General features: G+C 60.5%; 4 protein-coding genes across 6 annotated transcripts in view; 2 read left to right on the top strand and 2 right to left on the bottom strand.

The window, feature by feature from the left end:
- Positions 1-2,276: 2,276 nt before the first annotated feature.
- Positions 2,277-18,781, bottom strand: LOC105489769 (ALG12 alpha-1,6-mannosyltransferase). 2 transcript variants are annotated; one of them, XM_071080782.1, is made up of 10 exons: positions 18,599-18,781; positions 13,773-14,011; positions 13,554-13,686; positions 10,629-10,802; positions 10,069-10,263; positions 9,423-9,526; positions 7,922-8,145; positions 3,397-3,566; positions 3,240-3,315; positions 2,277-3,122 (listed from the first exon to the last, which is right to left on the bottom strand). In XM_071080782.1, the coding sequence occupies exons 2-10, from the start codon at positions 13,932-13,934 to the stop codon at positions 2,894-2,896; spliced, it is 1,467 nt and encodes a 488-aa protein (XP_070936883.1). In that variant the 5' UTR covers positions 13,935-14,011; positions 18,599-18,781; the 3' UTR covers positions 2,277-2,893. The 2 variants fall into 2 exon arrangements, with proteins under 2 accessions (XP_070936883.1, XP_070936884.1); XM_071080783.1 differs by lacking the exons at positions 13,554-13,686; positions 13,773-14,011; positions 18,599-18,781 and adding an exon at positions 11,388-12,749.
- A 179-nt stretch (positions 18,782-18,960) lies between these two features.
- Positions 18,961-30,685, top strand: LOC105489770 (cysteine rich with EGF like domains 2). Of its 2 annotated transcripts, XM_071080784.1 has the most exons (11): positions 18,980-19,226; positions 19,628-19,710; positions 20,123-20,233; positions 20,549-20,640; positions 21,962-22,138; positions 22,647-22,782; positions 22,936-23,036; positions 25,655-25,738; positions 26,751-26,846; positions 28,092-28,232; positions 30,416-30,685. In XM_071080784.1, the coding sequence occupies exons 1-11, from the start codon at positions 19,098-19,100 to the stop codon at positions 30,463-30,465; spliced, it is 1,200 nt and encodes a 399-aa protein (XP_070936885.1). In that variant the 5' UTR covers positions 18,980-19,097; the 3' UTR covers positions 30,466-30,685. The 2 variants fall into 2 exon arrangements, with proteins under 2 accessions (XP_011753158.2, XP_070936885.1); XM_011754856.3 differs by lacking the exon at positions 22,647-22,782 and having other exon boundaries at positions 18,961-19,226; positions 22,941-23,036.
- A 2,129-nt stretch (positions 30,686-32,814) lies between these two features.
- Positions 32,815-40,631, bottom strand: LOC112428027 (skin secretory protein xP2-like). Its single transcript, XM_071078934.1, has 7 exons — positions 40,452-40,631; positions 40,342-40,367; positions 39,817-39,912; positions 38,385-38,884; positions 37,376-37,885; positions 36,485-36,712; positions 32,815-34,300 (listed from the first exon to the last, which is right to left on the bottom strand). Exons 1-7 carry the CDS (start codon positions 40,629-40,631, stop codon positions 34,143-34,145), a joined length of 1,698 nt encoding a protein of 565 aa, XP_070935035.1. The 3' UTR covers positions 32,815-34,142.
- A 21,730-nt stretch (positions 40,632-62,361) lies between these two features.
- Positions 62,362-63,139, top strand: part of LOC105489768 (Pim-3 proto-oncogene, serine/threonine kinase) — a 3,276-nt gene continuing 2,498 nt past the window's right edge. Inside the window, exons 1-4 of the mRNA XM_011754851.3 lie at positions 62,362-62,622; positions 62,715-62,824; positions 62,909-62,959; positions 63,029-63,139. The exon at positions 63,029-63,139 is cut by the window's right edge and continues 259 nt beyond it. Of these exons, the coding sequence (XP_011753153.2) occupies positions 62,538-62,622; positions 62,715-62,824; positions 62,909-62,959; positions 63,029-63,139 (357 nt within the window). The 5' untranslated portion in view covers positions 62,362-62,537. The remainder of the gene's footprint in view (positions 62,623-62,714; positions 62,825-62,908; positions 62,960-63,028) is intronic.

Genomic DNA, 63,139 nt, shown 5'->3' on the forward strand with positions numbered 1-63,139 from the left:
CAGTTGTGGGCAGGGAGTGAACTCCACACAATCCCGACCTCTTCATGGTGGGTTTGTTTTTGCAATCCTGTGGCAAAGCTGCGCTGGAGCTCTCGAGCAGGCGTGCGCTGGACCCCCCAGCAGAGGCCTGAGGACGCCGGACCCCCCAGCAGATGCCTGAGGACGCCGGACCCCCCAGCAGATGCCTGAGGACGCCGGACCCCCCAGCAGATGCCTGAGGACGCCGGACCCCCCAGCAGATGCCTGAGGACGCCGGACCCCCCAGCAGATGCCTGAGGACGCCGGACCCCCCAGCAGATGCCTGAGGACGCCGGACCCCCCAGCAGATGCCTGAGGACGCCGGACCCCCCAGCAGATGCCTGAGGACGCCGGACCCCCCAGCAGATGCCTGAGGACGCCGGACCCCCCAGCAGATGCCTGAGGACGCCGGACCCCCCAGCAGATGCCTGAGGACGCCGGACCCCCCAGCAGATGCCTGAGGACGCCGGACCCCCCAGCAGATGCCTGAGGACGCCGGACCCCCCAGCAGATGCCTGAGGACGCCGGACCCCCCAGCAGATGCCTGAGGATGCTGCTGCTGCTGGGAGCCAGGGTCCTCAGGGTGGAGATGGGGGCGGGGGAGAACCGTGCAAGGTGGGACAGAATCCGCGCACGGCTCTGAGCTGTTTCAGATCTGTACACGCATATTACATATGTACGTGTATGTCTGCATGTCGGCAAGCCTGTTCTCCCTAGCTGTCCACAGAAAGGGCCTAAAGCTCAGGCACCCTGTGGCATCGAGCACACCTCATGTCTAGATCCTGGTCTCTAACGCTGTTCCCCACCAAAGGGAGCCAAGCCCCAAAGAGCAATGCCCTGCCATGCCTGGTCATGAGGAGGTGCTTGAAGGAGAGGCGCGGCGCACAGGCAGAGCGTGGTAGGGTTCCCACCAGCAAATCTCGTACACTTTGAACACCAGGATAATTAAAGACAGGAGCAACTCACAGACCACTGAAGTCGGGAGGCAATCCCCATGTGGCCAGTGATAAAAGAGAACGAGCATGGATAACCACTGAATACCTGAGACACACAGATGAATGGATGGGGGAGGGAGCCCATGTCTGTGGGATGCTGGGGCCGGGAAGCCTGCTCTCCAGTCCTCACCATCTGGCCTCTGTGGGAGTCAGGAAGTGTCTGCATAGATGTTCGCCAGATGCAATGGGAAAACCAGGAGGCATCAGGTGGACAGGCAGCCCCAGGGTACCTGGGCCAACAGCCGCAAGTTCTCAGAGCTCAGGAAGAAATGTCTTTATGCACGTGTGTGTACACACATGTGTGGTGTGTGCATGCATGTGTGGTATGTATGGGGGTGTGCACGTGTGTGGTGTGTATGCATGGTGTGTGCATGTGTGTATGCATGGTACGTGTGCGTGTGTGGTGTATGCATGGTGTGTGCACGTGTGCATTGTGTGTGCATGTGTAGTGTGTATGCATGGTGTGTGAACCTGTGCACTGTGTGCATGTGTGTGTAGTGTGTACGCATGGTGTGTGCACATGTGCATTGTGTGTGCATGTGTGGTGTGTATGCATGGTGTGCACCTGTGCACTGTATGTGTGCGTGTGTAGTGTGTACACATGGTGTGTGCACATGTGCATTGTGTGTGCATGTGTGGTGTGTACGCATGGTGTGTGAACCTGTGCACTGTGTGCATGCGTGTAGTGTGTGCACACATGCAGTGTGTGCATGCATGTATAGTATGCATGGTGTGTGCACATGTGCATTGTGTGCATGTGTTGTGTGTACGCATGGTGCGTGCACGTGTGCATTGTATGTGTGCATGTGTGTGTAGTGTGTATGCATGGTGTGTACATATGTGCAGTGTGTGTGCATGTGTGGTGTGTATGCATGGTGTGCACGTGTGCAGTGTGTGCATGCAAGGTGTGTGCGCATGTGCCTTGTGTGTGTATACATGTGTAGTGTGTCTGCATGGTGTGTGCATGTGTGTAGTGTGTATGCATGTTGTGTGCATGTGTGTAGTGTGTATGCATGGTGTGTGCACATGTGCATTGTGTGTGTGCATGTGTGTGGTATGTGTGCATATGTGTGCAGCAGCACCTAGTCCCCTGTCTCCAGTGCCCAGCAGCATCACATGTACTTTGGAGCTTTATAAATGCATGGTCAGTGAAGCTGACAGCACCAAGCTGTGCCTTTACCATAACACCTGGAATAGTCACCTGTGATAAGCTATCACATAGGAAACATTTTTAAAAGTTCATTCTCATTATTTTCTGTAATCTTGAGAGGTTCCAATCAACATTTATTGTCTTACTCTTTTTCTCTCATTCCTTTTTGAATGTGTTTATCTCCTAAAATTTTATCTGTGATGGAGATGGGATGCCTGTGAATAAAAAAGTTGCAGTGGTGGCAGCAGGTCAGGGGGGCGGCAGGGGCCACCATGGTCTCCCGAGAGGGGGTGCTGTCTTAGGTGCCCCAAGAGGCCCTCTGGCAGCAGGCGTGGGGTGCTGCCAAACTACTGCTCCCCCCGGGTGGGCACGCCACGACACACGTGGCCTCTGGGCAGACAGGTGCCCAGGTGAGCCCGCTGCTCCTCATTAGTCATGAATGGCACCCGGTCTGGATGACAGATGACTGTCGCCCACCAGCCCTGAGCATGCCACCATCACCCTGGGCAGTGGTTCCCGGGGTGCCAACAAGACCTGGGCCCCTTGTTCTCTGGTGCTGCGAGCCCCAGGTGAGGCTGTGGAGGAGGCCCTGGCCCTGCTCTGGTGTCTGTGAGAGGCAGGTGCACAGTCCTTTGACTTGCTTGTCTGAATTGTCATAATTGTGCTGGAATTGTGCCAGAACACTCAGCTCCTGGAAGGCCTGTGGCTGCTGGGGGCTGCTTGGTCCCCCTCAGGACGGCCGGGGGAGCCTCTCCAGAAGCACCAGTTTTGTCTGCAGGTGGACGTTGAAGGGGGGCAGTTGGGTCAGGTTCAGACTCACACCTGTGGTGCCCACGATGCTGGCCAGGACCCAGTGTGTGTCCCTGTAGAGGGCCAGGAGCCCAGGGGCCGCCTCCATGAGGATGTGTGTGTACGCCAGCATGCCCGCCCCCGGCTGCACGTCCTCCCTCTTGTCATACCTGTGGGATGAGAGCCAGTGGTCCTGCCCAGGGCCCCAAATCGCCCCATCCCCCACCCCGGGTGCCAAGGGGCCCTCACATGGCTTCCAGGAGGGTCATGCTGTGTGTGACTCCTACCTCCAGGCACTGTTGACTTCGAGAAACCGAGACACGCCTGTCTGGGCGGCTGCCACGTCAATGTGCAGAAGGACGTCTAGGAAAACCAGGCCTGCCGTGAGAGCCCAGCCCTGCGGTCGGAGCCACATGGTCCCCAGGCAGCGCCTCCAGTACCCACCTGTCTGGGGGGGCACCAGCTGGTGCAGCCTCTGCATCGCGACGCCACCCGGGTAGTTGAAATGCGACACGTACAGGGCCGTGGCTGAGTAGGCGGCATTCACCACGAGGTGTCCGATCACAAGCAGAGACCCCGCTTTGTACAGCCAAGACTTTTTATAGTTATTCAGCCTGAGAAAAGAATGGTTACACATCACAGGCAGAACGTGGTGACAATAAAGTTAATCTATCTACAAAACATAGGAGCATAACCTGCTGTTCAACTTCTCCAAGTCATAACAAAGAGTTCACCACCAAATAAACAGATTAACCGGTAAAAGTAGTTAAGATACTGCCTCAAGAATTGTCTGTGAAATTCTACTTAAGATGCCAAATTAAACTTTAGATTAGATTTTTTTTTTTCACTTTGTCCCCCAGGCTGGTGTGCATCGGCATAATCTCGGCTCACTGCAAGCTCTGCCTCCAAGGTTCATGCCATTCTCCTGCCTCAGTCTCCAGAGTAGCTGGGACTACAGGCACCCACCACCACGCCCGGCTAATTTTTTGTATTTTTAATAGAGACGGGGTTTCACCGTGTTAGCCAGGATGGTCTCGATCTCCTGATCTCGTGATCTGCCCGTCTCGGCCTCTCAAAGTGCTGAGATTACAGGCGTGAGCCACCACACTCGGCCTAGATGAGATTTTTAAAAATATATTTTCTTTTTTTTTGAGACAGTCTCACTGTGTCACCCAGACTGGAGTGCAGTGGCATGATCTCAGCTCACTGCAACCTCCGCCTGCCAGGTTCAAGTGATTCTCCTGCCTCAGCCGCCCGCCACCATGCCCAGCTAATTTTTGTATGTTTAGTAGAGATAGGCTTTCACTATGTTGGCCAGGCTAGTCTTGAACTCCTGACCTCGTGATCTGCCTGCCTCAGCCTTCCAAAGTGCTGGGATGACAGGCATGAGCCACCACGCCCAGCCTAAAAATATATTTTCAAACAATCCCAAGTGACTGTGTAGGTCAGAGTGTCACCCGCGTGGCCAAGCCCACTTCCAGCAGGTGAGTGACCTCTGTGGCACAGGGCGCCGCTAGTTCTCTCACAATCGACTGTGCCAATCTCAGACTCCTACGGCAGAGTTAGCAGCTGCCAGAGACTGCGTGGCCCACGAAGATGAGGTTCCTTATTAGCTGGTCCTTAACGGAAAAGCTTGCCAACCCTGGTCTAAACGCCATGAACCCCTGATCAAGACTCGCTCTCTTCCAAACCCACCAGGCTCCTCGGAGCCCTCTTCTCTGCACGCCCTGCCCTTTGCTATGGTTTGGATCTGCGTCCCCACCAAATCTCATGTCCAGCTGTGATCCCCAATGCTGGAGGTGGGGCCTGGTGGGAGGTGACTGGGCCATGGAGGTAGAGCCTTCAGGAATGGATTAGTGCCATCCCCTCCATGCTGTTCTCCTGATACTGAGTGAGTTCTCGAGATGTCTGCTTGTTTGAAAATGGGTGATGCCTCCCCTGTCCCTCTTCCTCCTGCTCTGGCCACACAAAACGTGCCTGCTTCCCTTTGGCCTTCCTCCATGATGGAAAGTTTCCCCAGGCCTCCCCGGAAGCTGCAGACACCAGTATCACACTTCCTATACGGCCTACGGAACCGCCAGCCAATCCTGTGCGGCCTGCGGAACCGCCAGCCAATCCTGTGCGGCCTGCGGAACCGCGAGCCAATGAAGCCTCCTCTTTATAAATTATCCGGTCTCCGGTGTTTCTTGACAGCAGTGCGAGAGCAGACTAGTGCACCCGTGAACAAACTCTGGGGCCGTTCCTGAGCTCGAGGCCGCTCCTAGGATGACCCCAGCCTCCTAAGTGCCTGCCCCAAAGAGCTCAGCACTGCCAGGGCGTTCGCCCTTTGTTCCCGCCCAGAGCTGGAGCAGGCAGTCACTGCGGAAAGCTTGCACCCCCAGGACTGTGGCAAGGCCCTGGGCCCTGACGCCCGGGGGGGATGGCTTGCTCTTGCTCCCAGGGTGCCAGGGTGACCGGGCTGAGGACCTGACTTCGGAGGGGGACTTGCTCTACCCTGCACCCCCGCATTTAGACGCCCCAAGTTTGTCCTCCTCCGGATAAGGCCGACTGGCAGAGCGGGGGCCCTTGCATGGAGCAGCCCTCACGCCCAGCACACCAGGCCTCAGACACTCCTGCCTTTGGTTTCAGCAGAGCTGGGTCCAGTTCACACTGGATCTTCTTCCCTGCTAGAAAAGTCTGTCACCAAATACAATACATCTGTGCCACTCTCCCTGTCTTTCCCACCCTCTTTTCCATGACTCGGGCTGGGGTCTGCTCCCCCTTTAGCCCTGAGCCGACCCCTTGGACGAGAGGGAGCCAAAGGCACAGAAAAGCAGAGGCAGAGCTCCCAGGAGCCCCCACTGAGGCATGGCTACAGCAGCTGGAAAAGGCCCCAACCCAGGCATGGCCATGGCAGCTGGAGGAGCCCCCAAACCAGCACGGCCACGGCAGCCAGAGGAATCCCCAGGGGCCCCATGGAGGCATGGCCACGGCAGCTGGAGGAGCCCCCCAGCCTGGGCACGGCCATGCAGCCAGAGGAACCCCCAGTGAGGAACAGCCATGGCAGCTGGAGGAGCTCACAGGGACTCCACGGAGGCACGGCCACGGCAGCTGGAGGAACCCCTAGCGAGGAACAGTCACAGCAGCCAGAGGAGCTCCCAGGCCCAAGGGCAGTGCAGAGCAGTGGGAGCTGAGGGGCACCACCCCGTCCCCTGTAACAGGTGTCACCGGAAAGCACCTGACTGCTGCCTGGGATCAGGGACCGTGCTGTGGGACGTCCTCTCCAGCCAGAGTGGGCAACTCTCAGCACCTCAGGCCCCAGCCCTCCTGGCCCGCAGCCCTTTTACCCCTCAATGTCCAGTGTGGCCTGAGTTGGCCTTCTGTTCCCATCAAGGCAGCAAGCTCTGAATGGGCACAGAGCTGGCCAGCCTCAGCCCCGGGTCCTTCCCCAGCACCCACAGGGCCAGCAGTGATAGACTCTCCTGGACCTGAGCCCTAGGTCCTTCCCCAGCACCCACAGGGCCCAGCAGTGATGGACTCTCCTGGCTCCCTGAGGCTTGCGACACTGAGTGGCAGCTGCACTCAGACCACCCCACCCTCAGCCCAGGCAGTGCCCTCCCCAGGCCCTGGTAGGCTCCCAGCTCCACCTCCATCACCTGCTACCTTCAGACCCTCCCCCCAGGAAGCCTGCCCACCCTCCACAGGACCCCGAGCCTGGGCCACACTGGGCCCTCTGTACCCAGCCACAGGCACCTCCCTGACCATCCCCCTCTTCCAGCCAGATGACCTGCCTTGACAAATGCCCTCAACCCTGAGGCCCTGTCAGGATGGCCATGAACGTCCTTCCTCCACCTAACCTGTCGCCCTCAGAGCCTCCCAGGCCTGGCTGCCCCTGCCCTCTGCCGTCGATACCTGTGTGAGTGTCCCTCCCTTGTGACAGAGATGGGGACCGCTGGTGCATCACCATATGTAGACCAGTCACCAAATTAACCCAAGACAGAGACCACCTGAGCAAAGCCCTCTGTCAGCAGGTCGCCAGGCCGGCCCATCCCATACAGACCTCAGGGAGGAGAGAGGACTGGGGCCACCCTCTTTTGACATAAGCGCCTAATTCAACACGCCCTGTGTTTATCTTAAAAAATAGTGGCCGGGCGCGGTGGCTCAAGCCTGTAATCCCAGCACTTTGGGAGGCCGAGACGGGTGGATCACGAGGTCAGGAGATCGAGACCATCCTGGCTAACACGGTGAAACCCCGTCTCTACTAAAAAAATACAAAAAAATAGCCGGGCGAGGTGGTGGGCACCTGTAGTCCCAGCTACTTGGGAGGCTGAGGCAGGAGAATGGCGTGAACCCGGGAGGCGGAGCTTGCAGTGAGCTGAGATCCGGCCACTGCACTCCAGCCTGGGCGACAGAGCGAGACTCCGTCTCAAAAAAAAAAAAAAAAAAAAATAGTTGGCCGGGCGCGGTGGCTCAAGCCTGTAATCCCAGCACTTTGGGAGGCCGAGACGGGCGGATCACGAGGTCAGGAGATCAAGACCATCCTGGCTAACACAGTGAAACCCCGTCTCTACTAAAAAATACAAAAAACTAGCGGGCGAGGTGGCGGGCATCTGTAGTCCCAGCTACTCCGGAGGCTGAGGCAGGAGAATGGTGTGAACCCGGGAGGCGGAGCTTGCAGTGAGCTGAGATCCGGCCACTGCACTCCAGCCTGGGCGACAGAGCAAGACTCTGTCTCAAAAAAAAAAAAAAAAAACCGCCCCGGTGGCTCACACCTGTAATCCCAGCACTTTGAGAGGAGGCAGGAGGATGGCTTGACTCCCTAGGAGTTGAGGGGTGCAGTGAGCCATGATCGCTCTGCTGCACTCCAGCCTGGGTGACAGAGCAAGACCCTGTTTCAAAACTTAAACACACACATACACCCCCCACACAGTAAATCAGTGAACCTGTTTCCAATGAAATTAAAAATGCATGTCACAAAAAGAGTGCTCACAGGTAGGAGCAGCCTCTGGCAGCTGTGATGTTGAGAGCAGGGAAGGCATAGATGATGAAGCGTAGCTCCTTGTGCGGCAGGAGGGAGTAGAGCGCCACGAAACCCAGTGCCAGCACCGTCAGTGCGTGCGTCCTTCTGTCCACCAAGCCCAGGGGGACGAAGAGCAGGCTGCAGCCCAGGCCGCGGGGCAGGGCTGAGTAGAAGTACCACAGCAGTGGGGAGGTCTGCGGGCTGGGTTAAGGAGGCCATGCACCTGTCCACACATGAGCCCACGGGCTGGGTGGCGGGGTCAAGGCAGAGAAGATGCCTGAAGACAGTTGTGCTGAGAGATGCAGCCTGGGCCATGGCTCGCGTGCACAGACACCACTCAGACCCCAGGCCCCCTCCTGAAAGATACACCCAGGCCATGGCATGGGTGCACACATACCACTTGGGCTTCGGGCCCCCTCCAGGCAGGACCAAGGCAGAAAGGGCCGCAGGATGTTCGGTCTCTGCACCCTTTTCTTCACTGTTAAAAACAGATGGTCAGCCAGGCGCAGTGGCTCACGTATGTAATCCCAGCACTTTGGGAGGCCAAGGTGGGCGGATCACGAGGTCAAGGAATCGAGACCATCCTGGCCAACATGGTTAAACCCCATCTCCGATACAAATACAAAAATTAGCTAGGCGTGGTGGCAAGTGCCTGTAATCCCAGCTACTCAGGAGGCTGAGGCAGGAGAATTGCTTGAACCAGGGAGTTGGAGGTTGCAGTGAGCCGAGATCGTGCCATTGCACTCCAACCTGGCAACAGGGTGAGACTCTGTCTCAAAAAACAAACAAACAAAAACAGATGGTCACGGGTGACACACATGTTGGGGATTTGTTATACTATTCCATCTACGCATGTACATTTGACATACTGCCTAAGAAAGTGCTTTTTAAATGCAGATTGTCCAGGCCAGGTGTGGTGGTTCACACCTGTAATCCCAGCACTTTGGGAGGCCGAGGTGGGCAGATCACTTGAGGTCAGAAGTTCAAGACCAGCCTGACCAACATGGTAAAACCCCATCTCTACTAAAAATACAAAAATTAGCCAGGCATGCTGGCGCGCGCCTATAGTCCCAGCTACTCGTGAGGCTGAGGCAAGAGAATTGCTTGAACCAGGGATGCAGAGGCTGCAGTGAGCTGAGATCACACCACTGTACTCCAGCCTGGGCGACAGAGCCAGACTCGGTCTCAAAAAAAAGAAAAAAAAAAAAAAAGGCAGATTGTCCAAGGAGCAGAAGAGAGGCTGGGTTAATCTGGGGCGGGGCTGTTTCCACAGGACTGAGAGAGGGCAGCCGGGACCTCACCGCCCATGGTCAGCATTTCCCAGGAGCAAGTGGGAGGGAGGGGCTCCATCCTGACCCTGCGGCCAGGCTGCAGAGAAGGGAGAAGCAGCTGCTTCCACCACCCAAGGAGGCCCAGGAGGTGTGGCTGGGGGTCCCACCCATCGCCCTCCTGCACGGACACTGAAGGATACCCCCCAGTTGGCGCTTTTGTTCAGGACAGTGTTGTACCAAAACACCTTTCCTTCTGGCCACGTGAGCTGCCGCCAAAAATAAGAGTCCACGGCAACCGTCAGTCCTGATAAAATAAAATAGTTTCTTACTTGCAAACACAGCCATCAGTAAACATCCCGCCACAGTGCAGCCCCCATCACTACAGAAACTACAAGCTGCTTTCAAAGCAAAGAGGTTGGGCTGGGTGGGAAGATTGCTGGAGCCTAGGAGTTGGAGGTTGCAATGGACCACGATCACGCCACTGCACTCCATCCTGGGTGACAGAGCAAGCTATCTCTAAAACAAAGAATAGAAAAAAGACGCCAGCTGTATTGAGGACACCACTGCCCAGAACCACCGCCTGGCACAGGGACAAGCCACCCTCTGCTCTTGTGGGCTCCCCCAGCCCAAGGACAAGGCACAGACCAGTGCACGGGGGCTCCCAAGGTGCAGAGTGGGGCCCCCTGGAGACCCTGGGCAGGAGGCTTAGGACTGAAATGTTTTAACACTGCTAAAGTTAGAGTCATTTTATTTCATGGGGATGAAAACGTCCCAAATTTCTCTTGACCTCTGTAAAACAAGGCAAAACAAAATCCAGTTAGAAGCATCCCGCAGCGACTGACTTACCTAAACAGAGGATCCCCGCCGGGATGGCGTGGCGAAGGGCTCTGACTACAGAAATCTTTCGGTTGCTCAAGGCCAGCAGCAGCAGGAGGCCCAGGAACAGGCACAGCTCCGCCCTGAACACGATGATGGTGAAGGCTGACAGCCAGATGAAGCGGGCCCACTCGTGCCGCAGCCAGGCTGCCAGGGCCAGCAGGACTGCAAGACAGCGCGGGAGGGTGCCCATCAGACACAGGGCCCACCTGGCCCAGAAAACACCCTGGGAAGCGAAGGGACCTTGCTCTAACCAGCAGCTGTTCCTTTTCTTATCATAAAAGTCACACAAATATCCCAGAAAACAAACTGCTCAGAGCCGCCCCCCGCACCCACGCTGTTGGCTAGGAAGTGCATCCCAACCCAGCAGGGAAAACAAAGAGCCCGGTTTCAGGTCACGGACCATCCGGAGGAGCCCAGCGGGGAGTGGCCATCACAAGGGAGGCGCTGTCATCAGCCGGGGAGCCCCTGACTCAGGGGAGCCCCTGCCCAGCACCGTGGGCGTGCAGGCACAGCCGGCAGCTACGTACCTACGGGCAGGGCCAGCACGTTGGGCAGTGTCCGCGTGCAGTAGAACATCAGGTGGAACTGCACGGCGGTCACCCAGCAGAACATGGTGGCCACCATGGCCCCAAACTGCCGTCTCACTTCCTTTTGTAACGTCCAGAGTCCAAAAATCACGCCGAGTCCGAGCACTCCTCTAACTAAACAAAGACAGTGACAGCACGTGAGCCTGTCGCGGAGGAGCATCCAGTGGGTCCTCCTACGTGAGTCCTCCTATGTGGATCCTTCTACACATATCTTTCTATATGGATTTTTCTATGTTGCTGCAACGCCAGCTGACGGCCATGTCAGGCAAAGCAGCCTTGAGGGCATTGTCTCCATGTCTAAGACAGACGTCTGGCCCCAGGCCCCCTGCGCTCCTGTCGGGAACTGAAACGCCCAAGCCTGGTGCCACGAGGGCTCTTGCGGGGGCTGCTCTCTGAAGCATGAGGGAGGACACGGAACTTGGGGGTGCTACAAGCTGAGCCCCACACTAAACCAGAGACCCCATCGGGCTGTGGCATCTCCAGGGGCAACGTTTGCAAGGGCCGGGCTCAGACCTTGCTCTAACCAGCAGCCGTGAGGAGGTGGGACGTGGCGGGAACACAGGCTCCCAGGCAGGAAGGGGGTCAGGACCCCTCTCCCCATTCAACAGCGGGAGCCACCTCTGGGCTGGTGGTCTGAGGAGGAGGCGGTGAGGGGGCAGGTGTGCCCAGGACAGTACCCAGCCGACCACACATCCTCACCGTGGACTGGCCTGTCAGCCGCTGCCAAGAGAGGCTGAAAACAGGAAGAAAAATGAACTCCTGGGTATCTCTCGCCACCTTTCCGGAAGGCCAGAGGGACTTCGAAGCCCCCATGTGAGAGGCAACTGGGTCCAGGCAGCTGTGGGGGCCAACAGGCAGAGATACGCAGGCATTGCAAGGGGGCCACAGACGTCTGAGCGCTGGACCTGCTGCTCCCAGAACACCCCGCAAGCACCCCGGGCATTTTCTTTTCACTGCTGGATTCAGACTGCAAATGTCTTTTTTTTTTTTCTTTTTTCTTTTTAAGGACAGAGCTTCCCTCTGTTGCTCAGGCTGGAGTGCAGTGGCACAATCTCGGCTCACTGCAACCTCTGCCTTCCGGGTTCAAGCAATTCTGCTACTTCAGCCTCCCGAGTAGCTGGGATTACAGGCACACGCTGCCATGCCCAGCTAATTTTTGTATTTTTAGTAGAGACAATGTTTCCCCATGTTGGCCAGGATGGTCTCAAACTCCTGACCTCAGGTGATGCCCCTGCCTCGGCATCCCGAAATTCTGGGATTACAGGCGTGAGTCACCGCATCTGGCCTGAATGTCTCAACAGGACATTTTTCCCTGATACCCAGGAGTGGGTCTGGCTCCAGCTGCTGCATTTTTGGTGCTGGAATTCCCCCTGGGCTTTTAAACAATTCAGAGACCCCGGCAAAGCCCCACTTCCCCTTTTTCCCATCAGGTCCATCCCCTGCGTCTCTTCTCTTGGTTTTCCATCTTCCCAAATGCCCAGCAATCTCAATGCCGTGCCCAACAAAGGCAGCCTCAGCTCCAGGATCAGCCTCGGCCCCAGGATGACCTTCAGTCCCAGGATGACGTGCTCTTCATCCAGAGAGGAAGGATTTTGGCCTGTGGCAGGGGCTGGCGGGGGCGGGGCACTAGCAATTCCAGGTCATCTTAGTGGGATCAGGAAGGACCCAGGGTGGGCTCCCGTTCACTGGCTGAAGCTGCAGCCCTCCGAGTTTCTGTCCAGCTGGAGTCTGCCCAGCTCTGCCCAACCTCCCGGCCTCTTGCTGCCACCCCTGGAATACGCAGAAGCTTCCAGGGGAATGTGGACTCAGCCCTGGGATTGCCTGTGGACTTCCTTTCCCTGGCTCATGGCCCCCCAACTCCTCCCCATCTGGGGCTCCCTGATGCCTCCACAGGACACGCACGGCTTGTCCAGCTGTCCCCATGCCATGGTGGGTTTCCATTCCCAATCTGCCCTTCAAGAAACAGAACTGCTGCTTCCCCAGGAATGTGCTGCTTCTTAACGCTCTCCATGCAGGCTGGACAGACTCACTGCAAGCATGTCTGGGTATTAAATCAATAAAAATGTACCGAAATGAAAAAGTGGTGATTGCTGACTTTAAAAACTCAGGTTGTGTGACTGGACATGGTGGCTCACGCCTGTGGGAGGCTGAGGTGGGACGATCACTTGAGCCCAGGAGTTCAAAGCTGCAGTGAGCTATGATTGCACCACTGCACTCCAGCCTGGGTGACACAGCAAGGCCCTGTCTCAAAAAAAAAAAAAAAAAAAAAAATCGGTTTTCAGAACAATATGTAATATGTACAAAATGTCCTAAAATTGTTTTTTTTTTAGTCCTCATGTGGGCACAGAGAAAGACCCAGGATTTGCACATGGGCCCTGCAGTGGCGGCCTCTGGGAATGCGAGGTTTCTGTTTGTAACGTTCCCCAAGGCAAATGGTGCTGTTTCTGCAGGAATAAAGGCTGTTGACCCCATTGGGGTTCGCCAGGTGAGGCGGGAGCAGCAGGCTCAGGTGGCGAGAGCTGCGTCACAGACAGACGGCACTTCTCTTGTACCTGCCCTGGGGAGTGAGTGCCGTCATCCCTCATTTCCCAGTCAAGAGTGTGGAGGCACAGAGGGGCTGGCTCAGATGTCCCAGCCTGACCTGAGTGCCTGCTCTGAGCCGCCACGCCACGGTGATCGAGGGCAGGCAAGACTGTAACAGACAGCGTTCCTGGGCGGGGGGACCGCGGCCTCGCTGAGGTCACCTGATGACACCATGATCCCTCACTCCCTCCTCCTTTGTGGAAGACTCTCTTACCTACTAGCTGAGAGTAAAACCTGCACCATGGTCTTCACTCCCTCCTCCTTTGTTGAAGACCCCCTTACCTACTAGCTGAGAGTAAAACTTGGACATTTCTAACAGCGAAAGCACGTAAACCGCGGGGCTGGAGAATGCCGCGATCACCACCGGCCCGAGGAACGTCCTGGGGACGACTCCGGGGAACTCGAGATGGTCGTACTGCGAGGAGAAGGGCAGGTCAGTGCACCGGGGCCCTGCCAGCTGGTAACATGAGGTTTTCCCCAAGGACAGCAGGGGCCCCTCACCTGTTCCAGGTCTCGCCAGTGGTACAGCAGGTCATGTGTGGCCTGCAGGTTGAAGCTCTCCTCCACTTTGGTGTAGGGACAGGTGACCAGGTGGACAGTGGCTACGGCCACCAGCAACCCCAGCAGCAGGGGATGCCTGCCTGATGACCCCTTTCCGGCCATTCCAGGCTTTCAGTTTCACGTACCTTCACAGGGCAGGGTGCGAGACACCAGCCGTTAGTACTGCCACTCCATGCATGCTGGAAAAGTGAAAACAGATTCCTGAGTTTTGAAAGTCATGCTTGTGCTCGTTTGTGAGATCTGGGTAAAGAGTTAGCAGGAATTCTCTGAACTACTGTCTTAGTTGCATTACCACAAATCTGAAAACGCATAAAGATGGAAAGTTTGGGGAAAAAAATCACACTTGAGAAGCCTTCATATTGCAACCAGTGATCTGACACTTTCAGCTCTGTGCATGCTTTTGGGGGAGAAGGACCTCAGCAGCAGAACCTTGAGTCCGAGCAGGCCTGGGCCACCAGGGCAACGGAGGTTGGTAAATGGCCCCTGCCCTCCGGTCTAAATCAGGCAGGAGAGTCAGCAAAACCCAGGCTCGGCCCCGAGGGAACTGGCTGAGGAAGACGGAATGGGAGGCTGACGGGGGCTGGTTAGCTGAGTGGGAGGCACAAAGCTGGAGGGTGGCAGACGGGGGCCCCAGGGGGGTGGGAGGCTGAACGCAGTACAGCTGCCGGGACACAGGGCTCAAGTGGTCAGCAAAGCCCCTCCTCCCAGGAATGGCGGGACGCGGCTGTGGATGCCGGGACGCGGCTGTGGATGCCGGGACGCGGCTGTGGATGCCTGCGCCGAACCCCACCCTAGGGGCTGAGAGAAGCCATGGCAGGCTTTCCCAAAGGTGGCACCGCACCGGCCATGAGCCTGTGTGTGAGCCTGGGGAGACTGGCAATGGGTCCCCCAAATACTAACAGGACAACTGCAGGGGCCCGTGGCACACAGCTTCCTGAGAGGCCAGCAACACGTCCAGCTGCTACACGTGAAAGGCCGAGGGAGGGAAGCGGGCAAATTCTTCACGTTTCTGGATTCTTTTAAAACACGTTTGATTTTATTCAGTCCAAACCAGAAGAGCCAGAAGCAAAGGGAGAGAGAGCCCCAGCGCTTATCGTTTGTTAAAACTACTTAAAAAAAAATTTTTTTTTTTTAAGAGACAGCGTCTCACTCTGTCTCCCAAGCTGGAGTGCAGTGGCGTGATCGTGGCTCACTGTAGCCTCAGACTCCTGGGATCCTTTTGCCCCAGCCTCCTGAGTAGTTGCAGCTACAGGTGTGGGTCACCACACTCAGCTAAGTTTTCTTATTTTTTATAAAGACAGGGTCTTGCTTTGTAGCCCAGGCTGGTATGGAATTCCTGGCTTCAAGCAATCTTCCCACCTTGGCCTCCTGAAGCGTTGGGATTACAGGCATGGGCCACCGTGCCCAGCCAAAACTACCTTTTGATCAAATGGAGACTTAAGAAGTCTACAATGATGGCAACCAAAAGAAAATCTGTAGATTAGAAGGAAGAGGAACCCTATTTGGTATGGTGGGCAGGGAGTGGACAGAAAGAGAAAAGAAAGTTTTAATAATTTTACAATGACTAAAATGGTATGCAGTTCTTTCCTTTGCCAAATATAAAAACCTGGGGCCAGGTGTGGTGGCTCATTCCTGTAATCCCAGCACTTTGGGAGGCTGAGGTGGGCAGATCACGAGGTCAGGAGATCAAGACCATCCTGGCCAACATGGTGAAACTCTGTCTCTACTAAAAATACGAAAATTAGCTGGGCGTGGTAGCGCGTGCCTATAATCCCAGCTACTCTGGAGGCTGAGGCAGGAGAATCGCTTGAGTCCGGGAGGCAGAGGCTGCAGTGAGCCAAGATTGTGCCACTGAAATCCAGTCTGGGCCACAGAGCAGGACTCTGCCTCAGAAATAAAAAAGAAAATAAATAAATAATAAAAAACTTAAAAATTAAACTTGGTATCAAACAAAGAGAAAGGCTGAAGAACTAGGTTAGGAGTCACTGTCCACCAGATGAGGGAGCAGCACTCAGCTGTCTCCCACTTGCTAAGACACAAGCTTTATGACGGTGGGGGGTTTTTGATGCTGGATTATTTTTCCCACCAGTGCAGCCTCAGCACTGCACTGGTGGGAAAGAGGCCAGCCTCTGTGGCCTGAAGGCTGCCTCTCTGCCACCTCTCCTGCTAGACTCATCCTGTGGGCAGGGCTTGTTTGGTGGACTCACCGCTGAATCAGCAGAGCCTGCCGCACAGTAGGCACTCAACAAGGCTGCCGAAGAAGAAATAGGTAAAAACTCTTACACAGGGATCTCACCATACCAGCCCACGTGCTTATTACAAATATGTTCCAGCGGCCGGGAACGGTGGCTCATTCCTGTAATCCCAGCACTTTGGGAGGCCGAGGCAGGCGGATCACAAGGTCAGGAGATCGAGACCATCCTGGCTAACATGGTGAAACCCCGTCTCTACTAAAAATACAAAAAATTAGCCAGGCGTGGTGGCGTGCGCCTGTGGTCCCAGCTACTCGGGAGGCTGAGGCAGGAGTATTGCTTGAACCTGGGAGGCAGAGGTTGTAGTGAGCAGAGATTGCGCCACTGCACTCCAGCCTGGCGACTGAGTGAGACTCCATCTCCAACAAAAAATATGTTCGTGCTTTGATTTCAACTTTCGAAGGCATGAGAAGACCAAGGGTGAGTCTAGATTCTCTGCCAGAAGCATGGAAAGACCAAGTCGACACTGGCAAGCGTGAAAACCATGACCAACCCCCCCACTGGGCGAGGGTGAGTGGACGCTGTCCTGCACTAGTCCACTCTGCTCGGCAGCTGGTCAGCAGCTGTGGCTAATCTAAGTGACAGGTGCCTCGGGAGCACCTACAGGTTAAAACAGGCCCAGGCCATGACATTTTATTTTTTATTTATTTTTCTACTTTTTGTGAGACGGAGTCTCGCTCTATCGCCCAGGCTGGAGTGCAGTGGCGCGATTTCAGCTCACTGCAAGTTCCGCTTCCCGGATTCACGTCATTCTCCTGCCTCAGCCTCCTGAGTAGCTGGGACTACAGGCGCCCACTACCATGCCTGGCTAATTTTTTTGTATTTTTTAGTAGAGACAGGGTTTCACCATGTTAGACAGGATGGTCACAATCTCCTGACCTAGTGATCCGCCCACCTTGGCCTCCCAAAGTGCTGGGATTACAGGTGTGAGCCACCACGCCCAGCTGGCTATGACACTTTAAAATGGTGGTTTACAGAACAATGGCATTTCAGATTAGGGAATGACCTGCAATGGCTCTCTTGCCCCATCAATCCAGATTTTAAGGCCTCTACTGATAGTTGATCAAATCAGGCCAGGCATGGTGGCTCACACCTGTAATCCTAGCACTTTGGGAGGCTGAGGCAGGCGGATTGCTTGAGGTCAGGAGTTCGAGACCAGCCTGGCCAACACGGTGAAACCCTGTCTCTACTAAAAACACAAAAATTAGCCAGGCCTGGTGGTGGGTGCCTGTAATCCCAGCTACTTAGGAGGCTGAGGCAGGAGAATCACTGGAACCTGGGAAGCAGAGGTTGCAGCGAGCCGAGATTGCACCACTGCACTCCAGCCTGGGTGGCAGAGTGAGGCTCCGTCTCAAAGAAAAAAAAAAAAAGAAGAAAGAAAAGAAAAGAAATTGGTCAAATCAGATGTTACCTTTTTTTTTTTTTTTTTTTTTTTTTATTGAGACGGAGTTTCACTCTTGTTGCCCAGGCTGGAGTGCAGTGTCATGATCTCGTTCAATGCAACCTCCAATTTCTGGCTTCAAGTGATTCTCCTGGCTCAGCCTCCAGAGTAGCTGGGATTACAAGCATGTGCCACCACGCCCGGCTAATTTTTGTATTTTTTTAGTAGAGACAGGGTTTCACCACATTGGCCAGGCTGGTCTCGAACTCCTAACCTCAGGTGATCCGGCCACCTTAGCCTCCCAAATTGCTGGGATTACAGGCATGAGCCACTGCGCCTGGCCCAGATGTTACTATTACTAATAATAATAATTAGCCTCTCAGCAGGAAACACAAATGATCTGATGCAAATCACAGCTGCTGTCCATCAAAGACCAGAAAAAGCCATGTTATCTGCACTCCTTCCTTCCAGACAGGAGTTCTGTGAAATCCAGACACTGCACATTTCCCCTAATTTAAACCAGGGGTTCCTGAACATTAGCGAGTGTTCATCACCTCAAGCGCCTGTAGAAATGCAGATCCCCAGCCCCCAAAGACACTGAGTGGACCCCAGCCCCAGGTGGAAAGTCCAGCCCCCAGGTGAAAAACCCATCCCCCAGGTGGGAGGTCCAGCCCCAGGTGAGAGGTCCAGCCTCCGGGTGAGAGGTCCGACCCCCGGGTGAGAGGTCCAGCCCCAGGTGGGGAGCCCGACCCCAGGTGAGGGGTCCAGCCCCAGGTGAGAGGTCCGGCCCCAGGTGGGGAGCCCAGTCCCAGGTGAGGGGTCCAGCCCCCAGGTGACAAGTCCAGCTCCAGGTGAGAGGCCCGGCCCCCAGGTAACAGGTCCAGCCCCAGGTGAGGAGCCCGGCCTCAGGTGAGGGGTCCAGCCCCCGGGTGACAGGTCCGGCCCCAGGTGAGGAGCCCGGCCCCAAGTGAGGGGTGCAGCCCCAGGAGCACCGGGCTGTGACGCGTGGACATACGCGGTGAGGTCTCAGGAATCCAACGCCAGCGCCAGCTCGGGTCGCGCCCCCGCCCGCCTCCTCCCTGGTCTCGCCGCGCGCCCGCCTGAGGGCCCCGGTCGCGGCAGCGCGCACTGACCTCCGCAGCTCCCGGCGGCGTCCTTCGGAACGCGGCTGCCTAGGCCGGCCTCGGCAGGAAGCGGGACGGCGGAAACAGAACAGAGCGAAGCCTTTGCCCGAATCTAAAGTGGCCACCGCAACCCTGGCCGCTGCGGCCGCGAGGACCCTCTGTGCCCTGAGTAAACATGGCCGCCGCGGGCTGCGCGCAAGGGGCGGGGCGCGGGAGGCGGGGTTGGACATGCACGCCCCGCCCCCGGCTTCCCCGCGGACGCTGACCCGGGGCCTTCCCATTGGTTGCCTCTCGTGGCGAGCTCGGATTGGTCCACATCAGGCCGGGGCGGGTCCCACTGACCAATAGCGGCTCGGGGCTGGCGAGCGGGGCGGGGCCTCGCCGGCACCGTCAAGTAGCCAGGGGGACCGGCCGGCGCGGCTGGGAGCGGGTGGGCGGCCGAGAGGCCGGAGCCGCGCGGCCGCAGGACCTGGAGCTCCGGCTGCGTCTGCCCGCAGTGCTACCCGCCATGCGCCTGCCTCGCCCGGCCGCGCTGGGGCTCTTGTCGCTTCTGCTGCTGCTGCTGCCCGCGCCGGAGGCCGCCAAGAAGCCGACGCCCTGCCAGCGGTGCCGGGGACTGGTGGACAAGTTTAACCAGGTGGGCAGGGGCCGGGTGGGGTCGTCCACCGTGGGCCCGGGGTCCACCTCACCCTGGATCCGGGGTTGCCCCACCTTGGGCCCGGGGTCCCCCTCACCCTGGAGCCAGGGTCGCCCTCACCCTGGATTCGAAGTCCCCCTCACCCTAGACCTGGGGCCCCCCTCACCCTGGATCCGGGGTCGCCCCCACCGTGGGCCTGGGGTCCCCCCACCGTCGATCCAGAGTCGCCACTCCGTAGTCCTGGAGTCCCCCTCACCCTTGACCCAGGATCCACCCCCGCCGTGGACCCAGGGTTGACCCCACCGTGGGCCTGGGGTCCCCTCACCCTCGACCTGGGGTCGCCCTCACCCTGGGCGGGGGGTCAGGTGGTACCAAGCCCTATGGGCACTGTCTCCTCGCAGGGGTTGGTGGACACCGCAAAGAAGAACTTTGGCGGCGGGAACACGGCTTGGGAGGAAAAGACGCTGTCCAAGTATGAGTCCAGGTGGGCGCTCTGGAGCAGCCCTGTGGGTCTTGGCCTGACCCTGTCCTGGGAAGCCGTGTCCTGCCTTTGGTGCCTGTGTTAATAACAGGGAGACAGAACAGCCCCCGAGGCACCAGTCACCTGTCTGAGTTGCCTTGGCTTCTGCCTGAGGACTAATGGCTGGATCCTCTCTGGCCTTCCAGCTTCTGCTCTGGTCCCTACCCCCTCAACAGACAGTGGCTTTTTAAAATGTAAACTGGAACACCAGCCCCACTTGTGTGAACCGCTCCTGGCCCCCTGACAGTGGGGTCCCCTTACTCTCTCTGCCTGGAATCCCGGCCCCCTCCCCTGCACCCGGGCTGGTGTGTTGGTTCGGATTTTTCTTCACTGGCTTGTGGCGCTGACCGTGGGCCCGCGTGGGCCTGTGTTTCAGCGAGATTCGCCTGCTGGAGATTCTGGAGGGGCTGTGCGAGAGCAGCGACTTCGAATGCAACCAGATGCTGGAGGCACAGGAGGAACACCTGGAGGCCTGGTGGCTGCAGCTGTGAGTGCCTTAAAACCTCTTAGAAGATACTTTTTATTTTCCAACTTAGAATTTGAAATAACCTCAGACTTAGAAAGATACGGGAACAGTATGGAGCTCCCACCTGCCTCGCACCCACCTTACCCCTGCATTACTGTTTTTTATCACCAGGGTCAGTGATCAAAACCAGGAAATTAACGAGAAGACTCTGTCCACACCTAGACTCTTGTTTCCTGGATCTTGCAATACTCTAGAGCCTATGTTATGTTCAGCTGCATGTTTGTTTTAAAGAGCTGTGTCTGGTGGGATTCAGTGAATGTTTTCCTCCATCCTCAGGAAGAACGAGTATCCTGACTTATTCGAGTGGTTTTGTGTGAAGACGCTGAAACTGTGCTGCTCTCCAGGAACCTACGGTCCTGACTGTCTCGGTGCGTTTCTGCTTAGGGAAATCCCATCTCCTACGTCACTTCCCCTCTTCCTCTCACAATTCTTGGGGGATGAAAGCACAGAGGGGACCTGGGGGACCTCAGCTTTCTGTAGGGTCTGGGACCCTGCCGGACGGCTGCCTCCCCCATCCCCAACCCAACTTGGAGCACTTCGCACCCTCCCGCTGCAGCCTCACCACTCACCTCACGCTTTAGTGTAAAACTGAGTATGTCATCCCAGCTGTGCTGTTAACTCAGGGGTTCACTGACTCAGGTTGTTCACAGCTGAGTCCACTCACCTGAGAGTCTGTCCTGACTGACCTGCCCAGGGGCTTCTCCCTGTGTGCACAGAGGGGACCACACCACGGCTTCTGTGGCTGCCATTGCAGAGAGCCCAGGGCAGTAGGTGTCTATCAGGCTGGGTGCACGGCCTTGAGCCTTAATGGGTGCTGCAGGACAGGGCTCTTCTGTGAAGAAGTGTGCAGAAACTGAAGCCACGGTTTAACGTTTATAAAAGGCAATCACGTGGTCAAGCAGGATCAGGTAGCAGAAGTTTCAGGTTTAGACCCCTGACCTGCCCCCCCTCAGCCTCCTGCCAGCCTCTGCGTCTATCCCTGGCGAACACTGGAGGCTGCAGCTGATGTTCCCACTCTCCCTGCAGTCTCCGCCCCTGATGCATCGGTGTCCCCATCACCATGTTTCAGCTGAGGCTGCCCAAAGCCACACAAAGTGCAGTCATGCATAACGACCAGGCATGTTCTGAGAAATGCATCATTAGGCGACTTTGTCATGGTGCCAACATGGCAGAGTGCACTCCACACGCCTAGGTGGTGCAGCCGCTCCGCACCTAGGCTGCCTGGCAGGGCCTACTGCTCCCAGGCCGTACACCCGCGTGGCACGTGAGGGTCCTGAGTACTGTGGGCCATTGCGACATGTGGTAAGAATGTGTCACCTGAATACATCTAAACATAGACCAGGTAATAAGGTGTATCATGATGTCACTAGGCAATAGGAGCTGCTCAGCTTTATTATCATCTTAGGGGACAGCTGTGCCATGCAGGGTCCCTTGTTGACCTAAACGTCATCATGCAGCACGTGGCCGTAGTGAAGTCCAGGAGCCTGTGGCTTGCTCCACTCAGGCCATCCACCGCCAGCCCTGCAGACCCCAGGAAATCAGTTTCCCCCAACACCCACTCCAAGCCTGCAGGCTCATGTACGTCCTCAGAATCCTACAGGGTTTGGGTGCAGTGTGTTCTCTCTGTGTGAGAATACCCCACCAGTCACCACCAGGTGTACTCTGAGCATGGTTTTGTGTCCCCCAAAGCGTGCCAGGGTGGGTCCCAGAGGCCCTGCAGCGGGAATGGCCACTGCAGCGGAGACGGCAGCAGACAGGGTGACGGGTCCTGCCGGTGCCACGTGGGGTACCAGGGCCCACTGTGCACTGACTGCATGGACGGCTACTTCAGCTCGCTCCGGAACGAGACCCACAGCGTCTGCACAGGTACGGGCTACGCCTGGGCCGGCCCCGGGGTGAGGCAGGATGACAACAGCCGCTTGCTGGAGCTGCCTGCCTAGATGGGAACAGGGGCCTGCTGATATCCTAACCCCGGATGTCCAGGGAAGCTTCGGGGGCCCAGAAGGATGAATTAAAACGTCAGAAGATAGAGGCAGGGGTTGTTAGGGGCACTTCCTGTCCCATAACAGCCCCCAGAAGGGAGAAGCTACTCACCTTCCTCTCTAGTTCGAGGTCTGCCCCGACCTTGAGTTGTGATGGGCCACACAGTGCACAGGTCCTGGAGGTACCATGTGGGCCGTGCACCGGCCCGGAGAGCAGCACCTGTCAAATCCCTGCAGGCCATTATGAGTGGCATCTTTCCAAAGGACGTTTTCTCCCTGGTTGTCACTGATACGTAGGAAAACTCTGGGTGTGTTGACATCTTGGACATGAGTGCATGGTTGGCCGGTAGCCCCCTAGGCTATTCTGGGCAGACAGACCTGTGGATCGCCAGTCAGGACTGGCCTCTCTGGTTCTTACACCCCTTGCCGTCTGTCTCTTGGATGTTGGCATGGCATGGGGCACGTGTGGATCCGGAACACGCACACCCAGCCAGGCTACAGCTCCAGAGTACGGATAGCTGCCTTCTCCAGGTTATTAAAAATTCCTTGGAGTCCTGATTTGCTGAGAATTTTAAATTCATGGGCACTGAAAACCCCATGTTGCTTTTTCCCCTTAAATTCCTCACTTTTAAACAAGCTGCTACCTGAGAGGGGGGTTCGTACCCAGGCCCGCCTTTGCCTTCCAGCCTGCGACGAGTCCTGCAAGACGTGCTCGGGCCCGACCAACAGAGACTGCGGCGAGTGCGAAGTGGGCTGGGTGCTGGATGAGGGCGCCTGCGTGGGTGAGGAGGGGCCCGGGGGTGGAGGAGGGCGCCCGCGTGGGTGAGGAGCGGCCCGGGGGTGGAGGAGGGCGCCCGCGTGGGTGAGGAGGGGCCCGGGGGTGGAGGAGGGCGCCCGCGTGGGTGAGGAGCGGCCCGGGGGTGGAGGAGGGCGCCCGCGTGGGTGAGGAGCGGCCCGGGGGTGGAGGAGGGCGCCCGCGTGGGTGAGGAGGGGCCCGGGGGTGGAGGAGGGCGCCCGCGTGGGTGAGGAGGGGCCCGGGGGTGGAGGAGGGCGCCCGCGTGGGTGAGGAGGGGCCCGGGGGTGGAGGAGGGCGCCCGCGTGGGTGAGGAGGGGCCCGGGGGTGGAGGAGGGCGCCCGCGTGGGTGAGGAGGGGCCCGGGGGTGGAGGAGGGCGCCCGCGTGGGTGAGGAGGGGCCCGGGGGTGGAGGAGGGCGCCCGCGTGGGTGAGGAGGGGCCCGGGGGTGGAGGAGGGCGCCCGCGTGGGTGAGGAGGGGCCCGGGGGTGGAGGAGGGCGCCCGCGTGGGTGAGGAGGGGCCCGGGGGTGGAGGAGGGCGCCCGCGTGGGTGAGGAGGGGCCCGGGGGTGGAGGAGGGCGCCCGCGTGGGTGAGGAGGGGCCCGGGGGTGGAGGAGGGCGCCCCGCGTGGGTGAGGAGGGGCCCGGGGGTGGAGGAGGGCGCCCGCAGTGGGTGAGGAGGGGCCCGGGGGTGGAGGAGGGCGCCCGCGTGGGTGAGGAGGGGCCCGGGGGTGGAGGAGGGCGCCCGCGTGGGTGAGGAGGGGCCCGGGGGTGGAGGAGGGCGCCCGCAGTGGGTGAGGAGGGGCCCGGGGGTGGAGGAGGGCGCCCGCGTGGGTGAGGAGGGGCCCGGGGGTGGAGGAGGGCGCCCGCGTGGGTGAGGAGGGGCCCGGGGGTGGAGGAGGGCGCCCGCAGTGGGTGAGGAGGGGTCCGGGGGTGGAGGAGGGCGCCCGCGTGGGTGAGGAGGGGTCCGGGGGTGGAGGAGGGCGCCTGCGTGGGTGAGGAGGGGTCCGGGGGTGGGGGCTCCCCAAGGTCCGCTTCTGCCCAGCCTCTGCGTCCCCATCCTGCCAGCTGCTCCTGGTTCACAGCCCTCCCCATCTCTGCTCATTCTGGGTCATGGGAGGGGGATCGTTGAGGGGACCCCTAGGCTCCCACACCTGTGATCCCACCATGCACGGGTCAGGAAGGATCATGGGACTTCCTTCGTACCTTCTGGACTGGGCAGGCATCGGGGCCACAGTGTCCTTGCTGTCAGGTGGCCCTGGGGCTGTGGACCTGTGGTGCCAGCTGCCCCGAGTCGGCCGACAGCTCCTGGGAACTCATCCGAGTGTGTTCCTGGGTGGGAGGCCGCCGGCAGGGGCCAGCTGTATCCCTCTGTGCGGGTTTCAGAAGACACACGGATGGGGCATATCAGGGTGGTCCTGGCTGCACCCATGGTGGCAGAGGCTGGTGGGTCCCGGGGGATGTGGGAAAGGGCAGGGCACAGTGGCACAGCCAGGTCTGGGAGCAGGCAGAAGGGCAGGGCCGTGCTGCTGGCATGTGCAATGGAAACTGCCTTTTCCCGCAGACGGCAAGCTCAGGGTGGCAGGGGGCTGCCCACGAGCTCCTGCTGTCCGAGAGGTACAGCCCCCTACTCACACCAGTGTGACAAGCCAGCTCTGTGCCTGGCAGTGCTCAGCCAGGAGGGGGACGTCACCTCCTAACACAGGCCTCCAGGTTCTAAGTGGTGCCAGGTCTGGACGTCTCCAGCATTGTGCTATGCTCACCCCACCCTGTCCCCCACATGGTGGGCATCACCTGCTTCAGCTGTGTCTCTTCCCGCCAGCCTGGCTATGGGCACAGCACTTACAAAGCCAGCCCTGCAGCGCCTCTGAGCTCTGGAGAAGCCAAAGGCTCTGGCTTCATGGGGAGGGTCTGGGACTAGCTGTGGCTTTCCCACAGTCCAGGTGCCGAGTGGGTGTGGTGGCTCACGCTTGTAATCCCAGCACTTTGGGAGGCTGAGGCAGGTGGATCATGAGGTCAGGAGATCGAGACACTCCTGGCTAACACAGTGAAACCCCATCTCTACTAAAAATACAAAAACTTAGCCGGGCGTGGTGGCGGGCACCTGTAGTCCCAGCCACTCGGGAGGCTGGGGCAGGAGAATGGCGTGAACCTGGGAGGCAGAGCTTGCAGTGAGCCAAGGTCGCACCACTGAACTCCAGCCCGGTCAAAAGAGCGAGACTCTGTCTCAAAAAAAAAAAAAAAAAAAAAAATTGGAGCTCAGCCCCTGGTAGGTTCCACAGCTCTGGGGAGAAGGGAGAGGGATGTGGGGGCGTGAGGTGTGGAGGCTCTCACTGTCTCACCCTCACGCGATGCATCACCATCCTCACGGGGCCCCTGCCACAGTTGGCACTGACTCTGTAAGGACAGGGCCTGGCCATCGCCTTATCCCCTCCCCTGCCACGTGGGACCTCCGAGGAGGACATTTGAGATGATCCCCCCAGGGGCTGCCCTCCTCCCTGCCCTTCCCCAGCCGGTCCTGGCCGTGGGCTGTATCAGGCCATGATCATTCCTCCTGCTCCCTGGCCAGGCCGTCCTGGGCCGCTCACAGCTGTGCCATTCTGTTCCAGACGTGGACGAGTGTGCGGCCGAGACGCCCCCCTGCAGCGCTGCACAGTTCTGTAAGAATGCCAACGGCTCCTACACGTGCGAAGGTGGGTCCAGCGGGCGGGCCTGCACTCCGGGTCCCTCCTGGGTTTCATTGCTGTCTTTGTAAACATTCATTTATGACTTCTTAGCATCACTTATATACCTCCTGCCTGCTCTGAGAACACTTAGTGTGGCAAAATAAGTCATAGGTATTTGCTGTAGGAAAATCAGAAAATTCAAGTAAGTTAAAGAAAATTAAAAACCCACGAGTTCCCTGGAGAGCGCACCTGCTCGTGCCCCCCAGCGCCCCCACAACGTGCCCTGTGTGATTTTCCACAGCACCTGTCGGTGTTTTCACCCAGCAGCTTGTCCTGTGTCCTGTGGTTTCTCCATCATGTTCATGATTTTGGAGCATGCCATTGTTTCATACGTTTAAAACAATGTCTATTGCTGGACATTTACGTCATAACAATTTTTCAACTGTTATCAACTGTGAATACTCTTGAAGGTAAAACTTTTCACATTCCTTATGATTTTCTTTGGATTAATTTCCAAATCGCTCAGTCAAGGAAATGTGTCTTTTAGGGCCATAGTGCCCAGAAGAGTTGTGCCGATCCCCAGTCCCAGCAGTAGGAAGGAGCCTCTGTGACAGCCCCGGGCAGTTTTCACTGTTGGGAGTGCAGACAGCAGGACCCTCAGTGAGCCACTACACTGGAAGCCATGCTAGAGGCTCCCCGGCGTGTGGGGGTCCAACGCCGGCTCCCCGGCGTGTGGGGGTCCCATGCTAGAGGCTCCCCAGCATGTGGGGGTCTGACACCGGCTCCCCGGCGTGTGGGGGTCCCATGCTAGAGGCTCCCCGGCGTGTGGGGGTCCCATGCTAGAGGCTCCCCAGCATGTGGGGGTCCGACACCAGCTCCCCGGCATGTGGGGGTCCGATGCCGGCTCCCCGGCATGTGGGGGTCCCATGCTAGAGGCTCACCAGTGTGTGGGGGTCCCATGCTAGAGGCTCCCCGGCATGTGGGGGTCCGACACCAGCTCCCTGGCGTGTGGGGGTCTGACACTGGCTCCCTGTTGCAGAGTGTGACTCCAGCTGTGTGGGCTGCACAGGGGAAGGCCCAGGAAACTGTAAAGAGTGTATCCCCGGCTACGCGAGGGAGCATGGACAGTGTGCAGGTCAGTGACGGGGTCTGTGCTGGACGCAGGTGGACCCTTCCCAAGGGACCATGATGTGAATGGCCCCAGGAGGTGCTGCCAGGGATGGGAAGCAGCTGAGACCCGTCCTGCAGACGCAGCTCCCCAGGGTCACTGCGCACTCACCCTGAGGTCCACAAGATGCAGAAGCAGTGGGGGTGGGGGATGAGCTCTGCATGGCCGACCCTGGTGTAGATGGCACTGCTGCACCAGCCTCTCCCCAGTGGCCTTGTTCCCCAGGTCCAGAGCCTCTGCTTTCTCTCCAGCTCCTGGGTGGTGCTTGCCTCGAGGCTTAAGGCCAGGCCTGCCATGGTTGTGGGCTGCCTGGGTGAGCCTGGGCGTGGCTGGAATCCAGGTGGAGAAACTGGGCTTCCTGACCAGGCGCGGTGGCTCATGCCTGTAATCCCAGCACTTTGGGAGGCCGAGGCGGGTGGATCACGAGGTCAGGAGATCGAGACCATCCTGGCTAACACGGTGAAACCCCGTCTCTACTAAAAATACAAAAACTTAGCCAGGCGTGGTGGCGGGCACCCGTAGTCCCAGCTACTTGGGAGGCTGAGGCAGGAGAATGGAGTGAACCCAGGAGGCGGAGCTTGCAGTGAGCTGAGACCACGCCACTGCACTCCAGCCTGGGCGAGAGTGAGACTCCGTCTCCAAAAAAAAAGAAAAGAGGCCGGGCGCGGTGGCTCACACCTGTAATCCCAGCACTTTGGGAGGCCGAGGCGGGCGGATCACAAGGTCAGGAGATCGAGACCACGGTGAAACCCCGTCTCTACAAAAAATACAAAAAAATTAGCCGGGCGCAGTGGCGGGTGCCTGTAGTCCCAGCTACTTGGGAGGCTGAGGCAGGAGAATGGCAGGAACCCGGGAGGCGGAGCTTGCAGTGAGCCGAGATCGCGCCACCGCACTCCAGCCGGTTGACAGAGCGAGACTCTGTCTCAAAAAAAAAAAAAAAAACGAAAAAGAAAGTGGGCTTCTTGGGCACATGCCAGCCTTCTGGCCTCACCTGGAGGTCTCTCTCTGCATTTTCTACCAGTTGAGGGCCCAACTTTGAGACATGAAATTCTGCCCTCTTGAAGCCTTTCCTGACCTTTGCTCCTTTCTGTAACATGACGTTTGTCATCGTTGTGCTTTCTTTATGTGAGTGAATCTGAATGAATGAGTTTCACAGTCTGCTGCACATCTGCTAAGTGGAGTAATTATTAAAACGGAGTCTTTTAATTTTAGATGTAGATGAGTGCTCACTAGCAGAAAAAGCTTGTGTGAGGAAAAACGAAAACTGCTACAATACTCCAGGGAGCTACGTCTGCGTGTGTCCCGACGGCTTCGAAGAAACTGAAGATGCCTGTGTGCCGCCGGCAGAGGCTGGTGAGTGGCGCGGCCCCCTCCACACGGCTCCCTCCACACGGGCTCCCTCCACCGGCCCCCTCCACACGGCTCCCCCCACACGGGCTCCCTCCACACGGCCCCATCCACACGGGCTCCCTCCACACGGCCCCATCCACACGGGCTCCCTCCACACGGCTCCCCCAACACGGGCTCCCTCCACACGGGCTCCCTCCACACGGCCCCCTCCACACGGGCTCCCCACATACGGGCTCCCCCCGCACGGGCCCCCTCCACACGGGCTCCCCACATACGGGCTCCCCCCACACGGGCCCCCTCCACACGGCCCCCTCCACACGGGCTCCCCACATACAGGCTCCCCCCACACGGGCTCCCCCCACACGCGCCCCCTCCACACGGGCTCCCCCGACACAGACTACCCTCCACACGGGCCCCCTCCACACGGGCTCCCCCGACACGGGCCGCCTCACACGGGCTCCCTCCACACAGGCTCCCTCCACACAGACTACCTCCACACGGGCTCCCCCCACACGGGCCGCCTCCACACGGGCTCCCCCCACACAGGCTCCCTCCACACAGACTGCCCCCCACACAGGCTCCCCCTACACAGACTGACCCCTACACAGGCTCCCTCCACACAGGCTCTCTCCACACGAGCTCCCCCAACATGGGCTGCCTCCCCTGGACCTCAGGGCTTGCAGGTAGACTGGCTGCTTGGTCTGAAATCCACACAGACAGTGGCCTTGGGATAGTGAGAGGGGGGTTCCCGGAAGACAGGTGCATAACACCTCTGTGTGGGCACACTTGCACAGAGAGGTACCGGCTTCCTGAGGATGAAGCCCCAGGTTCACAGCTCACACGGAAGTTAAGGCGATGAAAAGGGAAGTCTCTGAACCTCAAACCTCAGCAGGCAAGGAGGAGCAGACAGAAGAGGCAGCTGAGGATCTGGAAAAGTCATCTGGGGAAGCTGCCCAGGGTGCCACAGAGACAGGGACTGGCAGGAAGTGATGAAGGGCAAGCAGGTCCCCCATGCTGTTTCCTGGAGCTGCCTTACCGAGAACCAGGGACTCTGTCTCCAGCAACAGAAATGTGCCTCTCACAGATCTGGAGCCAGAAGTCAGAGGCCCAGATGCAAGCAGGCTGCTTCCTTGGGAGGCTGGGCAGGCACATCTGTTCCGGGCCTCTGTCCTTGCCTGGGGACGCCACCTGCTCCCCGTGTCTTCACATAGTCCCATGCGGTGTCTACAAACCTCCCCTCTTCATAAGGACACCGGTCACTAATGCCCTCGTGTTAACTTAGCCATCTCTAAAGACCCTATTTCCAAACAAGGTCACAATCCCGGGTGCTGGGAGTAAAGACTTCAGCATCTTTTGGGGGGCACAGCTCTGCCCACAACAGTCCTCACAGAAGTCTAGAATACAGAGTGTGGGAAAGAAGCAGCATTCAAGGAGATGTTGGCTAAGGGTTTTTCAGAATGAATAAGGCAGGATTCAGATTCCAGAAGCTGTTTCCTGAGCAGGACAAATAAAAGCAATTCCACCTCTAGAAGCATCGTAGTAAACAGCAACAGCAAGACAGGAGAACTGAGGGGTCGGCAGAGACAGACAGGCAAGAGGACAAGGCTGTCTGCCACCCCTTCAGTCCCCTCTTGCCCCTCCCTCCCCTCACCCTTGGTCCCCTCTTGCCCCTCCCTCCCCCCCCACCCTCGGTCCCCTCTTGCCTCTCCCTCCCCCCCACCCTCGGTCCCCTCTTGCCCCTCCCTCCCCCCCACCCTCCGTCCCCTCTTGCCCCTCCTTCCCCTCACCCTTGGTCCCTTCTTGCCCCTCCCTCCCCCCCACCCTCCGCCCCCACCCTCCGCCCCCTCTTGCCCCTCCCTCCTACCACCACCCTGGGTCCCCTCTTTCTCCTCCCCCCACCACCATTGCTCAGGCTCCCATTCTACTGGCTGCAAGGAACCCCTTGCCGCTCCCATCTCCGCATCCTCCACACCCAAGGCATTGCGGCGGCTTTGAAATCCCTTCTGCCTCATCTCTCATCTGCTGTGGGGGGAACCGGGGGTCTCCGAGCTGCCCTTGGACCACTGCGTCTGGGGCCTTGAGCCAGGACTGGACAGCAGTCCCTGCACCTGCTGCTGTCCCGGGAAAGGCCTCGTCCCAGGGCCCTTCGTGCCGAGCTTTGACGACCTGTGCTTGTTTTCTGACAGAAGCCACAGAAGAAAGCCCGACACAGCTGCCCGCCCACGAAGACCTGTAACGTGCTAGACTTGCCCTTTAAATTATTCAGAAGGACGTCCTGTGGAAAATGTGGCCCCGAGGATGTGTCCCCTGCAGTGGACAGCGGGAGGGAGAAGCTGCCTGGTCTCTAATGGTTGATTCTCATTTGGCCCTTAAACAGCTGCATTTCTTGGTGGTTCTTAAACAGACTTGTATATTTTGATACAGTTCTTTGTAATAAAATTGACCATTGAAGGTAATCAGGAGAACGGGTATGGGTTTGTCTCATTAATCAGGACAGACCTTTACCACTGAGTTTGCACCTGTCCTGCCAGAGCCAGGAGGTGACCAGGGCTGCCGAGGTCTGCAGAGGCAGCAGGTCTGGTCCTGGGCTGGTGGCTCTGCTGTCCCTGAACAGGACTCACGTGCCGCTTGGGGGAGGAGAGGAGGAGGGAAGGAGGGGAGGAGAGGAGTAGGGGAGGAGAGGAGTAGGGGAGGGCCCTCCCCCTCCCCCTCCCCCTCCCCCTCCCTCGGGCGAGAACCTAAAGACGTGACCAGGTGGGTTTCAGGGGTCCCACCTATGGGCCCCTCTTCAGTGATTCAAAGGATGTACAAGCAGGGACCCTCGGGCAGAGGAAAGGCATCTTTGGGGGCTTCGCTGGAGGAAACAGCCAATCACAAACCCCAGGGCCTGCCTGTTCCTCACCTGGGAATGAAGACACTCCAAGAAGAAAGCTGGCTGCAGGTGAGAGGTTGCAGACACTGGGAGCTCCCTCTGAGGGGCCATGGCTTCCTCCCTGGGCCTCCCACTTGGCCTGGTCCCCCTCACCCACTCCTCAGTCACGCCGTCCCTCCTGTCCGTGCCGATGTCCCCCAGGGGTAGGTGGCTGGCTGGCCTGCTCCTGCCCTGGCCCCCCTTCCCAGGCTGTGCACTGTCCTGGCACTACTGACCCCCATGTCCACACTGTTCTGTGCCCATGAACCCCACCTCAGTGCACCTGTGCTCACTGGGCTCCAGGTGGTCATGCTTACCTGGGTATTGGAAGAGCCCTGCTGTAGGACTCTGCCCTGTGGGTCCCTGACAGGCAGAGGCGGCCACAGCCCACTTGGCAGGCTGAGTGGTGAGTGGTGCCTGGCCCTGCATCTCGCCTCTGGTTCTTCCTGAGTCAGTTGCACTCAGCAGCCTCACTGCCTCTCCCCTTCTCCCTCTAACCCTAGGCCAGGGCACCCCAAATCCCTGGAGGGGGCACAGCTCAGCTTGGGCAAGATGGGGGCTGCTCTTGTCCACTTCAGTCCTTTCAGGCAGTCTCCGCTTCACGTGCCAGTGGAACCACCTAGAGATGGCGTCCCGGCTGTGCAGACCAAGGGCAGAGGCCAGAGGGGCGGGGGCTGTGTGGGCCCTTGGGGGACTCAGAAAGTGGGGTCAGAGCATGGCAGAGAGTCCACAGGGATGGCCATGGAAGGAAGTAGGGAACACCAGCTGAGGCCCTGGGGGGCCAAGCACCTGAGTCTCCTGTGGGAGGGTGGAGCTACCCATGGGTGGGCGGGAACTAGGTGACCCCAGCGGGAAGCCCTGAAGGCAGGCCCGGTCCCTGGGAGGTACCTGGGGGAGGAATAGAGGGCACAGCCAGGGAGGAGGACCCAGGCAGGGGCTGGCCCAGGGCCACCTTGTGCACCCCCACGTGCGCAGACAGGCGTCTCCCATGTCCCTCACGTCCCTGCCCCGCTCAGCCTTGTGAAGCCGCCATCAATCAGGTAGGACTGCAGCCGGGTCTGGGACCCCTGCCCTACCTTTCAGCCGATACCTCTGTCCTGCTCCTGCCCTAGTTCCCCTCCCCTGACCATGCACCGTCCTGGTACTACTGACCCCCATGTCCAGGCTGGGGGCGTCAAGGACAGGAGGTGTACAGGCCAGGGGCCCCGGTTCCGGACGCTGGGAGCAGGATCCCGGGCGCGCAGCAGAGACGACCCCAGTTTCCACCTTGTCGCCAGTGAACTCTAGGGAGTCCTCAGCGGGGATCGGGGCCAGCCAGGAGGGGTCCCCGTAGGACACGGGGGACGGGGGCTGGCGGGGGCGGTTGAGCAGGAATGGGGGACGACCCCGCGGGCAGAGCGGGGCCGGGGCAGGGGCGAGAGCGTAGGCAGGGTCCTTGGGACCGTGGGGCTGGGGTCCACCTGCCCAGGTGCTCGAGGGGCGCCTGCGGGGCTGGGGTTGGAGCTGGGACCGGGAGCGCCGCCTCCTGGGGGGGACTCTGGCCCGCCCCTCCCCACGCGGTGCCGCCCGCGCCCCGCCAGCTCCCGCCCGACGCAGCGGACCCAGCCTCAGACTGCGACCCCTGCCCGGGCCCAGCTGGCGGACCGCGGGGCCGCACACGCGCTCCCGCCCGGCCCGGCAGAGGACCTGGGCGCGCGTGGCCGACAGGTGGCGCTGTGGGACCGCACTGCCCGGCTCGGATCCCGGGACTTGGCCGGCTCCTGTCCACTGCACCTGCCCCGTCGCACCTCTGCGCTGCCAGGGCCTCTTTCTAAAAGGGGAACTTGGAAGAGTGAGGTTGGGGTGAACTGTGGACCTCCGCTGTCCTTCTGGGCCCAGGCAGAGACTCTGCCATAGCCCTGGGGGAGCCCCACCCTGTGGGAGCCGGGACTGGGGACTGCAGGGCCTAGAGGGCCTCCACTTTGGTTCCCAGACCCCAGCATCTTGCTTTGGCGCATACACAGGTCCTGGGGGTGGCTTCCATCCCCACAGGGCATGCCTTGTCAGGCTAGAAGCTTCTAGAAATGCCCTCGGTCAAGCCCACCCCTGACTTTGCTGTAAACGCGTCCCTTGGTCAAATGCAACAGACACTGGGCGGGATCCGCAGGATGAGATGTTCTGTGAGATGTTCAGCGGTTCTCAATAGGCAGCTGTCATGTCCCCCAGGGGACAGGGGACCACCTCTGGAGGTGCTGTGGGTTGTCACGACCTGGTGAGGAGTGCTCCCACCAGGGCACAGGACACCTTGCCACAGAGGACGGCCCCCACCAGAGGACGAGCCAGCTCCCGCTGACACCAAGGCGGACAGACGCTCAGGGCAGTCCTGGACAGTGGCCTGGACCTCAGCCAAGCTGTGTTAGACAGGGAGGCGGCAATGGTATGAATGTGGGTCTGCTCTGGGAACACGAATCATGGGGTGGGGTCCGCACAGGCCGGGACAACCTATGCGTGCCGCCTCCTGCTGTCCTGGATGTACCACATCCCCCTGAAGACGACCGCTGCCTGCTCAGCCTCATGATGGGGCAGGTCTAAGAGCCAGTGACAGCGAGCAAGGCAGAGACACACCCATGGGGCATCCCATGGCCAGACCGTGCATCTCCGCAGGGGCCCAGAACCACGGCAAGAGTCCTCGATGCAGGCACGCAACACCCACTGCGGATAGCACGGCCCTCCTCTGCACTTGCCTGTGGTTAGGGTCTTCCATGGGCACTTGACTTTAAACTCCCACCCCTTACCACCCGTGCCTTTGGTCTGCAGGGTCAGATTGTTAAGTAGCAACCAGGACATGGAGCTGGGCTTGGACGGCGGTAGAGCTGGTTCTGCTCTGTGCCTATTCAGAGCTGTCCTTTCATGTCCCCCAGTATTGGGTTGGAACAGAGTCCCCAAATGTGGAATATGCTCTTCAAGCTCCCAGAAGCCTTCAGGTGCTGTGTGTCCTGGCAGGGACTGCGAGAGGCAGTCACTTATCTGTCCTCTACTTTGGAGGGGATTCTCTCACTCAGGAGGGCCAGTGTGCTCACCACGTCTTGCTCATCTGGTCTCATTAGCACAGGGCCATCGATAGAGGGGGCCAGTGTGACGTCCTGGGGACATTCATTCAGCTGGTGCCGGTCTCTGGATTCTTGGGAGAGAGGCAGGAATGTTACCATAGCCCATAGCTCTGGGAGGAACTGGCTGTTTCCTGTTTTGAGTTCCAAGGCAGTGTGACTGATCTTCCTGCCAGGCAGCAGATGGAGAAGAATGCGCACCCAGCAGCGGCCTCACCGCACACCTGGGCAGGCTGGGGAACCCTCTCTAGCAAAGGCACCGCATCTAGCTGGGTTATTTTTGCAACAGTCCAAAATAACTGGTGTTGCACATCTTCCTCTGAGGGACTCAGCCTTCACTTCGGTGACTGTTCTCTGGGTCAGAAACCCACTCAGGTCTAGAAACTGGGCAGCGTCATGACATATATATATGTGTGTGTATATATACACGTATATATATGTGTGTGTGTGTATATATATATATATACAGAGAGAGAGAGAAACAGAGTCTGGCTCTGTTGCCCAGGCTGGAGTGCAGTGGCATGATCTTGGCTCACTGCAAGCTCCACCTCCCAGGTTCACGCTATTCTCCTGTCTCAGCCTCCCAAGTAGCTGGGACCACAGGCGCCCACCACCATGCCCCACTAATTTTTTGCATTTTTAGTAGATACGGGGTTTCACCGTGTTGGCCAGGATGGTCTCAATCTCCTGACCTCGTGCTCTGCTCGCCTCTGCCTCCCAAAGTGCTGGGATTACAGGCGTGAGCCACTGCGCCCGACCCTATTTATTTATTTTTGAGACAGAGTCTCACTCTGTCACCCAGGCTGGAGTGCAGTAGCACAATCTCGGCTCACTGCAGCCTCCACCTCCTGGGTTCAAGCAATTCTCCTGCCTCAGCCTCCCAAGTAGCTGGAATTACAGGCATGCACCACCACGCCCAGCTAATTTTTGTATTTTTTGTAGATATGGGGTTTCACCATGTTGGTCAGGCTGATCTTGAACTCCTGACCTCGTGATCTGCCCACTTCAGCCTCCTAAAGTGCTAGGATTACAAGTGTGAGCCACCACGCCCAGCCTTATTTACTTATTTTTGAGACAGTCTCTCTGTGTTGCCCAGGCTAGAGTGCAGTGGCGCAATCTCAGCTCACTGCAACACCTCCCAGATTCAAGCAATTCTCCTGCCTCAGCTTCCTGAGTAGCTGAGATTACAGGCACCTGCCACCATGCCCAGCTAATTGTTGTATTTTTAGTAGAGATGGGGTTTCACTATGTTGAGCAGGCTGGTCTTGAACTCCCGATCTCAAGGTGATCCACCTGCCTCGGCCTTGCAAAATGCTGCGATTTCTGGCTTGAGCCACCGCTACTGGCCATGACTTTTTATTGGAGAGAGTGCCCTTGGCCTCCCCATCACACAACCCTGATTTCTTCTGCTCCAACAAGCTGAGCAGTCTCTTGTGGGCTGCCTGTCCCTCTCCTAGGAACATGGTGTTCTACCAGTTACCTCCACAACCCCACGCGGCTCTGGCCCTTGGCCCCGCTCCAGCCCTGCAACTCTAATTAGAGCTGCCTCCACAGCCACTGATGGTCAAACGCTGCCGCCTGGCTGCCACCCCTGTCCCTGTCAGCCAGTCCAGTGCTGTGACCGTCCCCTGCTCTCAGTTCCAGAGGACGGCGGGCTCCGTGGTGTCACAGGCCTTTCAGCCCCCGTCTGCAGTGGCTGCTCTGACATTCACCCCTCTTCACGTGTGTCCCGCGCTCCAGGAGCCTCTGAACCGTGAAACAGAGCAGCAGAGGACACCGCCTCCTGGGGTCCTCGTCCTCAGAAAAGGATCCACAACCCACAAGCTCTCCACCATCCACCCCACGCAGCTTATCTGGCTGGGCACAGCTGCGGGTCCTGGGTTCCTTCAGGCCGTGGCCCCTTTGTCACTGGGCCAGCACATCCCCACCAGGATACACTGCAACTTAATCCCAGGAGGGTCTCGGGCAGGTCCTGGGGAGCTGGGAGAGGGGGCCGGCCTCTCCCACAGAGAAGGCACGGTTTGGAGACGTCCTGTTTCTTCCCAGCCAGCACCGTGGCCCGAGCACAGCAGACCCCAGGGGTAGGGTCACCTATTGGGAGCCGGCCCCTTTGGCCACCGAGTCTGTGCGTGTTCTCCGGGCCTCTCCATGCAGTCTTCTGTTGCTTTTCCAGAACTTCAGGGGCGGGCACCAGCAGCCCACCTAGGACACTGTTCTCAAGGTTGTGTCCCCCGGACTCTCACCCCAGGCTCACTCACCACAAGAGTGCAGGCCCCTCCCCGTCGCCGTCCACTGCCAGTGGTGCCCGCTGGACAGAGCGAGAGCCTTTGCCTGCACACCTCCCTGGCGCTGCCTGTCTGTGGCTGGCTCCAGAGCGGCAGGCGGCCGCAGCGCCTCAGCCATGTCCTCAGCTGACCCAGGGGCTGGGTGAGGTGAGGCAGCCTGAGACTGCTCCAGCGTGCTGAGCTGTGAGGAGGGGGCTGGGCCTTTGGCCCCCAGAGTGTTACTCAGAGGGTATGACCTTCAGCGGGGTGCCCTCCTCAGCCTGCTCCCCACTGCTTCCTCAGCCCCCCTGCTCCGGCTCTGTCCCTTTTCAGATTCCCAGGCCCCTGCAGGCCTGGGGTGGGGAAGCTGCCTGCCACCTGGGACAGGTGGTCATCACTGGCGCGACTCAGGGTGGGGGGCCCTGGCCCAGTGGCCCTGCCGTCCTCCCCATGTGCCCATGGCCAGCACGTGGGTGTGGACTGAGCCTGTGCCAGGTGGGCCCTGGGGGGTGGGGGGTTGGAAGGGACCAGGTACTGCAGGAGAGTGGGGGACGGCGTCGGGGGCCAGAAAGGGTTGCTGTGATGTGGCTGGTGGGGCCGCCTGCTCTCAAGCCACACACACCCCCTCCAGGCCCAGTGCCCCTCCCCGCCTCCCTGGGGCTGGGGTCTTCCCAAACCCCAAGCCGGCTGCTCTGCACCAGTGAGGAGCCAGGCCTGGCCTGAGGGGGCTGCAGGGCACCCACCTCTCCAGAGACCACCTCCACCCACTCCCGGGGGATCCTTCCGGAGAGACCTTTCCCAGCCGCGAGCAGGGTCCGCTCTCCCCACAGTCTGGACTTTGGGAGGATCCCCCCCAGAGCCAGGGAGGGGTACCTGGTCCCTTACCCCTCAAACAGCAGTCCAGGGCCAGCGTCCTTCTGGGCTCACCCACCCGCCTGCGACCGGGCTCTCTGGGCCACAGGGCGGCCACCACTCGAGAGTCACCCGCAAGCCTCCGGGTCCCGCCTGGGATCGGTGACTGGTGGCCGCGGTGGGGGTGGGGAGCGGACAGCCACCGGGGATTCCCCCCACCTAGGCCCCCCTCCAGCCTCTGTCCGGCGCCCCGGTCCACGGTCTGCCCGCTGCAGAGGAAGAACCCCGCCCTGCGCAGAGCGGGCTTGGGAGACCCCGGCGGGCGGCGGGGCGAGGGGTGGGGCGCGGGGGCGGTGTTGCTCCCGCGGGCGGGAAGCTCGGGGCGCGGCCCTGCCGGGAAAGGGGCGGTGCCGGAAGCGTCAGCTGGCCTTTCCCCGGCTAGAGGAGGCGGGGAGCAGATGGGGGTGCCACGAGGAGGTCGGGGGAGGGGACGCAATGGAGGCGCCGGGGTGCAGTGTAGAGGGAGACTGGGGCAGAGACGGGCTCAGGGACTGGGACAGGGGGATAAAGGTCTGGGAAGGAGCAGGTGTTGGGGGCGGAGGGCGCGGGGGGAAGTGGGGGAGCGGAGAGGAGCAGGGTGGGAGCGGAGTGGAGGGTGGGGGTCCGGGAGGAGTAAGGGCAGAGGGGAGGGGTGGGGGTCCGGGAGGAGCAGGAATGCGGGCGGATGGGAGGGTGGGGATCTGCGAGGAGCAGGGGTGGGGCAAAGGGGAGAGTGAGGGGGGGTTCAGAAGGAGCAGGGGTTGGGGCGGAGGGGAGGGTGGGGGTCTGGGAGGAGCAGGGGTGGGGGCGGAGGGGAGGGTGGGGGGTCTGTGAGGAGCAGGGATTGGGGAGGAGGGGAGGCTGCGGGTCCAGGAGAAGCAGGGGTGGGGGGTGTGGGGCCTGGGGTGAGCAGGGGTGGGGGCGGAGGGGAGGGTGGGGGTCCGAGAGAAGCAGGAGTGGAGGGGGTGGGGCCTGGGGTTAGCAGGGGTGGAGGGTGTGGGGCCTGGGGTGAGCAGGGTTGGGGACCTGCAGCCCGTGCCCAGCCCCACAGGGACCCGCCCGCGCTCCTCCCCCGCCTCTCCGCCCCCGCGCTCCTCGTCGCTGGGAAACCCCTGCGGGCGCAATGACGATGCGCAGGACGATGGCCGTGAGGGCACAGCCCGAGTTCTGGGGCGTGGGCCGGAGCGCGGTTGGCCTTGACCTTCTTGGAAAGCCCTTGGCGGCAGGTGACTTCGCTTAGTCACGGCCCCGCGGGCGGGGACTCCCCGAGGGAAAGGAGGCCCCGCGGAAGGAGGCGCTGAATGAGACGCAAGAGCGCCGCCGCCGCCGCCGAACATCCCCAGGGGTGGAAGCCAGGACCTGCGTGCCCAGATCCCCCAGGCCCGGCAGTGGGCTCTGGACACAGCCGGCCCACAGGACGCCTGGCGGGGCCTCCGAGCTCTCCTGTTTTTTTCTGCAGCCTGGCTGGGCTTAGGGAGAGGTGGGGGGGTGCGCCCCTTGATGCTGGGGACGCGTGTGGCACAGGGAGCCGGGTGCAGCCAAGGCCTGGAGGGGTGCCTCCGGCCCGCCCAGGTCACGCTTCACCCTTCGTGAGGTCGGGATCTTTGTACAAGCTGGGCGCCACCTGTTTTTGTTTTGTTTTTTTTTTTCAAAAATGATCAGAGGGAACGAGCCTCAGCCAGGACAGGGGGCTATGAGGCTACCTGTTGCCAGGCCCACCCACCAGCCTGAATTCCGGCAGGGCTCTCCTCCTCCACCCACAGCCCTCCACCCACACCACTCCATCCACACCTCTCCAGTGGCTCCAAGGCCTATCTGATTTGGCCTCAGTTCACCTGTTTACTTCAGGGACACCTGGTTATCCTGCCAGAGGCAGGTTGGGGGGCCTGCAGGGCCAGCCTCTCTCAAATCCACTTCTCGCTGTGGCTGTATGGTCCCCACAGCGCTTTCTTACCCCTTCCCCACGCTGGAATCTGAGAACCAGATATGGGGGTCCTGGTCTCAGCGTCCCTCTCCATCCCGGGTGCCCTGCTGCTGCCAGCTTACACGCCCACCATCCATCCTCAGGGTCAGTGTGGCTGCAGAATGGCCTCTGGGGAGAGTGGGGTGGGGGCTCTAGCCTGGTGTACCCCCAGCCTGCTGTCCCAGGTGAATGCAGACCCCTGGCTCAGCTGCTGACCAGATAACAGTGGCCCTTGTGCCGCAGCCTGGGGTGGGGGCTGGCGTACCAGCCCCGGGTGTCTCCAGGCGCAGAATGGCACCCACCCCCACCCCACCCACAGGCAGCGGCCAGCAGGAGACATTGTCCGTCCCCCTCAACCCTGGCTATTAATAGCTCCCTGGGCTAGAAGCGGCTATAAATAGCCCCAGCCCCTCACACAGGCCCATTCAGGCCCCGCTGCCTGGGTGAGCACAGCAGCCACACTTGCACTCACTCAGAGCCGTGCACACAGGAACTGTGCCACTCCTGCCCCTCCACGCCATCTGCACTGAACAGATCCAGGCTGTCCCTGCAGCCCTCACAGGGTCTCCTGCGGCAGGGGAGGGCTCCGAATGGCTCTGGAGGCTTTTTCTTTGCTCCTCCCGCCACTGCCCAGAGTCCCCTGGGGGCTTCTAGCTACTCCTGGGTCCTACTCTGAGGCTTCTGGAAGTCAAACGTATTTGCCCAAAGCCAGCCTGGGGGGAGGTCCACCTGGAGGGAGGCCCAGCCCCTGCAGAGAACCAAGCCTGGCCTCTGCCCCAAGCACTGCCGCCTCGGGCCATGAGGCTCACAGGGTCCCCCAGCCCAAGGCTGGTCCAGCCTCCCACCTGCCCTGTGGGGCAGACGTCACTGCATTCCTACTCCTTGCCCTGGAGGCCTCATTGCTGTCAACAAGGCTGTGACCCCCACTGTGACTCCCACTCCCAGGGTGACAGGATGGGCAACTGGTCCAGGAGAGCCTGCTCTGTGGACCCCCTACCCGTCCACAATGTCCAGGCTCCGTGGCTGGTGGTGACAGGAGACAGGATGGGGGGCATGGGGGCTGCTGTTATTGTGTCCAGAGGAGAAAAGGAAAACAATCCTGTTTACGGAAAAGGAATGTCTGTCCACTGCCGCCAGCCCGTGGCCTTCCTGGGGGGACAGAGGCCCTTTGTTGGGAAAACAGGAAGCGAGGATTTCCAGGATCTGCCAGGCCGCCCGCCGGCCACCCGCCCCACTTCCGCCAATTCTCGGCAGCCTGCGCTGGCCACCAGCTGCCGGTCTGTCCATCCACGTTTCTGTCTATCCGTCTGACTGTGGGGCCCAGGCGTACAGCCTCAGCACATCCTGCTGTATGTGGTGCCCCAGTCACACAGGGACAAACACCCACGGGGTGTCCTCGGAGGGCCTGGGAGGGCAGCCTGGGAGCTGAGACCCAAGGAGTGGGGACCCGTGCCCCACACAGGGAAGGGCAGTGCCAGACATGGAGCAGGCGCCTGGGGCAGGGGCCATGGGGCAGGAACCAGGGAGGCGGGAACAGCCAAAGGGAAGCTGTGCCAGCCTCTCCCCTCCCCACCCAAGAGCCAGGGACGGTTTTGGGGTTAGGGGTCACTGTGTCCCTACTACCCAAACCCACATCCAGTCCATGGCCCACACGATGCTTGCCTGTCACTGACCCGGGACAGCATGGGCATGAGCTCACCCGCGCATGAACACCAGACGTGTGCACGCTCAGCTGACACTCTCACCTGCGCACACGCACACACCAACACCACAAGCACAGACGCTGGCACCATCACGAGAGTGGAGACCACCCCAGGACACCAGCAGCTGCACCCCCGGTGGGGCTCTGTTGGCCAATGGTGCCCAGGGGACTGCTCCCAGCCCCTGTTGGGGGCTTCTCTGATTCTGTGTGGGTTCCCGTGTGCCCTGTTTGGGCTCTCACTGGTCAGAAGGGGCTGGCACAATGCCTGTGACCACAGTCCTGGGCAGGGGCAGGAGGTGCCATGATCAGGCAGGCCTGGGGCAGGACTCTGTTTAGGCCCAGCTGGAGGACCCTCTGCCCCCACCTCCACATCCCAAGTCAGCAGCTTCCTCCCACTGTGGTGGTGATACAGGAGATAGAAAGAAATTATTTAGGCAGATGGTGAGGGCAAAAGAGTCCTCAGCAGAACTTCCCTTCTAACAAAAAGCAGGCCGGGCAGGGTGGCTCACACCTGTAATCACAGCACTTTGGGAGGCCAAGGCGGGCAGATTGGCCCTGAGGTCAGGAGTTACAGACCATCCTGGCCAACATGGTGAAACCCCATCTCTACTAAAAATACAAAAGTTAGCCAGAGATGATGGTGTGCGCCTGTAATCCCAGCTACTCAGGAGGCTGAGGCAGGAGAAGCACTTGAACCTGGGAGGCGGAGGTTGCAGTGAGCTGAGATCTCACCACTGCACTCCAACTTGGGTGATAGAGTGAGCGTTAGTCTCAGTAAATAAATAAATAAATAAATAAATAAATAAATAAATATTAGCCAGGTGTGGTGGCAGATGCCTGTAATCCCAGCTACTTGGGAGGCTGAGGCAGGAGAATCCCTTAAACTTGGGAGGCAGAGGCTGCAGTGAGCTGAGATCACACCACTGCACTCTCAGTGTGGGCAACAGAGAGAGACTCCGTCTCAACACAAAACAAAGAAAAGCAAAACGCAGTCCAAGAAATCACTTCTTTTCTAATGAAGAGCAGCCTGGAAGATTAGGCTGCAAGCATAGATCAGGCTGGAAGCTTGCACAGGAGATGGAGGCAGCTGCACAGATAGAAAGGGCTCCCTGGGGCCAGGAATGTCCACCCTGGGGCTCCATGTCCCTCTTAGTTAGCACATGCACAGTAAGAAAAAAATGAGTGGCATGGAGTAGCTGCCCACCTGCATAATAAAAGATTGGGGTGCTGGCCGGGCGCGGTGGCTCACGCCTGTTATTCCAGCACTTTGGGAGGCTGAGAAGGGCAGATTACCTGAGGTCAGAAGTTCGAGACCAGCCTGGCCAACATGGTGAAACTCTGTCTCTACCAAAAATACAAAAATTAGCAGGGCATGGGGGCGCATGCCTGTAATCCCAGCTACTCAGGAAGCTGAGGCAGGAGAATTGCTTGAACCCGGGAGGCAGAGGTTGTGATGGGCCCAGATCGTGCCATTGCACTCCAGCCTGGGCAACAGAAGTGAAACTCTGTCTCAAAAAAAAAAAAAAAAAAAAAAAAAAAAAAGATTGGGGTGTTACACTATGCAGATGGCATGCCTGGTCCCAACCAGTTTGTCATACTCTATGTAGATCAGACACCGCCTCCCCACTAGCTCATCTATAAAAACCTCTGCATTTCATCTTGGATGGGCAACACATTTTTCCAGGACCCCTATCTGTAGCAGAGAGCTGTTCTCTCTCTCCTTTTTATTTTTTTTTTTTCTTGAGACGGAGGCTTAGTCTGTCATCCAGGCTGGAGTGCAGTGGTGTGATCTCAGCTCACTGCAATCTCCACCTCCCAGGTTCAACCAGGTTCAAGCAATTATCCTGCCTCAGCCTCCTGAGTAGCTGTGATTACAGGTGTGCACCCCACTCCTGGCTAATTTTTGTATTTTCAGTAGAGACGAAGTTTCACCATATTGGTCAGGCTGGTCTCAAACTCCCAACCTCAGGTGATCCGCCTGTCTCAGCATCCCAAAGTGCTGGGATTACAGGCATGAGCCACCATGCCCAGCCTGGACAATCTGCATTTAAAAAGTTTTTTCTTAGGAAGTATGTCAAACGTACATGGCTTGAGCCACAATACCCAGCCTATTCCCTCCCTCCCTTCCTTCCTTCCTTCCTTCCTTCCTTCCTTCCTTCCTTCCTTCCTTCCTTCCTTCCTTCCTTCCTTCCTTCCTTCCTTCCTTTCTTTTTTGAAATGGAGTTTTGCTCTTGTTGCCCAGGCTGGAGTGCAATGGCACAATCTTGGCTCACTGCAACCTCTACCTCCTGGGTTCAAGTGATTCTCCTACCTCAGCCTTCTGAGTAGCTGGGATTATAGGCATGCACCACCACACCTAGTTAATTTTGTATTTTTAGTAGAGATGGGGTTTCTTCATGTTGGTCAGGCTGGTCTTGAACTCCTGACCTCAGGTGATCCACCTGCCTCAGCCTCCCAAAATGCTGAGATTATAGGCTTGAGCCACCATGCCCAGCCTATTCTCTTTCTTTTGCTGATTAAATGTCTGCTTTAACCTCACCCTTCCTGTGTCCTCGTCCTTGATCTCCGTGGCTGCGAGACCAAGAACCTCGGGTGTCACCCCAGAAATGAGGCTGCTTCAGTGAGTCTGTCTTCGGACCCAGGAGACACCTGCCCTGGTGTAGGTGAGGGAGGCCCATGTGGATCTATGATGCCAGGTGGGGAGGGCAGAGGACAGGTGTGAGGGGACAGCTGGAGCAAGACCCCTGGTCAGGCATGCCTCAGTTCAGAGGCCCAGACAGCGCAAGCAGAAGAAGGAGAGGGTGCTGGGAGGATCCATGGCGGGGACCAATCCAGGGCCTGTGGGTCCTGTGAGGGCTTGAGGTTCACTCCCATCAGGTGGGGCTGCACCAGGAGGCTGTGGCTGAGGCTCAGGGGGTCTCTGCTGCTGAGCACAGGTGGGGACTGGGAGCAGCAGGCTGTGAAAGTCCCAGCCCGTTAGGAGGATGAGCAGTGGCCTGGCTGGATTCCAGGTCTGTTCTAATGTGGAGTTGATGGAACTTTCGGAAGCTGGGGTGAACGGTGAGATGCAGACAATTCCAAGAGTGGACATGGCTTGGGGGACCAGAGCCTCAGCTCACAGCTTGACCCGCCTTTGCAAGAGCCGCTCCCAGGTTCATTTAATGGTGAATGAATGAATGAGCCCACTGTTTATCCAGGCACCACTGCATCATGGCACAAGTGGGCTCTCAGGAAAAACTACTTATTGAATGGTGAATGAATGAATGTGTGAGAGACAGAGTGAGTGAGTGAGTGATTGAGTGAATGAGCAAGTGAGTGAATGAGTGATTGAGTGAATGAGTGAGTGAATGAGTAAGTGAATGAGTGATTGAGTGAATGAATGAATGAGTGATTGAGTGGATTAGTGATTGAGTAAATGAGTGAGTGAGTGAACGAGTGATTGAGTGAATGAGTGAGTGATTGAGTGAATGAATGAGTGAGCGAACGAGTAAGCAAATGAGTGACTGAGTGAACAAGTGAGTGAATGAATGAGTGATTGAGTGAATTAGTGATTGAGTGAATGAGTGAATGAGTGATTGAGTGAACAAGTGAGTGAATGAGTGATTGAATGAGTAAGTGAATGAGTGGTTGAGTGAATGAGTGAGTGAATAAGTGATTGAATGAGTGAATGAGTGAGTGAATGAATGAGTGAATGAGTGAGTGAGTGAATAGATGAGTGAATGAGTGATTGAGTGAATGAGTAGTTGAATGAATGAGTGAATGAGTGAGTGAATGAGTGAGGGAGTGAATCAGTGAGTGAATGAATGAGTGAGTGAGTGAACGAGTGATTGAGTGAACGAGTGAGTGAATGAATGAGTGAGTGAGTAAGTGAACGAGTGATTGAGTGAATGAGTGAGTGAGTGAGTGAGTGAATGAGTGAGTGAATTAATGAGTGAGTGAGTGAACGAGTAAGTGAATAGATGAGTGAATGAGTGAGTGAATGAGTGAGTGAGTGAACAGAGGAGTGAAGGAGTGATTGAGTGAATGAGTGAGTGAACGAGTGAGTGAATAGAGGAGTGAATGAGTGATGGAGTGAATGAGTGATTGAGTGAATGAGTGAGTGAACGAGTGAGTGAGTGAACAGAGGAGTGAATGAGTGATTGAGTGAATGAGTGATTGAGTGAATGAGTGATTGATTGAGTGAATGAGTGAGTGAGTGAATAGATGAGTGAATGAGTGAGGGAGGGAGTGAGGGAGGGAGGGGGTGAGTGAGTGGGGGAGGGAGTGAACTGGCCTCCCAACCCCCCAGCTGCTCTCTGCTGACCCCAGATCTGAGGTGCCCAGCTCCCGTCCTGCCCTCCTGGGCTAGTGGTGGCCGCATGTGGGAGGGAGGAGTGGTCCGAATGCTGTACTGTGACTTCTGAAGCCACAGGCAGCGCCGGAGTGTCTGGGGAGGACACAAAGCCACGCTGTTCCCTGCGCAGGGGCTGGGCCTGCCTGGAGGTGAGCCGGGGCCAGGCAGGCTGGGGCCCGGGAGAAGGAGGGCCGGCCTTGCAGACAGGATGTGCTGTGGTGGGCGCTGGAGCCTTCAGACCCGGGGTCGGCCTCACCCATGTCCAGCCGGCTGGTGTGGACCCCCAGCCGCCTCAGGTGGGGTGCGGTGGCCCCTGGATGGGGGAGTTTCTGCTGCCCACCCAGCTGCACGCCAAGAGGGGCCCAGGGAGACTGGAACGCCAGCTCCTCGTGGAATGGCCGTGGTGGCTCTGAGCGCTTTGCCTGAAAATCACTCTTTCCTAAAAATCACTCTGAGGAATTTGCTCCCCAAGCCTCCAAACCCAGAGCAGAGCCCCCGAAGCTGCTGGGGGGGCTGGTGAGTGGGTGGGGTTGTGTGGTAAAGATCGTCTCCTCTGAACAGCCCCCGCAGGAGGCCCTGGGTCGGCCTGGCCCCTGGTCGTTGAGGAGTATCCAGCTCTCCAGGCCCCTGCAGGTCCCCCCAGCGCCCGACACCAGCCCTCCAGGGTGCGCCTGGCTGTTGTCTCACTTCCAGCCAGGCCAGCTCTGGGTGCCATGCAGCCCATCGTGAGCTGAGAGTGGAACTCGGGATCCTCGAGGCACCCCCTGCCCAGGCCTTTAGGGGAGGACCCAGCCACCAGGCATGTCAGGAAGGTCGGGTTTTCTCCGCCGATAAGGATCCCCACCTTTGGGACCATCGGAGGTCACACCACCCAGAAGGGAGAAAGTGAACGCAGGCCATAGGGCTTCCTGGAGGAGGGGACCCCGGGGAGCAGCACTCCAGCCAGCTAGATGCACGGGGATGGCATGTATGCACAGGCGTGTGAGTGCCAGCGTGCATTTAGCACCAGGGGAGGGAGGCCCAGACTCACAGCCTTGCCAAGCTAGACACCCTTAGCCCTAGGCCCCCAAGAGGGGCAGCAGCCCCGGCGGGCGGGAGAATCCAGGCCTGGCTGGTGGAGACAGACATTTCCACTTCAAGACCCACCAGGATCCCCCACCTGCCAGTCACCCAGGCCACGGCTGGCCACCAGCCACCCTGCTGGAACTGCGTGTCCTGAGTGTGGGCCTGAAAGGGATGGGGAGGCTCCTGCTCGTCCTCAGCTGCACTCCTGCCCCCACTGCCCCTCTGGGAAGCCCCTGGCGTCTAACATCCTGTCCAGCCAAAGACTTGCCAAGCACAGGCCCAGGCCTGGTCACCCCCAGCAGGGTAACCACAGGATGGCCAGGCCTCGGCCCCCCAGAGCTGCCTCCCTGAACCCTATCCCGGCCTGGGAAGACTGGTTCTTACACTGCTGGGCCTGGGGACCAAGTCTGTGGGCAGAACGGGCCCTCCAATGCCCAGGGCAGGCCTGGGGTTGTCCAGGCCTCCCAGGTCCCGCCTCCTCCTAGACCTGGCCTTGGTCTGAGCACCTGTTCTCTCCATGCAGGTACCTGGGCCTCTGAAATCCCCGCTGGTGGAGGAGGTGTTGGGTGGCCCGGGGTTGCCAGCACACCAGGTGGTAACCTCTGCCCCAGACCTCAGGCTACAGTGCCAGGCACCCAGAGTGCCAGGAGCCCACCACAGCCACAGTGACAGCCGGGCTGTGCATCTCAGGGTGCGCTTGTGCCAGCACAGAGCTCCTGACCCCATGATGCCCTGGGGGGTTGGGCCCGAAAAAAAGTGTCACTGCTCACAGGCCCCCCAGAAAACTCTGCTCCTTTGGGGCCAGAGATGCTGTGAGAAGTGGCCTTTTATTATATAAAACTGTTTTATGCAGAATTTAAGACACACATGTGACCCTTCAGATGAAACCACAGCCCCAAACAGCTCCCTGATTGTAGCCTTGTAGGAGATCCTGGGGCAGAGGGAAACTGCTAAACCAGACCTGGATTCTAGACCCACCAGGAGGTCATAAATGTGTGTTGTTTTAAACCACTAAAATCTGGGGTCGTTTGTGACACAGCAAAGCAACAGGTCACCATCATGGTGTTGAAGGTGGGGCCAGCTGGGCTTGCTGGCTGACTCTGGAGGATGCCAGAGCATTGACCTGAGCCCCTGGCAGATGCGGCTGGCAGCACCGGGACAGGGACAACGAAGGCTGCAAGTTAAGAACTCTGTGCTGGGGCCGGACGCTGGCTCACGCCTGTAATCCCAGCACTGTGAGAGACTGAGGCTGACGAATCACCTGAGGTCAGGTTCGAGTTCAGTCTGCTCAACATGGTGAAACCCCGTCACTACCAAAAATACAAACATTAGCCAGGCATTGTGGTGGACGCCTGTAATCCCAGCTACTCAGAAGGCTGAGGTAGGAGAATCACTTGAACCCGGGAGGCGGAGGTTATAGTGAGCCAAGATCACACCACTGCACTCCAGCCTGGGCGACAGAGCGAGATTCCGTCTCAAAAAAAAAAAAAAAAAAAGACTTTGGATAAATGTGTGTTATCCAACAACTTTGGATAACAGAGAACACCATGACAAGTTGACAAATGGATTACAGAAAAAAGAACGAGCTTCATACGTTAGCACCTATAATGTCATTTCATCCTGTATTTTGAACAATGAACCCTGAATTCTCATGTGTGCTGGGCTCTGCAAATCATGTGGCTGCTCCCAGCAGTCAGGAAAGAGAGTGGGACTCAGGGGAGGAGGCAGGACGAGCTGAGACCCAGGCCGCTTGTCCCTACCCTGACCAGGACAGCGTTCCAGCCTCCCCGTCTGCTCAGAATCCGACCTGACCTGCCCCACACCCCTGCAGGCCCACAGGGGAGGGCAGAATTAGAGGGGACCAGTGCATAGGGACCTGGGGGTGCTGGCACTGAGGTCTCTGGGCCTGGGATGCTGACCCTCCCAGAGCCCTGAGCTGGGCCAGGACGAGGTCTTCCCATCAGACCTGCCTCTGGCTGAGGGGCTGGCCTGTCTCACAGATGAAAATACATTCTGAGGCCCAAAGGGGGCCCGGACTCTGACTTCGTGGCCCAGAGCCAGGCTCTCCCCGTAACCAGCAGGCTTCTTTACCCACACGCCACTGTCCACCCAAGCCCCGCAGGCAGGGACCCTTGGTTTTGGGTGGCCCTGAGCTTGGGATTTGTGGCTGGCTGTGTGGCCCCTCGGAGCCAGTCCTGCACACCCGCAGGCCCACACACGTACGTACGCACTTGCACACAGCCACAGATTACACAGGCACCAGCTTCCTGGGAATCCATTTGTCATGCAAATGCCCCTCCTGGGGCCCCTCGCTTCCCCAGAGCTGTGTCTGTCCAGGGTGTGGCCCAGGTCCGCGGGATCCTGCGGTTTCCTGGCCACAGCTATTGACAACTGACAGATGTCTCTCGAAAGAGGGCCCAGATCCACGTCCAGGCTGGTCTGGGACCCAATCCCTGCCCAGCGCGGGGGCTGCAGCCTCAAGGCCCAGTCTGGCCACTGCCGAGTCCACTGGGAGCCAAGTGTGGCTTCATTCCCTTGTGGCTTCTGGAGCACCAGTGGGGTGGGGGCCAGGCCTGTTTCCCCCTTTGGCTGCCTCCAAAGCAAGAGGGAGTGGCTCTCAGCTCCATGCCCACCGACAGGCCCAGGCTCCATTCCTGCTACAGCCCCTCTACGGCCCCCCAGCCCTTGGAGCTGAGCTTGTGAGAGCTGTCCCCTACACAGTGGGCTCCAGAGGCAGAGCTGTGGGCCTGCTCCCCACCCACCCAGAGTCCAACTGGGGCAGACCCAGGCATCCAGGCCGGTGGGGTGAGCCTGTGCCCGGGTTGGTCAGGCCCCCTGTGCTGGGGGTGGTCAGGCTCTGGGCCTAAGTGCTGTCGGGGGACAGGTGGCTGGGCCCTGGGACGCTGGCTGAGGGACAGACGCTCCCTCCTGTTCTCCGGGGCCAGTTGACCCTGGGGCAGCCCCCATGCCTGCTGTCCTGTCCCCGTCCTGTCCCCACACAGCCTGTGGGGCAGGCTCCAAGCACACATGGGGACCACAGGGGCAGGTGGTCCAGACAGTTCTCAAGGCAAAGCTGGGAACACTGTCCCATCCCTCTGGAGCCCATCTTGGTGAGGGGTTCCAGAGCCCTCAGTGGCCACCTCACAGGACTGGGCACCGGGCACTTCATGAGGTTGTCTACTTGGCCACAGCAGCCCTGCTGATGGAAGCCAGCCCTGGGCCCACTGCAGCCGAGCTGCCGGGGGCCTCAGTACCCAGAGCTTCCCCCAACGACCATCTCCTGCCCAGCCAGGCCCCAGACCCAGGGCAGCCTGCGGGACTCCTGGCCTCCACTCCTGCCACCTGAGTGTCTGTCTTACGTCTGTCCCACCCCTGCCCACAGGCAGCCGCAGCCCTGGACGGGCCTCAGCCCTGGGCTTTCTCAGGGCATCTGTGTTGGGGTGGGCAGGGCTACACTCTGGGGGTTCCCGTGGTCCCCTAGAGGGTGGGCTCAGCGGCATCAGCTGCCAGAGAGGCTGGCCGGCCCTCATGGCTCTTGACGGTATATGCGAGAGTTTGCCTGGCGTGGTGGGGGGTGTTGCTGGCCAGGAACTTTCTTGTCATCGTCTTTCTTGGTGTCTGTCTCCCCTGGGTTCTCTGGATCCTGTCAAGCCTGTAGGCTGAGGGTATGCTGTCACCAGGTGGCAAGGTGTCTCAGGCACTCCCTCAGGGTGAGCAGTCAGCTCCTGCGGCTGCCAGGGCAGAGGTGTGGAGAGGAGGGAGCAGCTGCTGGTGCCGGAACCCACAGCAAACCCCCAGCCCTCCCGCCCTGCCCCCGACGCACCCCCGATGGCCTGGCGGAGCACCCCACCAGCCCAGGAAGAGGGCTCCCTTCCTCACCTGCCCAGGTCCCTGGGGGAGGGGCTGTCCCTGTCCCCGCTGTCCCCCAGCCCTGGCTAGGGCTGTCCTCAGCACAGGTGGGGAAGGCAGGGCCCCACCACCCTCTCAGGGCCACAGGCCTGGGGCGGGCCAGAGGCTGGGTGAGGAGCCCTGGCAGGGCCCACCTGCAGTTCTCACTGGCACCTAGGAAGGGCCTTGGTAGGGACCAGGGCCAAACCCTGCCTGCCTGGCCTCTGCCCCAACCCAGACGTCCTGAGAAAGCCCAGGGCTGAGGCCCGTCCAGGGCTGCAGCTGCCTGTGGGCAGGGGTGGGGCAGACGCAGGACGGGCACTCAGGTGGTGGGAGTGGAGGCCCAGAGTACTGCAGGCTGCCCTGGGCCTGGGGCCTGGCTGGGCAGGAAAGGCGTCGCCAGCAGGGCCGGGCAGAGCGAGCCACTCTCCCCCATGGGGCTCCCTGGGTGGACCTCACGGGGCGGTCAAGGGGGTGGCCAGGGCACTGGTGCCACACCCACGCTGCAGCAGGGACAGCTCCACACAGAGGCCCATGGGCACTGGAACCCTTGGGCGTGTGCCCTGGCCTTGCAGCCACCCTCCCGGCTGGCCCCGCGCCACAGCCGCGTCCCAGGACACGGTGTGCAGCCGGGAACAGGGCGTGTATTTGCTCAGGGCGCCCAGGAGCTGTGGCCTGCAGGACAAGGGCCCATTGTGTGCCCAGTTGCCCCATGCCCGCGCCTGTTCACGCCCCTCGAACCCCATCCACATGGCTCCCCACACACGACACCCTCTGCCAACCCTGCTACCCGACTCTCTTGGCCTGTGCCCCCACCCTGCTCCTCCACGATCACCCCTGCCTGCGCCCCCCGCAGCCAGTCCCCGCCATGTTTCCTCACTTCCTTACCCTGACACCCCTCCACCCACCAGGACCCAGGTTCTTAGAGCAGAGGATCAGATTTCTGGCATCGCTGCCTGGGCCCCACAAATGTGGGATCTGGGCCTTGCTCATGGGTCTCTCTGCACTTAGTGGGCAGATCAGTGGCCCCTGCCCCTGGAGCAGAGCCCCCTCAACCGGCGGGGACACAGGCTTCCCACTGGAGGGGCCCTGGGGAGAGGTCCTTGGCTGGAGACGGCCGGTGGGGGAGGCGTCAGAAACTCCCCAGCAGGTCCAGTATGCTGGGGGCAGCCCAGGCCCAGGGCTGGGACCCTCTGCAGTGTGGGTCTCGCAGTGTCCCCCCGCTGGCCAGAGGTGAGCCCTCAGGTGCGGAGGGCACAGGCCGTGAGAGCTGCACCTGCCTGAGGGCCCCGGCTGTTGGACTTTCCACTCTAGAGGGGCTCAGGGGAGGCTCCAACACCGAGGGAACTGGACCTTCTGCACCCTCTGGGGGATGCAGGCCCTCAGGTCCGCCAGACAAGTCCGGCACAGCCACTGCAGGGCCTCACGTCAGGCATATCCCTCCCGCCCTGCAGTAGCATGGGGGGATTGGGGTCACCATTGACCACGAGGAAGCACAGAGGGGTGGGGGGATGTGGGGAACAAGGGTGGATAGCGGGGGAGGGGGCGGGCATGGGGCCTGGGCCAGGCTGTGTTATGGGGGAGTTTATGGGGGTGGTGGGGCCTGGGCTGGGCTGTGTTTGGGGGTGTTGGTCCTGGGCAGGGCTGTTATACAGCGGTGGGGGATTGTGGGGCCTGAGCAGGGCTGTGTTTGGGGGGCAGAGGGGTGTGGGGCCTGGGCCGGGCTATGTTTGGGGGTGCAGGGGGATGTGGGGCCTGGGCCGGGCTGTGTTGTCAGGAGTACACTGGCCAATGAGGGAGTTCTCTACCCAGCTAAGCGAGTAACTAGAAGGGCTGGGCCCAGCCGCCTGCTGGAGCTGCCGGGGGTCGGGGGGGCAGCCACCCTGTCAGGTCTGCTTCATGGCAACATGGAGGGTTTGCAGTAGCTTCTCCCAGGCCCTGTGGGCCGAGGGCCGATGAGTCCAGGGCAGAGCAGGACGGGCAGGCTGGGGGGCCCTAACAGCCAGAAGGGTCCCTTTCGAGGCCAGGCAGGGGCCGCTGCCTTTCCACAGTCCATCCGCCCACTCAGCCACATTTGGGGGTCTCCACCGACCGGGCTCCGCCCTCCTCCCACTCCCCACCCCAGCTGTGACGTCTTCTTGTGCCAGCCTCACAGGGGCCTTAGGCTGCATGGCAGCGTTTGGCTCAAAAATGAGGAACCAAGGCTGGAGGTTACTGGGACGGGGGTGGGGAGGGTGGTAGGGGCTGAGGAAGGGCGTGGGGAGGCTAGAGGGGACTGAGAACGGGGGCTTGGAGTCTGGGAGGCTGAGGCCATGGGCGGGGAGCTGGGGGGCTGAGGATGGGGAAGCCAGCTGCGAGGCTGGATGGCTGAGGACGGGGGCGGGGAGGCTGAGGGGCTGAGGACAGCTTTCTGGCAGGCCTGACTGCCTGGGCCCCTCCTCGGGCCAAGGGCTGGCCAGGCAGAACCAGCCTGACCGGGTGCTGCGTGTGAGCCTGCGTCTGTCTGCGCACCTGTCACATGTGCTGTGGACCGCGGCCAGGAGCAGCTGTGTGCGTCACAGCAGTGCCCTGTGGCAGGAGGTTGGGCGGGGCCCACCTGCTCGAGGCCCACCTGCCTGGCCTGGGCGGGGAGCAGGTGCCAGCAGCCAAGACTTCAGGGCTGGGTCCCAGGGGGGCGCAGAGCCAGGGCCCAGAGAGAGCCCCTCCACCTGTCTTCACAGGCCAGGATGCAGAGAGGGGTATCTGGGCACCGAGTGGAGGCTAAGAGAGGCGGGGAGGTCACCAGGCCCCATCAGGAGGCCAAATTTGGCCTGGGGTCTGGCCCTCGGTGGGCTAAGACTCAACTCCATACCTCCCACCCCCTGGCTGTGCCACCAACCTCAGCCCAAGGGTAGCTGACCAGTGCCCTCCACAGCCCTGAAACCCCAGGGCAGGGCCAATTGGAAGGCCCACCAGCTCCTGCTCACCTGTGGCTGGCTCCTGGCCAGGTCTCACTGAAGGGATCCATGCCCAGGCAGGCTGCTGAGTTGCCTCTGCTGGGAGCCAGGTGGGACCCAGGTGGGATTTCAGGACCACAGGCCCTCAACTGAGGCCCTCGTGCCCCTGCTCAGCCCAGCCCACCTCCCTTCCACCCACATCCTTTCAAGACTCAGCTCCTCCCGGTGCCCTAGGCCTGGCCAGTGGCAATGCTGGGGTGTGACCACAAGGCCCATTTCACAGCTGGGAAGGTGGGCTCAGAGTGGAGGCCCCACCAGGCCACAGACTCCAGTGAGGTGCCTCTGATCTGGGGGCTAAGTCAGCGAACAGGAAAGAGAGGCCACCCGACTGAGGTGTGAGGAGCACCTGGGCCCAGAGGGTTGGCAACGGCAGCCCTCACTCCTGTCACTGGGAGGCCCGGCCCTGTCAAAGCTGACACAGAAGGGTGGGTTGCAGGCTGAGCTGGTTCTCTAGGGCCCAAGCCAGGCTTGGCACCCACAACCCTGAGGAACGGGTCCTGCTGGGGCCCCAGCCACCCCTGACACCTGGTTGAGGCAGGGCGGTGGGGACAGGAGGGAGCTCTGGGCCTCCGAAGGGGCCCGGGCGCTGGATGGGGAATTTCCTGGAGGTGGAGGGGCCCAGCAAGAGTAAAAGTGCAGAATTCTTTCCATTCTCTGCATTTCTCTGAGATGACTCTGCAGTGTGTTGCCTGGAGGACCCGCGTGGTGTGTGTGTGTGTGTGTGTGTGTGTACGCACGCACACGCATGTGTGAACATGTGTGTGTGTGCCTGTGTGTGGTGTGTGTGCACGTGCCATGTGTGTGCACTTGTGTGTGGTTGTGTGTGTGTGCAGGTGTGTGTGCATGTGTGAACATGTGTGTGTGTGCCTGTGGTGTGTGTGTGTGCCTGTGGTGTGTGTGTGTGCATGTGTGAACATGTGTGTGTGTGCCTGTGTGTGGTGTGTGCGCACGTGTGGTGTGTGTGCACTTGTGTGTGGTTGTGTGTGTGTGTGTGTGTGTGTGCAGCCTGGCCCTGGTGCCTCACCCCCACCTTTCCCCCGGGCGCGGCCCCGCTGTGCTAGCCGCTTGGCCCCCACAGGTCTGCACTGGGGAACCCTCATGGTCCCTCACGGAGCCCAGGGAAGGTAAGGAGGACCTGGATGGCGCCCAGATGCCTGCAGGGGAGAGCTCCACACAAGGGGTCTGTGAGGCCCTGCCCCAGCCCCGATGAGATTCAGATGCCCCACTGTGGGATGTGGGGACAGGCAGGTGACGTCCCGGGTCTCAGGCTCCCCATCTGGACAATGGACACGTGTGAGCAAGGACCCCAGGCAGAGCCGCAGTGCCCTCCTCCTGAGGGCTGAGAGGCCGCAGCACCCAGTGGGAGGAGGGGCCTGGGCACAGTGGGGTTGGCTCCAGAGTGGAGAGAAAAAGCTGCGGGAGCTGCACCCCCCAGCGAGGGGGCGGTGTGAACATGCCTTTGGGGGCGCCTGCCTGGCACGTGTGGCTGGCTGCATGCGCACATGCCCCCACGCTCACCTGGGAACAGGTGTGTACACAAACGCTTGCTCCCTGGGCCCTGACCTAGACTGACCCGCCGCTGGGACTGCCTGGACACCCTCCAGGCCAGACTGAGTCCTTCTCTGCTCCTCGGCCCTGGGCCACCCACAGCACTGCCGTAGGCTTGGGGCCAGCCAAAAGAGGACAGGGTGTTCAGGATGAGCTGAGCAGGCCCTGGGGCCTCCCCATGTCAGAGGCCACTCGGCTTCTGGGTACCTACCCTCCCTTCCCCCTTCCTCCCCCCTCCTCCTCCCCCAAATGTCACTTCCCAGGAATAGGGAAGTGGGCCTGAGGCTGGAAAACAACTTGGCCACTTCTTCTGAGCATCACGCTCTGCCCGGGCTACTTCACGACCCCAGGTCAGGGGGGTCTGGGGGGACCCTGGACAGAGGTGGGGACAGGGCAGGGCCCCTGCCTGCCAGGCCTCAGTGGGTCCCTCTGGACTCTTGCAGCCTAGACCCAGGGGCAGTCCTGGGATCCACCTCCTTCGGCCACTCTGGCGCTCCTGTCCCCCCAACATGGTGAAGCAGGAAGGGCCTGGGAGGGCACAGCTCATGAGGGTTCCAGGAAGCAGCAGTGGGGCCAGGAAGGGCTGGCAGGCCCGCTCACTGCAGGCCCTGGACGTTGACATGGACACACCCACAGGTGCCCCTTCCTGGGTCCAGGAGCCCCGTCCTCTGCTCCTACTGCATCCTGGGGTCGAAATGCCCCCGGGGCCTCTTAGTGGCCACTCAGGCTGGCCCTGGGGACAATCCTAGGAACAGACCCAGGTCCTTCTGGCAAAGGCTGCAGGAGGACAGTGTGGAAAGTCCCTGCAGAGCCACACAGGCACAGCCTGGAGGACATCGCTTCCTGGGGCTCGTCCGGCTGACTTGTCTCCAGCCCTGGCCCAGTGTCATGTCCAGGCGGTGGGTGCCAGGACCCGGCCCCTGAACACAGCCCGGGGGCCACTCCCAGCCGCCTGGAAAGGAAGAGATAGGCTTGCACGGGTGCCGTCCTTGTCTTTTCTCCACGAGCAGAACTTTGGGCCACATAGGTCCTTTCTCGGAACCACTGACTGCCCCCGACAAACCCAGGTGTGGGAGACTGTCTCCCCTCCCCCAGGCCCATTTCTGAGCCATTTGAAGAGGACATCCCAAGGGCCTGGGGTGCCCACTTGCCAGCTCCAAGCTGTGTGGATTCTGCCTGGGACTGGTAAGGATGGGCCAGACGGAGCCTGGCCCGACGCGGTCACCTGTGCTGCCCTGCTCTGTCCAAGCCCGAGCTGTCTGCGGGCAGAGCTCAAGCTCTGGCAGCAACACTCCAGTCTGAGTGCCCAGCTGGCCCAGCTGCCATTCACAGGCCTGAACTGCCCCCAAGTCCCTGTGCCTGGGAAGGCAGCTGCCCCCTCTGACAGGAGTGGGGATCCAGGAGCCCTGGAAGTGCGTGCGTCTCTGGGGTGGTGATGGCGTTCTGAGTCCGTGCTCTGAAGGAATGTTTGCTGGGATCAGGCCCTCTGGGGGATTCGAGCCCCTGGGACTCCATCTGCAGGTCCAGCTCCTCATGGCTGGACACGGGCTGGAGCAGCCCTTGGGCCATCCTTGGAAGCTTCAGGAACCCCCCCAGGAAAATGTTCTCCTTGCTGCAGGCCCTGGGCTTCAGGCTCCTCGAAGCCCCCTGGGTGGCTCCAAACTGCAAGCCTGACTGGGGACCCACGGCGCCCTGTGGCACTGCAAGCCTGACTGGGGACCCATGGCGCCCTGTGGCCCCAGCCTGGCTCTGGGTGGGAGAGAGGCCCCACTCTCACCTCTGCACATTCTGAGACCCCTCAGCGCCCTCCTGACCTCCTCCAGGGAGCCCCTGGGCGAGACCCACTGGGGAGCCAGACTCGGTTTGTGTGTGAGCCTGCAGCAGCTGCACAGACACCCTGGAGGAGGGCCAGACCCGGCTTCTGGCTCCTGGGGAACCCCCACCACCACCTCTCCTGAGTCTCCTCCTCATCAGAATGCTGGGGGCCAGAGCGAAGTGGCTGGGGCCTGTCCTGTCTGGGCACCAGGCAGAGGCCACCCAACTCCCCGAACCCTCCAAGGTCCTCAGCCTGGGCCTAGAGTCTGAGCCCTCGCAATGGGGTCAGATGCAAGCTGTTGAGGGCAACTCTGCCTCCCCAGCCCCGTGTGGACCAGGCCAGGAAAGGAGGAGCAAGGTGGGGCCCCCATGACCAGCTGTGACTCTGGACCTGCAGGATTTCAGCAGGGAGCAGGCAGAACTGCCATGTGGCACGCTGGGCCCTGCCCGGCCACCTCATCCCAGCAGCCCTTCTCTGCCTGAAACCACAGGCTCCTCTACCGGGCGCCCACTGTGTGCTGTGGGATGTGCTCCTCCGTACGATGTCATCAGATGCTCCGCACACCCTCCACGGGCCTCCCAGAAAAGCGGGAGACTGAGCCTGGTAGAGCCTGGGGATGTGTCTGTGACTCTGGGCTGGGTCAGCAGAAGAGCAGGGACCCAGACCAGGGTCCCAGGACGGTCCCAAAGGGCCACCAGGGAAGGGACTGCAGGGCCAAAGGCCAAGAGGTATGAGGTGGGCAGGGCTGTGGTCCAGACCGAAGGCCAGGGTGGCCTGTCCCTGGTCACAGGTCAGAGGTCCCAGGTGAGGAGGGGGCCCTGCACGCCTGCCCTGGTCCCTGGCCCAGGCCTCGGCCATACAGGCCACGCAGCTCCGGCTCAGGCTGAGCCATGGTCTGGGAGGTGGCAAGGCCACAGCGCTCCAGGTTGGTGGATCCAGTGAGGCTGGTGTGCTGAAGCCATAGTTCTCGCCATCACTGCAGCCCCCAGGCAGCCAACAGAGGCAGCCCCCTCCAGCCAGGTCTCAGCGTCTGCTCCACCCAGGACAGGATTCAGGCCAGGATGCTCCCACAGCATCTTCTGCGTTTGTGCAGGACTCTTTCTGCAGAGTCCAAGCAACGGATGCCAGGCGGCCATGCTCAGTGGGGGCCCAGGCCCCAAGTGGCTTGTGGAATATAAATGATCTGTGCTGGTAGCAGGTGGGGGTAACCTGGTGGGAACAGCAGCCTCTCCAACACAGGCCAGGCCTCAGCTGAGGGGTAAAACTGGTGTCCTTCAGGCAGGGACAGAGGCTGGAAGAGGCAGCCACAGCAGCTGGGCTGGAGTTCGTGCAGGCTGCCCACCACCGGCTCCCAATGACTGGGTGCCACTCTCCACCCCAGGCCCAACCCTGGGATGCCTTTGGTGAAGTGTTGCAAAATCCTGGCACAGCTCTGCTGGCTCCTATCTGCAGCGGGTAAGAGGCTGCGACGACCGAGAGTGGAGGCCAGAGGGGAAAGCGCCTCTCCCCAAGCATTGCCTGCCCCCGCCACTGCCCTGGGAGCACCCAGTCTTGGCCACTGCAGCCTGTGTGGGCTGGAAGATGGGGTGCAGCAGGTGCCTATCCCAAGCTGGGTACAGCTGGGGGAGTCCGGTCTGCGGGGAGATGACGCAGAGCTCCAGCCCAGGGCCTGGGGCAGCTATGCTGGGACATTGACTCTGGGTGACAGCAGGTGCTGGTGGGGGCCAGGTCCATGGGCTGGGGAGGGGGACCTGTACCCTGGTGGCCCAGGGGAGCCACAGAGGGTCCAAGGCAGGACTGTGAGGGGCTCACACTGGGAAAAAGACCAGGGTGGCCAAGGGGGCTCACACTGGGGCCTGGGATGAGGGTGGGAGTGGGCGGGTGGATCGGCCGGAGGGAGGTTTGGTAATGGGATAGGCCTCGGTAAGGGCTTGGGGGCAGGTGAGAGGACACCCTCTCCTCAGACATGGCCTGGGTTAGAAGGGCATCAGATACAGGCAGGACAAGGCCGAGTGACCCTGTGGGATAGGCAGGGGGCAACTGGAAAGAGGCTGATTAAGGAGGCCTTGGTCATTGGCTTGGAGACTGGGGGTGGACAGGATTCCCAGGGAAGGAGGGAAGAGGGGCGTGATGGGCCGGCGGGAGGCAGGGCAGTGGGGACACAGGCTGGGGGAGTGGGAATGGGGGTGCCCATGGAGCATGAACCCTGTTCACATTCCCCTTTGTGATGTCCCAGCTTTGAGGGGGTGTCTCTAAGTGTGAGTCTGTGTGTGCGTTTTTGTGAGTTGGTGCATTGAGCAGTGTCAGCATGCACGTGTGTGTGGGACACTGTAAGTGGCCCCGGCCACCTTCCATCCCACCTCCTCATCCTCCCGAATCCAGGCAGGCCAGCCTAGCTCAGGTCACCATGGCAAGAGCGTGACCCTCCCGCCAGTAGGCCAGGGCACCTGGGGGGACTCGCCGTGTCCACTGCAGAGTTTCCAGGTCAAGCAGTAGGAATGGGATGGCTCAGGGGCTGGGCTGGGGACTGGGGTGTGCAGACTCTCTGACAAGCTCTGCTCCACTCCCCTGTCCCTGCCCTGGGAAACACCTGCTCCAAGGATAGGCAGAGGCCCCGGCCCTGGGGCAAGGCTGCCCCTCTCAGCAGGATGGCCCAAGGGAAGGAGGTGCCCATGCCATGCTGGCCTGAGCTTCAGGTGGGGCAGGGGGGTGGGAGGACACAGGAAGGGGCCGGGCCAGGCCCTCTGCAGTCAGTACCCAGGCGGAGTGGCCCCCGAACCAAGACCCTGCCAAGCCCTCCTCCTGGCTCACCTCCTGTCTGCAGGAGCGGCCTCAGCTCTGGCCCATGGGCTGGGCCTGCCCGTGGGACCCACCGGATGGGCCGTCCAGGAACCAGGAGAAAACAGGCAGGGCTGGTGTCCTGCGCTGCTGGGGACTTGGCCGGGGGTGGGGTGTTGATGGGACCTGCAGGAAAGGGGTGGCCCAGGGCAGAGGATGAGTAGGCCCTGAGGCCCCTCAGATTTTTCTTGCCCTGTATGCAGAGCACAGATGCTCCACAGCTGAGATGACCTGTATCTGTTTGCCAAGCTGAGGAACAGGCTGGGTCGTGCCCAATGGCAGGGGAGGGACAGGACAAGTGAGCAGGGTCATCTGGGGTTACCGGGGACCCCAGCACTCCAACCAGATGTGGTGGCCTGGACCACAGTCTAAAAGAGGCCTCAATGTCAAACAGTCCCTGGGGAGAGTGAAGGGCTGGGGTCCACGCTGACCCCTCACGGAGCTCATCGTCAGTGCAAGGGTCCTTGCTGCACACACACACACAAGTGCGTGTAACAGCAAATCTACAACATACACCAGTGTCTGGACAGATGTGGTTACAAAGATGTCACCCTTCAGGGAAAGGGCTGCCTCCTGCTCTGCCCTGCCCTCCACTCCAGGGTCAGGCTGCTGCACCCCCGTGCAGGAGCCCTCCGGAGGCTTTCACAGAGGCCTGTGTGGCAGGAATCCCACCTGGAGGCCTGCAGGAATCTCGAGCACACCTGGAGTGAGCGGGAGGAGGGCTGTGGAGGGCGGGCACATCACGCTTTCTGAAGGAGCAGAAAGCTCTTAGTTAAGGGACATTTGAGGGGTTCAGAGCAAGACCCAGGGCCTAGGGAGAGCCAGGGTGGGGTGCCCGCCTGCCAGAGCCTGGTCATCTACGGCCAGGATGACTCAAGGAAGACTGGCCTGACATGTCAGGCTGAGGACCCCAGCCCCTCCAGACTGACATGAACCCAACTGTGGTGGTCTCCCCCTAGACCTACCGTGCTCTCCAGCGTCCCTGCCCACCTCTGCTGCGTGTCCAGCACAGAAGAGGGTGGCCCCACTGGACCCTCAGGCAGGTCCCCGGGAGGACCACACGGGCAGCAGCCCTTCCTCCTTCACAGGTGCTGTGTGGATGCCGATGGAGGGATAGGCTTGGGGCGTCATCCTACCAGGGATCTGATCTCGGGGGAGCCCTGCGCTGGGTGGGTGGTGGGTGGGGGAAAGGCTAACCCATCAGCCCCAACCCTGCCCTCGTACTGCGGGAGAGAATTGGACAGAGCTCCAGGAAGCAGGGGCTGGATCGGGAGAGGACTGGGGGACAGACAATGTCAGGGTTGGCTTTGATCCTGAGGTAACAGGACCCAAGGGACAGGAAGAGATGAGCCAGGCAAGTGAGGAGCCCCCAGGAGCACAGGCACGGGCCCAGGCAGCAGGGGACGAAGTGAGCCCCAGAGATCGACCAGATGGCAGGTGGGCCTGGGCCAGTCCTGAGAGCCACAGCCTCAGAAGGGCTAAGCAGGGGAGAGGTGTGTGAGTGATCAGTGCAGGGACAGTGATGATAACTGTATAGAGGTGAGAGGTCAGACTTGGGGGAGGCTGGAAGCTCCGAGGCAGGTGTGTGTGCACGCTGACAGTCACACCAGACCTCCCCGGGATGTCTGCCATAATACTTAGACCGGCTGGGCCCTCAGGAGCCCCTGGGAACGCTTGGCAGTGCCAAGAGGACCAGCCCCTGGGCCCTCTGGCCCCCAACTCTCAACCCACTAGCCCTGGGGCTGGCAGGTGGCCACTCACGTCCTGGAGCCCTGAGCTGCTCTCAGGCCGGTGACCTTGGACCAATGTTGGCAATCTGTGGATTTGCACCAAACCACACAGGTGAGTCTGACTTCTGTACAGAGAGCAGGGAAGGGGCACGACGGGGTGAAGTCCAGATGAGGGCAATGAGACCCTGGCTATTCAGGCCTTGAGTGCAGTTGTTGCAGTAATCAAGGTGGGCTCCCTGGTGGAGGTGGACAGCAGCTGCTAGAGAGCCCGGAGGGCAGCCAGGACTGTGTCAGACAGGCCACTCCAGGCACCGGCCACCAGGGCAGAGGTTCCAGGGAAGGCCCTCGGGCTGGGCTGCGGGCGTGAGGTCAGAGTCCAGGGTGAGGAGGAAACGTCTCCAGCCAGGTGCGCTCTCGGCCCTCGCCGGGCTGCGAGACTAGGGGCGCTGCCGCTGGGAGGGGTCCCAGAGGAGCCAGCGCCACCTCCCCGCGGCCGGCCGCGTGCGCGACGGGGAGCGCGGATAGCCAGGGACCCAGACTCGCAGCGTGTGTCACCTCGAGGCCGCGGGAGGATCGTAGGTCGCCTCCCGGACTCCCACGCCCCCAGGAACCCTGCTCGGGGCCAGCGGGTGACCTTCCTCGGCGCTGTTGAGGGTGGGGCCAGGGAACGGCTCACCCCGCCCTCGCCCCGCCCTCGCCCCGCCATTGGCTGGGGCGCCGGATTTCTTTTAAAACCCCGGCTTCCATTGGCTCGTGCGGCCCCTCCTCGCGCTGCCCGAGGCGCCACGGCCGCCACCCGCGCGGGAGCTGCGCGTGCGCGGAGTGCTTGAGTGAGCGCGGCGAGTGGACCGACGCGGCACGCCGTGCGCCTCCGCGGCTGCGCTACGACAACGAGTCCCGGAGCGGCCCCACGCCTGCCGCACCCGGCCCTCGCCCGCCCGGGGACAGGCGCCCGGCTGCCCCGCCGTCTCCCCCGCGAGCACCCGGCCGCCGCCGCCGCGAGGGCCCCGGGCGGAAGGGGGCGGGGTCCCTGCTCGCCCCGCCCCCGCGGAGGGATACGCGGCGCCGCGGCCCAAAACCCCCGGGCGAGGCGGCCGGGGCGGGTGAGGCGCTCTGCCTGCTGCGCGTCTACGCGGTCCCCGCGGGCCTCCCGGGCCCACTGCGCCGCGCGGACCGCCTCGGGCTCGGACGGCCGGTGTTCCCGGCGCGCCGCCCGCCCGGATCGGCCGCGGCTTCGGCGCCTGGGGCTCGGGGCTCCGGGGAGGCCGCTGCCCGCGATGCTGCTCTCCAAGTTCGGCTCCCTGGCGCACCTCTGCGGGCCCGGCGGCGTGGACCACCTCCCAGTGAAGATCCTGCAGCCAGGTACGCGCGGGGCCGGCGGGGCCGGGGCCGGGGCCGGGGCGGGGACCGGGGGCACCCCGGGCCGCACCAACCCCGCCCGCGCCTCCCTGCAGCCAAGGCGGACAAGGAGAGCTTCGAGAAGGCGTACCAGGTGGGCGCCGTGCTGGGTAGCGGCGGTTTCGGCACGGTCTACGCGGGCAGCCGCATCGTCGACGGGCTCCCGGTGAGTCGGGCTGCCGGGCGGGCCCAGGGTTCTCGCGCGCCTCGCGCCTCACTCGGCCGGGCCTGACCTCCCGCTTCCCCGTAGGTGGCCGTGAAGCACGTGGTGAAGGAGCGGGTGACCGAGTGGGGCAGCCTGGTAAGTTGGGGCGCGGGCGGCGGCGGTGGGGTCGGGCGCGGGGCTTTCGCTGACCGCCGTGTCCCCCAGGGCGGCGCGACCGTGCCCCTGGAGGTGGTGCTGCTGCGCAAGGTGGGCGCGGCGGGCGGCGCGCGCGGCGTCATCCGCCTGCTGGACTGGTTCGAGCGGCCCGACGGCTTC

The sequence above is a fragment of the Macaca nemestrina genome, chromosome 15 (assembly GCF_043159975.1).
Source record: "Macaca nemestrina isolate mMacNem1 chromosome 15, mMacNem.hap1, whole genome shotgun sequence".
NCBI lineage: Eukaryota > Metazoa > Chordata > Mammalia > Primates > Cercopithecidae > Macaca > Macaca nemestrina.

What these genes read in the sequence shown, in the direction of transcription:
- LOC105489769 (XM_071080782.1), bottom strand. Translation starts at nt 13,934, where the DNA reads ATGGCCGGAAAGGGGTCATCAGGCAGGCATCCCCTGCTGCTGGGGTTG. An exon ending in GGCGGGGATCCTCTGTTTAG is followed by an intron (nt 9,527 to 10,068) that starts GTAAGTCAGTCG and finishes TTATTTTATCAG; the next exon opens with GACTGACGGTTGCCGTGGAC. An exon ending in GCTGGTGCCCCCCCAGACAG is followed by an intron (nt 3,316 to 3,396) that starts GTGGGTACTGGA and finishes TGGTTTTCCTAG; the next exon opens with ACGTCCTTCTGCACATTGAC.
- LOC105489770 (XM_071080784.1), top strand. Translation starts at nt 19,098, where the DNA reads ATGCGCCTGCCTCGCCCGGCCGCGCTGGGGCTCTTGTCGCTTCTGCTG. An exon ending in CTGTCCAAGTATGAGTCCAG is followed by an intron (nt 19,711 to 20,122) that starts GTGGGCGCTCTG and finishes CCTGTGTTTCAG; the next exon opens with CGAGATTCGCCTGCTGGAGA. An exon ending in GGAGCATGGACAGTGTGCAG is followed by an intron (nt 26,847 to 28,091) that starts GTCAGTGACGGG and finishes TTTTAATTTTAG; the next exon opens with ATGTAGATGAGTGCTCACTA.
- LOC112428027 (XM_071078934.1), bottom strand. Translation starts at nt 40,631, where the DNA reads ATGGACAGACCGGCAGCTGGTGGCCAGCGCAGGCTGCCGAGAATTGGC. An exon ending in TGGACAGACATTCCTTTTCC is followed by an intron (nt 40,368 to 40,451) that starts GTAAACAGGATT and finishes TGTCACCACCAG; the next exon opens with CCACGGAGCCTGGACATTGT. An exon ending in CCCAACCCTGCTCACCCCAG is followed by an intron (nt 37,886 to 38,384) that starts GCCCCACACCCT and finishes CCAGTCCCTGAG; the next exon opens with CCCGTCTCTGCCCCAGTCTC.